The 72089-nt window shown below is 34.2% G+C and overlaps 2 protein-coding genes and 3 long non-coding RNA genes across 5 annotated transcripts in view; 4 read left to right on the plus strand and 1 right to left on the minus strand.

Annotated features, from left to right (window-relative positions):
• Positions 1-1231: 1231 nt before the first annotated feature.
• LOC126668292 (uncharacterized) lies at positions 1232-1651 on the plus strand. The gene has a single exon (XM_050361494.1). It carries the CDS (start codon positions 1232-1234, stop codon positions 1649-1651), a length of 420 nt encoding a protein of 139 aa, XP_050217451.1.
• Positions 1652-20185: 18534 nt separating this feature from the next.
• On the minus strand, positions 20186-22888 carry LOC126670269 (uncharacterized). The gene is made up of 4 exons (XR_007638699.2): positions 22618-22888; positions 22428-22504; positions 20765-20838; positions 20186-20362 (listed from the first exon to the last, which is right to left on the minus strand). It is a non-coding gene; the product is annotated as an uncharacterized LOC126670269 (long non-coding RNA).
• Positions 22889-23095: 207 nt separating this feature from the next.
• LOC126667060 (uncharacterized) lies at positions 23096-24910 on the plus strand. Its single transcript, XR_007638066.2, has 3 exons — positions 23096-23350; positions 23438-23502; positions 24817-24910. It is a non-coding gene; the product is annotated as an uncharacterized LOC126667060 (long non-coding RNA).
• A 6441-nt stretch (positions 24911-31351) lies between these two features.
• Positions 31352-33906, plus strand: LOC126667059 (uncharacterized). Its single transcript, XR_007638065.2, has 4 exons — positions 31352-31606; positions 31694-31758; positions 33073-33146; positions 33630-33906. It is a non-coding gene; the product is annotated as an uncharacterized LOC126667059 (long non-coding RNA).
• A 34313-nt stretch (positions 33907-68219) lies between these two features.
• Positions 68220-72089, plus strand: part of LOC126669922 (branched-chain amino acid aminotransferase 2, chloroplastic-like) — a 6475-nt gene continuing 2605 nt past the window's right edge. Inside the window, exons 1-3 of the mRNA XM_056104641.1 lie at positions 68220-68382; positions 68481-68600; positions 68726-68832. Coding sequence (XP_055960616.1) covers positions 68220-68382; positions 68481-68600; positions 68726-68832 — 390 coding nt within the window. The remainder of the gene's footprint in view (positions 68383-68480; positions 68601-68725; positions 68833-72089) is intronic.

A 72089-nucleotide genomic window follows, 5' to 3' on the forward strand; every position in this document is an offset into this window, starting at 1 on the left:
TTTTTTATAAACGTTAGGTTGAACATGATGGCATTACTAATATTGTCTTGGATTGTTGGCAACATAGGGTAGAAGAATCTGCTATGTTCAAAATCCATTCAAAACTCAAGCTTATAAGAGAAGGCATTCTTGATTGGAAAAAAACCAATAAAACCAGTTCTAAAAGACATCTTGAACAAATTGAAAGACAATTAGAAGCTGCCAAAGGTAAACCCTCAGAATTCATCAATTGGGAGGGGATAAGGGAATTGGAAAGGGACTTGTGCAAAGCTAACTTGGAGGAGGAACTGTAATGGGCTCAGAAATCTCGACAGGATTGGCTCAAAAGTGGAGACAAAAACACAAAGTTTTTCCATACTAAAAAAAAACAGAGACAAAACAAGAATTCAATCTCAGGTATCAGGGATTCTGATTACAATTGGTGCTCCAAATCTGAGGAGGTTAATACTATCATCTATTTCAGAGATATCTTCTCTTCTAGCTGTCCAACAGGTGTTGAGCAGGCTTTGGAAGGTTTCAATAAAAAGATAACTGACCAGACAAACACTGAGTTGCTCAAGCTAATTTTGGCTCAAGAAGTTCAGGATGTTGTTTCTCTATCCACCCCTCGAAGGCACCTGGATCCGATGGCTATACAGGTTTCTTTTTTCCACCACTACTGCTACATAATAGGTAAGGATATTACTGATTCCATTATCTCTTTTTACAATGGTGGTCATTTGTTGAGAAGTCTAAATCACACCATTATTGCTCTTATTACAAAAGAAAAAGTTCCCTCTATGGTTAAAGACTACAAGCCTATAAGTCAATGCTCTGTGTTTTATCAGATTATCTCCAAAATACTCACAACAAGACTACAAAAAATTCTCCCTACAGTTATAGACCAGACTCAAAATGCCTTTGTCCAAGGTCGATCCATATCGGATAATATCCTTATTTCCCATGAAATGCTCCATTTTCTGAAAACCAAAAGATTTGGGAAAAGAGATTACCTAGCACTTACGTTGGGTATTAGTAAAGCATATGACCGAGTAGAGTGGAAATTCCTGAAACTAATTCTCAAGGCCTAGGGTTCTGCTAATCAATTTATCTACTAGATAACATAATGTTTTACCGATGTCTCATACTCGATTCTTAATAATGGTGATCTCAAATATTATCTCACTCTTGCTAGAGGCCTGAGCAAGGGGACCTTTGTCCCCCCGTCTTATTTGTTTTGTGTGATGAATGAATGCCTCATTTGATTAAAAAGGAGATTTCATTAAACAATCTGGTTGGAATTAGACTGAATCGACACTACCCTTCTATCAGCCACCTCTTCTTTGTAGATGACTCTTTAGGTTTTACCAAACTAAATTCAAGTACATCGGGAGTTATCACAAGAACTCTTCAAACCTATAGGAAAATCAGTGGGCAAATCATTAATTTGAACAAATCTTCAGTCTGCTTCAGCAACAACACGAATGATTGCATAATTGGTAGTCTTCTGAGGAACCTTAATATCTCCCTGATGCAACATGGTGATAGATATCTAGGTCTACTAGCTCAGTTTCTTGAGTCCAAAAATGTGACCTTTGCTGGCCTACTGAACTCCCTCCAATCCAAGCTAAGTGAATGGAAAGAGAAGTTTCTTTTGCAAGGAGGGAAATAAATTTTAATTAAAGCAGTGTTGATGGCTATCCCAGTCTACGCGATGATGTGCTTTTTATTACCTAAGTCCCTTTGTAACAGAATTAATCAATTGATCAAGCAATTCTGGTGGGGGAAGAATTCAACTGGCAGGAGCATTGCTTGGGTGGCATGGACCAAAATGTGTATCAACAAATGGGAGGGAGGGCTCGACATTAGAGACTTATCAGCTTTCAACCTAGCGCTGTTAGGAAAACAAAGCTGGCGAATCCTGCAGCATCCATACAGACTTCTTTTGCAGATTCTTAAAGGTTGCTACTTCGGAATAACTTCATTTCTAAATGCTACTAAAGGTTCCAACCCCTCTTGGGGATGGAAAAGCATTATCAAAGGCCTTTCTCTTCTCAATCAAGGTCTCAGGTGGAAATGTAATAATGGAGACTCTATCAGGCCGCTGTTGGAATCATGGGTCCCAAAGGATAAACCTTTCCTTCCTTCCTTCGACTAGATGCTGATCAACAGAGAATACCTAATTTTGATTGTGGCTTGATTGATTCAGCTACTAATATTTGGAAAGCCAATTTGCTTAGTAATCTCTTCATTCTAGTAGATGTAGACATAATCATGGCAATTCCTCTCCTTTACTGTTATGCCCCTAACAAGCTAATATGGCATTTTAACAAGATGGGAATTATTCAGTAAAATCAGGCTAATATATTGCTTTTGATAGGCTACAAGATGCAAACAGAGCCAGGAATGATAGGAGTACCTTGAGGCTAGCCTTTGAGAAGAATAATTGGAAATTTTTCTAGCTACTACCAATCCCAGACAAAATTAGAATTTTCATTTGGAAAATCTTTCATAAGGGTATTCATGTGGCATAAAAACTTAACTTTTGTCTAAACAACAATCTTTTTTGCCCCCACTGCATTTGTAAGAAATCTCTTTACCATATTTTCTTTCAATGTTATTTATCTCAGAGGGTCAGGTTTTTATCTGAACTTCATTTGAATTCGAGTGCCATACCACAAGAACCAATGAATATCATTTGGAAATCTTTTGAAACATCTTTTCGTTCTTTAGAGGATTCAAAGAAATTCATCTCCTTATTTGTTTTCACTATCTAGACCATTTGGAAGGCAAGAAATTCGATTTTTTTTAAAGAAATTCCTTGGAGCATTGAAGAGAACGCCCTCTATGCATCCCATGCCAGGAAAGAGTTTGACGATTCCCTGACCATGGAACTCTCTTAAGGTAAATCAAACTGAAAAAACATCGGGCCCTAATAGAAAAAAGTTCGCTAGACCCCCAATTCAAACAGGCGATTCCATCATCATCTCTTATGATGGAGGAACAAATGCCACTCTCAAAGCAGGTTTTGTTGCATGTCTTGCCCGTGACAATTTGGGCAACTATTTGGGGAAGTTCGCAAGATCTTTCAGAGGTGTGGGATCCGGGGATTGTAGAATTATTGGCCCTCGGAGAAGTCATTATTTGGGCAAAACATCAAGGTTGGCGCAAAGTGCTTTTTGAAAAAGATGCCATCCAGGTCTCCAACTCTGTCAATTCAGGAAAATGTTTATTGGCAGCTGCTTGGGCTATACGTCAAGACATATGGCTAAATTCAACTTCTTTCGGGCTCTGCCAATTTAGATGGAAAAAACAGGAAAAAAAACAAGCAGCTCGTCGCTTGACTCAACTAGAAAAGGCAAAGTTTCTCCTTTATAGTATCTTAAATTTTTAGATTGCTTAGTTGTGCTTTATAATCTATCCGTGGAAAAATAATAATTAATTTAGTAATAACAAGTAATAAATTTGATAAAACAATTAGAATAACATAAATATTTTATTGGTATTTTTTATATTCGTTTGTAGGTTAAATTTAATCAATGTTGATTGATGAATGAAATGGTATAAGCGTTATGCAGCAAACTGTTAGGTCATGCGTTAAATTTTTCCCACAAGTATTCTTCCATTTCTAATTATAAAAAAAATACTTTTTACTAAGCAGTTCTAAATCTAGAACAATTCATATAGTGCATCTTGTGTTTTTTTACATAAGGAAATTAATTATTTAAATAAATTTATGCTTGATGAATTGATGCAAAAGTCTTTTTTTTTTTAAAAAGAGCAAATTACGCTAAGGTCTTTGAGGTATATTATAATTAATAGTTTGGTACCCCTTGTTTTAAAAGTCTATTTAATGGTACTTCAGTTTTAATTCTGTTAACTATTAGGTCCCTCCGTTAATTTCGATGCTTATTTTCAAACCATTTGGTACCCCACCTTTAATTTTGTGAACGATTTGATCCCTCATTTTTAATTTTTTTAAACGATTTGATCTCTCTCTTTTAAACAATTTAGTACCCGAGTTTCAATCCGCTAAATGATTTAGTCCCTTAAATTAACAGAATGATTTCTCAGTTAAAGGAATTAAAATTGAGAGACCATTAAGTAAACTTTTAAAACAAGTGGTATCAAACTGTTAATTATGATATACCTCATGAGCCTTTAAGTAATTTGCTTTAAAAAACATAAAGGAACCAAATCTCAGTTTTTTCTAAAAAAACTCCAAATGATATTATCAATAGATCTAAAATATAAAAATGGGTCGGTCTAGTGTTTAGCGCTGGACCGATCTAGCTTCATAATATCCAAGTATTTTGATGGCTTAATAAAATAAAAATAACTTCTTATCTCAATAATTGGTTCAAGCAAAAGTACTCTACACCTTTCAATATTTAGAAACTTAACTCTCATGAAAAAAAGAGAGTGAATGCACTCTTCTCATACCAAATTAACTAATATGAGTATATTTAATTAGTTAAACACAATTATTATTTAATATACATATTTTTTAATAAAATTAATATACTATAAATATTATATATTCAAAAAGATAAACATTAAATATTTTAGATTTTTTAATATCAATATTTAATAAAATAATTATTTTTAAATTATTAGATTTTTTAATTTAAACTTTTTAATTTAAATATTTATTACTTTTATTAATTTATAATTAAAGTGGCCCATCTTATTAAACTTTTAACCGTCTAAACATACAAATATTTGATTGATCCATAATTTTTCTTTATTAAATTGAAATGCATTGTTTATAAATTTAGTTATCGAAAATTTCATCATTTTATCCGAATAATTCAACACGCATAAAATATAATATAATTTTTTTATGGCTTAATTGCATAAAAAATCATAAACTTTCGCGTGTTTTTGGTATTTAACATAATCTTTTTTTTTGGCATAAAAAATCATCAACTTTCATTTTTTGGCATATTTGTCCACGAGATGTGAAACGGCGCCGTTTTACGCTAAAACGGCGTCGTTTGCGCTTAAATTTTCAGAGGAGACGCTTATGTGGACGAATATGCCAAAAAATGGAAGTTGATGATTTTTTATGCCAAGAAAAAAAGATTATGTTAAATACCAAAAACATGCGAAAGTTGGTAATTTTTGGTGCAATTAAGCCTTTTTTATTTAAATTTATATTAATTATCAATAATTTATAAAACCAAAAATTGTAAAAAAAATAATTTCATAAAAAATTAAATAAACAACAACAAAAGAAATTCGGCCTGCGGCCGCCGAAGGAGCAGCGAACTGCTGCTTCTCATATGAGGAGGGACGGTGCTCCTTCTCATGAGAAGGAGCACTCCGCTGCTCCTCCTAGATGAGAAGGAGCACCGCTTCTCACTGCGAAGGAATAGTCGCTGCTCCTTCGGTAGGTTTCAGAGGTTTGACGGAAAAGATTTTAATTAATTTTTTTAATAAAATTTAAAAATTAATTAATAATTATGCTTTATTTGAATATTTTTAAAATTGAAAGATTTTTTTATATTTTTTCAAATAGGAAAAGATACATATAATTATTATGATTTTCTAGACAACTAATTCGAATGCTAACAAATTTCATAAAAACATTGAATTCAGATTCGTTCTTGCTGACTGTATAGAAGTATGGGAAAATCTACACCAAATCATTGATATATCTCTTAGATACAGTATTTCTGACAGCTCTATCTGGACTATCTATAGAATAGTTTGTAAATACAATTTTACATCACCCTGTATATATATATATATATATATATATATATATATATATATATATATATATATATATATAACTCAAGAGAATAATAAAATCCGATTTAATTAATTTGACAATCAAAAAAATATTCTCAATTAGTACTATTAGATATCAGTATATGAAGAAAATAAATCAATTAAAGCAGTATATACTACATAGTAAAAATGGAATAGAATAGGCATGCAAACGTGAAAAATTGACGTTTGGGAGTATTGCACCATATGATATAAAAAAAGAAATTTCAAATAGTCTCATTCCAATAAAATCTTCCTTTTATTCGTCGATGATCCATTACATGCTTCAGTTTTGCTATATCCAACAATTATCAATAAATAAACTTAAAATTAATAAATTTTAAATTAAATCAAAATCATAAAAAAATTGAACGCGTATTGAATTATTTGGATAAAATAGTTTATTATAAATTATTAAAAATAATGTAAATTGAAATTGAAATATAAAATATTTAAACATATATTTTACTTGAATTGAATATAAATATGCTAGTGGTTTATAAATATTCATATTTAGTATAAGAGAAATGTAAGCTTAATTATTCTAAATTTTTCAATTTAAATATACCTCCTTTTTATTAATTTATAATAATATATTTTATCCGAATAATTCAACACGCGTCCTTTTCTCCAGGATATTTTCTTTAACTGAAATTTGTTATTATCAAGTTTACTTATTAATAATTGTTAGCTATTCAAGCAAAATAAAGGGAATAGAAGTATATTTTCAAAAAAGCCTAAGTATTTTTATCATAACTCGCTTTTCCAACGTCAGATTTAACTTATTCATATGTTCATAAAAAGATAGCTCGAACACCTACAACATTCTTGGAGACAGCCAATTCTGATTCAACCCGGAAAGGGATGAAAGTTCCCTTGAAACAGCTGCATGTGTACAGTTTTGATAAATCTGCATGTACCCAGTCCGAGTATGTAATTCATAAATCGTTTTTCCGACGTTGGATTTCATCGATTCAAACTTCCATGGAAAGGTAACTCGAATACCTACAACTTTTATGAAGACGTACGCTCCATATTCGTCCTCTAAAAGAGACAACATCTCCCTTAGAGTTGTTATATGTGTGGAGACATTGTCAAATCCACGCACTATCGCTAGAACTATCCCGTAAATTAAAATTTTACACATGCATATATTTGTATATATCCAGCTCTTTTTACAAAAGGTAGAAGAACTTTCCAAGACCATCCCGACTATTTATGCCAGAACGTTTTTCCCGACCTCTAATTTAACTTATTAATAATCGGTAGCTATTCAAGGAATAGAAATGGGATTAAAGTATATTTTCAAAAATCAGCCTGAGTAATTTTATCATAACTCGCTTTTCCGACGTCGGATTTAACTGATTCAAACGTCCATGGAAAGGTAACTCAAATACCTACAACTTTCATGAAGACATCTGATCCGGTTTTAACTTGAAAAAGGGACAAAAGTGCCCTTGAAGCTGCTTCATGTGTACAGTTTTGTGAAATGAGTATGTACCCGGTCCCAGTATTTAATTCATGAATCATTTTTCTGACGTTAAATTTCATCGATTCAAACGTTCATGGATAGGTATCTCGAGTATCTACAACTTTTATGAAGACATCCAATCCCGATTCGACCTGAAACATGGACGAAAGGTCCCTTGAAGCTGTTGCATGTGTATATCATGGTGAAATCTATATATATTCAGATTGTTTATCTATTTCATAACTTGTTCTCGCGACGTCAGATTTTATTTCTCAAACGTCCCTGGAAAGGTAACTCGAATACCTACAACTTTAATGAAGACGTCCGCTCTAGATTCGTCATCTAAAAGGGACGAAATCTCCCTTCAAGTTGCTCCATGTGTGGAGACATGGTCAAATCTACGCACTATCGCGAGGACTATCCCGTAGATTAAAATAAACACTTGCCTTATCCGTATATATCCAGCTCTTTTTAAAAAATGTAGAAGTATCTTACAAAACCATCCCGGCTGTTTATGCCATAACTGTTTTTCCCGACCTACGATTTAACTGATTCAAACGACCCTAGAAAGCTAACTCGAATACCTACATTTTTTGTGAAGACATCAAATTCTGATTCATCCTCAAATAAGGATGAAATTGCCTTTGAAGCTGCTACATGTGTAGAGGCATGGTGACTCTTCACCAAATAACATATTTTTGTGATAAAAATGTTTATAACTCCACATCAATTGCATTCCAAACTCCATAGAGAGGGGGATTTATATGCTTACTTTGTTCACTTGTCCCCATTAACTAAATATTATAGACATGGGCATGGTTTATTATTATTTATAATTTATATATGTTCAATTATTTTAAAGGGTTAATGTCATAAAAATTCACCAACTTTCCACGTTTTTTCATTTTAATCACGCACTTTAAATTTTCCCATCTTTATGCACGAATTACCACTTTTTCTCAAATTCATGCACGGTGCTGAGGTGTCACGACCCCATTGATGTAAGAGTTAATTAGAGAAAAAACGGGAATCACCCAAATTGATTAGACAAATACGGTGCTAAGTTTAATTTTAGAGATTTTTTATTTTTTTTATTTTTATGCTTTCTGTTTTTGACAAATACTCTCTTGTGTTTCATTCTTCAATTAAAAACAGAAACATTCAGTGCAAACCCTAACATAACCAGCCAAGCGGCTTCCTTCGACGCAATCCTTCCGCCATCACAGAAGCAAAGGTCGCCTTCTCCTTTCATTACTAGGTTTTCCAACATAATTTAAATTTCTTCGCCGGAAATCGCACTCCGCCATCACTGAAGCAGCCAAGCGGCAGCGGCAAGGCGCCGGTGGCGGCGGAGGCGAAGATGAAGAAGCGCGGCGGTGAGAATGGTTTTCATAGACATATTTCTTTCTTTTAGCACCTCAAGACGAAAATGGGAGAATTCTCCATGATTGATTAGATGAGGAAGCTTCCATAAAATCACAGCCACTTCTATCTCATCATTACTCTATACATGACTAATACTGCTGCTCTGCTCCATTTTTTTGTATTATTTTTTAAAGTGATGGTTAATTTCAACTCTGTTTCTTGAGTTTTGTTGGGTTCATTGTGGAAGTTGGTGGTAGATTGTCGTGGATGTATAGATAGAATCAATGTTCAGCCTGCACCCTAGGTGTTTGAAAAATGCTTATGAGAATTGTAATATTTTTGGGTGTTGGATAACTAATGGTTACCATTGGGTAAACCGTTGGATAACTTTGTAATAAATTTTATTTTGAATATATTATTAATAAAATCGTTAGTTAAATGGTTGTCGTCGCCAGAAGTGGCGGATATGTTGTGATGAAATTTATTTTATTGCTATTTAACCAATCGTTAGTTAATTGGTTTTTCTTTTGTGAACGACGGTGGTGATGTGGTGGTGGTTCAATTTTTGATGTTGCACTGCCTGCACTCTAAGGGTTAAAGTGCAAATTAGCCACTTTAAGGACTAAAGTGGACTTTTAGCCACAAACTTTCGAAGGTAGTTGTTATTACTATATTTTCTTTAGATAAGAAAATAATATCGATTATTGGTATCGATATTTGTTAAAATGAAAATTGGACGGAAAAGTAATAGAAATAAGTGTTATAGCTCAAATTGGAAATTGAGCGTTTTTAACCGAAGATTATTAAAATAAATTATCGGAAATAAAATAATAAGTTATCAAGAAAGTATTATTCTTTTGGATATAAATAATACGGAATTTAACAAGATCGAATGATTAAAGGATTAGTGGACTAAATTAGACGAAAGAAAATTTAAAAAGTTAAGTTTGAGGAGGTGGCAACTTCAAGGACTAAAAGAGACATTTTGTCCACTTAATATCATCATCTACTGATGAATTTTCATTCATTAAACACATTATTTGCATCAAAGAAAAGAGTGAAGCCTGTAACCCTTATTCTCCAAAATTCTTCAAAATTCAATCCTCCATAACTTTTTTGTTTCTCGACGAAATTGAATGAATCTTGCGGCTACGGAATGAGAAATGATTACCTACAGATCTATGGCTTCAGTTCGAGGTAAAAAATTGAATTATTTGGTTGAGAATTGAGCTGAAAGTTTCGGTTTTGGTAGTGTTTTGGTTTTGGTTTGCGGATTTTTGCGTGTTGATGTTCATAGGGCTTTGGGAGCTATGATTATGGAATTTTGATGGTTGTTCATGGAGGAACTCATTCGGCCAAAGGGTTATCCCATCAGACTTTCGGTCGTGAATTGATTGCATTGAGTGGAGTTTTGGTTAAGTTTGAAGTTGAATTTTCTGGTTTGGTGTTGAATTGATGCTGTCTATAACTGGAATTTTTCGAACTACTTAGAGATTTATTTTTGAGCTGGACATTTTATATGTTCTAGGTATATGAGTGTAGTTTGTGTATAAAAATATTCAGAATTCAGTACTCTGATATTGAGATAAAAATTAAATTGCACCTAGTGCTCTGTTTGCAATTTGTGTAATGCTGCTGCTATAGGTTAATTATTTGAGAACCTTAAACACATTAGTTTGGCATAATTTTTCGCATACACTTAGAAATATATGTTATATAAGTTCCATAAAATTTGCAGAGAAAAATATGACTATTTGATAGGTTAACTGAATAAATATTTGGCTGTACTCGATGTAGGCAGCAGTGATGGTTAGGCTGATATGTATATTTGCATAGACAAGTGGAAAATGGTTTGAAATGAATAGAATAAGTTATTTAGAGATGCTTTGATTGAGGTGTCAGAATTATGTTAAGCTTATAGTTCGGTATCAATAGGTTAGTCTTGTTGCGTAATAAGTTTCGAATTGAATTGACAGTTTGCAGAAATGTCCTGCAAAATAGAAATATTGCAAGGGCAATATCTCGAGCTGTATAAGTCCAAATTAAGTTCCGTTTGTTGATAAATAAACTTAATTATGTTAACTATAAATGTTTAAGTTTAAGGTTTTTCTAATTCGAACTCTAAACTACTCATATAAGGCAGAATATTTTGGTGTGTAATCTGCCCTGCTGTTTCGGGTTAGCTCAAGGTCTTAACTTCCGAGCTAGTTTTCGGCACCTTTGGGTGTGCTTCTGTAATACCCCGTAAACTTAAAGGATTAAATTATTCCACGTAAGGAATAATTTATAGGACCGGGAGAACGTAAATTAAATTTAAGGATAAATTTAATTTATAATATCTCCGGAAATATAAAATAGTTATAGAAGTTAAAATATAAAATTTGGATATTTATATTTTAACTAACGGGAATTAAGAAATGCTTATAAATTAAAATAAGATAATTTATAAGTCCCGTGTGAATATTTTTGGAGTCAATATTCACGAAATATTTTTAGAAAGTTACCCCTAAAATTTTATAGAATTTGGAGATAGAAATTTTATTAAGTGGGTCTAATTTAGCCCTAATAAGTCTTTAATGATTTATTAAAGATAAAATATAAGTCCCGTGTATATTTTTATTCTAATTACGAATTATGAAATTCGTGGTTAAAATTTCATAAAATTTGGAGTTCGTTGTCCGTTTTAGTTACGGACGAGTATTTAAGAATTTGGGTTAAAGTAACGCGTGAACACATAGGGACTAGTTTGGCTTTTAGCCAAACTATATATAAAAACATTTCAAATGAAATTTTTCATTGGCAACAGAAAACCTAAACTTAGGTTTTATAATACAGAGAACGGCGACGACGCACATGACGGTAGGTTCGACGATTTCGATCCGATTTCTCGTTTCTAACTCAAATTTTTTCGGTAATCCATTAATAATCGAAGTTATAACCGTTATTTTGAATTTGGATATATAGAAAATGGATTATATTCGAATATATAACAGTTGGCTTAAATTGCTAAAAAGGTGAAACGCTTGGTTTTGTTTTGTAACGTTTGAAAATGTTTGGCTTAAATTGCTAAAAAGATGAAACGCTTGGATTTGTTTCGTAACGTTTGTAAATGTTTGGCTTAAATTGCTAAAAAGGTAAAACGCTTGGATTTGTTTCGTAACGTTTGTAAACATTTGGCATAAATCGCTAAAAACGTGAAACATTTGGATTTGTTTCGTAACCTTTGTAAACGTTTGGCTTAAATCGCTAAAAAGGATAATCGTTTGGATTTGTTTCTTAACGTTGATAGCGGAAATGGATAGATTAGTGTTTGTATTGGTGTTTAGGATCGAAAAGTGGCGAAAGCCCGGGAAATCGAGTTTCCCGGGACTGTGCACGACTGGTGCACGAACGTGCACTTATAGTGCACGAATGTGCACCAGCCATGGTGCACGACCGTGCACCAAGTGCACGATCATGCACTAGCCTGGGTGCACGAACGTGCACCCAAAGTGCACGAACGTGCACCAGGCAGCACGACCGTGCACAGGGTTGCACGATCGTGCTGCCATGACTCGAAGGGGGGAGTGTATTGGGGCTTTTCGCCCTAACTTTCGACGCAAGTAATTGTCGAACTATGGATGATTTAAATGGACTTTAAACCTTAAACCTGGACGTTCAAAGGATTAAAAGAACTTGGACAATTAAGGGAGTTCGATTAATTAAAACATAGAGATGTTTTAATTAGGTCCTCTATTAATCAAAAGTGATTAATAGTTAGAGGACTATGAGTTGATATCGAAAATGAGTATAGACTAGATATGTTATATGTTTAGTAATGTCAATAGAGAGTCTACTCTTTAGAGTTGGAATTCTTGTTTCAATTGTGTTTAACAATTGTTTTCTAACTAGATCCGACGAGCAAGCAAGCTACCGGACCAGGAGAGTAGAGGGTGAACGAGAACTGTTTTGTGGATAACGGTTTTGTGAGTTCGCATATTTACTTTTGAATATTGATGCCAAAACATTTATAACTAAAAATGTGTTTGAAATTGCATTGCATAGAGTCGATTTGAAACCAATATATAGATCCACTGGAACGTGCTCTCTATTGGGCAACAATAGAACTGTGTGATCACCGGTATTAATAAAACATTGCATTGCATACTAGTTGGGTTCTTTGGCCAGATGCTTGCAAAGCGGCCTAGACCTAACAGGTTATCCTGGGGAGCCAGTAATTCAATTTACGGCCCAGCAAACCTTACACAGAGATAAAATGATTGTGATAACGTGAGTTCACATTTCATCCTGTGTTAAACAAGAGAGCACGAACTGTGACATTAATCACAGTTAACCAAATGGGGTCTCTCTTAGGGTTTCATTTGGATCGGTTATTTGGCTGCACAAAGTGCGTTTACATGCGATTTCTGCTTTAATTAATATGCTTGAGTAACTATGTGAATTCACTCATATTTGACACCCGTTGATTTCCCTTTTCACAGGTAAATGATATTTTGACGTGACAAGACTTCCAATTCTTTCTCCGGAAGTTGTAACTAAATAAAGGTCACTCTAGAGCTGCAGAGTAGTTCTAGCTCCGAACAGTAGTTCAATTGTAAATGCTTAAACTCTGATATGAAACTACTGTCAGTATCATTTTGGGACCAAAGCATGTTTTTGTAAAAAGGGCTTTTGCCAGTTGTTTATAAGAAACCTGGTTTTGATAAAAGCTTTGTGATTAATTAATTGGCATGCTTAAACCAGTTACTTGATGTGATAACTGGTTTGCACCGCTGGCATTGTTTTCGGACAGGGTTGTGTCAAGGTGTGTGCAGTGTACACGTATTACCCTGAGTCCAGAAATGCAATTGCATGGTTTTGATTACACGTTTATCTAAAGGTTTTCAGTTACTTTCGAAAAGAGATTGAGACCTTTTATGTCTTCAAAACGCGAAAAGTTTTTACTGTTTTTCCTAGGCTTGCTACCGGTTTCGGAAAAACCATTCCCATTCCCTAGCGCCGGTCTCGGCACGAGTTTCTAGGCGGAAATCGGGTCGTGACAGCTTCTTAGTCCGAGACCTAAACGAAAGTTGTAGACGATGTTCTGAAATTTAAGAATGTCGATTTCGTTTAGGGGTCGGACTAATTTAGTTGAGCATTTTGAATGCTGAAATAAAGTAGGAAATAGTTGCTTGATGAGTAAACTATACTTAGGAATTTTATTAATTAGTAATGCTATCGAATTTGCGTAGATCGGACGAGCGACCATCGATAAGGCTCCAGGAAAACGGATCGACATATTGCCATGCTTATTTGAAGAATTTGGATAGAAAGTGGTGAGTACACTTTAAATTACTCGCTAATATTCGTAAAGCTATATGAATATTTTTATGTTTAAATGTATGTTTTTTTTTAAATGTCTATGTATGTATGTTTTGAAAATGATATCTTATCATAATGAGTTATTATTTTGACAAAAAAACATAAATGTTAAAGTACCGGGGACGGGTAAAGTAAAATAACGTGAAGCGAACCAAATACAAATAAGAAAAGTATAGTACATTCCTATATGTACTAATAAATCGAATATCGAATAATATACAAGTATCTGATCAAATATGAATAAAGAAATATAGTACATTCATATGTACTATCAAACATAACAAATACTCATACGTGCGTGTGTTCTAGATGTATGCTTGTAGATTGTCATGTGCATGCCATGGTTCATAAAAGACCAATACAACATAACGAAAAATACAAAATCAACTAGAAAACGTAAAATGAGAATTTTACTATGGTACACCCAATAATAAGAAATGAGATATAAGATTGAACTCGGTAGAATTATCCCGGGACCTGTATCTCATTCATTCTCGATAGTACTCGGGACTCATATGAAAATAAAATCAAGCCTAATACATCGAGAATTTATACGAAATAAAATTGCGAAGCAATACGAAACAAATTTTGCTATTAAATGTCAATAGGAATTATATGAATCAATAGTTAAGTTCAAAAGACCTGTAGGGTGCAGAGTCCGAATACAGACACGAGGTTAAACTCGGTTGAACTATCTTGGGACCCGTGTCTTTGGAGTTAACTCGGTTGAATCATCTCGGGACTCCTATCGATCGATCGTTTGGGATTGAGAAATGGTACTAGTTAACTCGTTGAATTATCTCAGGACTGTACCATATGGTTGTGGTTAGCTCGGTCGAACTATCTCGGGACCCAACCATGAGGATCAAGTCACAAGAGGCTCGTCAATGATTTAATTCGACTTAGAATCATGATGATAAAAACTAAGATTTAGGATTCGGTCGAAACTAAGAAAACGAAATGAGAAAAGAAAAACATCAAAATATAATAAGAAACAAAGATGTATATAATATGAAATGTTTATGAAAGATGAAGTTAAATAAAGAATATATGTAGTATGATTTGAAAAGAATGTTTCCTATATAAAGATGGTTTTTCAACGGTTTTAACCTTCTGTGATATTGCGTGTAATTTTGGTGAACCCACTCAGTGTTATACTTACCCGTTGCTCCTCCCATTTTTCAGGGATAGCATAATATGATTTGGAGATTCAAGTTTCCTAAGTTCTAATTTTCGGAAGTAATTTGTACAAGAAGAAAAAAGAAGATTTTCATTCTAGCAGTTCGCAGTAGTCTAGAATCTGTTAACTATACTTTTGTTTAAAGCGTTTAACTCTGATATTATTTATAAATGGGGTCACATGTATTTTAAAATATGAAATATGATTTGATTTGCGAAAAATTTACACAGTTGTTTAGGCTTGCTACAGGATTTGGAGCTGCCACTCCCATTCCCTAGCGCCGGTAGCGGCTCATAAATTTGGATCGTGACAGATTTAGATTTTATTTGACGGTTGATGTTGTGGTGATGAAAACGGAGGGGTTTGTATGATTTGGAGTAATCTTCCTTATTCGGACATGAGTCCTATTTAGGAAAGTCTTCCTAAATAGTCTCATCTTCCTAAACTAGAGTTTATCTTCCTAAGTTGGAGTTTGTATCCAAATAGGTAAGATACTCGATAATATTCAGTAGATCTGGTAATTCATCCGAATCCCGGGTCGACGCGCTTTGTCTGAGTCCTCAGGGATTCGGTATTATTCCCGTCGGATAAGTCGAGGCAGATCCTATGGATTCGGCCAGCTGTTTCGTATGTTCTGGTCCTTCAGGTGGGAGTCCGGCATCGTCTGAGAGTGGATCTCCTGCGACTTGACTCCATTGTAGTTAAGATAGGATACGGTATCCATCAGTTAGGATTGATAAAAGGTTAATCACCTCAAAAACTACCGACCTTTAAATTTTTTTCAATAGCACCACGACCTTATAATTTCGTCAATTGCACCTTATTTCGTAATTTTACGATTCAATAGCACCTTAAAGCGTCAAATTGAACTCTTTTTCTTTGGATAAAGTTCAAAACAAATCTTTTATATTTTTCAAAAGTTCTAAATATCATATAATGTTTTAAATTATAAATACAAACCATCTTTTACACAAAATTAAAAATAATTAATTAAATCAATCAAATCCGACGCCGCCTCCTCAAATCCGTCGCCCACCTGCTTCCGAAGAGGAGCTGTCCGTCTTCCATGGAAGACGAACAACTCGTCTTCCATGGAAGACCAGCAAATCTGTCGGATTTTGATTTAATTTTCTTTTTTAATTTTGTGTAAAAAATTTAATGGAAAAAAGGATATGTTTGAATGTATTTTAAGTTAATTTTTTTTTTGAATTTAGTCAAGTAGACAAAGACATAAAATGATCCTTGTATATTTTTGTTTTATAAAATTTAATCATTATAATGATTAAATTACATTTTTTTTTAAATTTAGGGTGCTATTGAAACGTAAAAATACGAATTAGGGTGCTATTGACAAAATTAAAAGGTCGTGGTGTTACTGGAAAAAAAAAAGTAAAAGTCGGTAGTTTTTAAGGTAATTAGTCTTGATAAAATTTTCAAAAGTTTATAATTGGCTAGTGCAATTTTAGGCATACGAGTGATTTTTTTATTTTTCAGTCAAAGGGCTTTTTGAAGTGTTATCCCAATTCAATTATTTTGGTCATCATATACCTCTGCAGACCTTCTGACTTATCCCTTCCTACCTGGCCTTTTGGCACTGCCATTTCCCGTTTTTAGATCAGTCAATCATCACTTTTCTTTTTGAATGTTTCAAAAATTTCTATAGCAAATGTTTAATTCTTTTTGAGATCCAATCACCATGTTAAAATTATTTAAATTAAAATATATTATTTATATTATTCCAAAAATTTATAAATATAAAGGGTATAAGTCCAATTTAAACAAAGATTATAATTGAAACAGAAATTACAAAATGAGTTAATATTATTGATTTTCAATGTTTAGACAACGATCGAAGTTTATATTTTCAATGATTAAATCTATAAATTATAGTGTTGAAGTTAGGACAAAAATAAAGAGGTAGATGTTGAAAAAAAAAGGAAGATGGGATGAAAATGAACAAAGGATTAGTTAACCCCCTTAACTTGGTCCGAAATATTAAAAAGAATTAAATTTATAAACCGAATCATTTAAACCCACACTAATGCCAAACCGGATCGGTTTCCCCATCTGATAAAAATAGAGAGTGAGATATTTAATTTCACCTAATAAATTCTAATTAATCTTACTTATTCCTAATTAAACCTCTAATCATATCTCTAATTGAAATTTTAAATTAAAATCCTAATTAACCTAATTAAGTCTAATTAATCTATTTATATTTGGTTAAACGTAATTAGCCCAAAAAATTGATTTAAATAAAACAACACTCATATTGTTACCGTTGTCAACTTTATATAGACGATGGTTCGTCGAAAATAAACCATCTGGATAAATTTTTGTCTCAACCAAAACAAATCAAGGTGGAAAATGAACCAGCAATGAATGTTGTACATCAATTGTAGGTTGTTTTTGTTTAGGGTCGATTATAAAAATGAGAACTAAACAACGAAGAAGAAGAATATTATGAAAATAAAATTAAAAAAACAAGTCCCCAACTTTTTATTAAAATTGGATATAATATTTAAATTTATAAAATTACAAAAGAATAATTAATATTTTAAACAAATCAACTGTCAATTTCTAAATGGAATAAATATTAAAAATTATTAAAAATTAGTTATTATTATTTTTTAAAAGTGTGTTTCACTTTCGGATATGAAAAGCTTATAAGAGGAATTTTATAAGATTTGTCATTAATTGCAAGTTGAATTGATTTATATTCGCGATTCGAGAGTTTTTTGATATTTTATGCCAATTTGATGAAGTGAATTGTGCCAATTTGATGAAGTGAATTGTGCCAAGTTGTTAATGTGGGCCTAGTTTGGATGGTTAAACCGTCTTTAAGTGCATCAAGAGGTTGTGGGTTCGAACCATGTTTCCATAACTACCAAACTAACAATCGAGATTTAAAAGAGTTGATTGCCATCTTTAATAAAAAAAAAATTGTGCCAAGTTGAAGAAAATTCACAGTTTCTTATTCTCTCTCTCACGTGATTTGATGATCATTGTAGGGTAATGAGTCCCATGGTTATAGGATTTGCGAACAAATATATAAAAAAATGACCGTACTCTTACACAAAGTGAGGATCCAAACTCCAAAGTTGGATAAATTCTAAGTTTGCAGGAACACCACACGATAGTTATAGAGATACATCAATGCCTATTTCTTTTCCCCTTTCTGCCTCTCACATGGCAATCAGTCAGACCTTCGTAGTTTGAAAAGAACTCTATTTTAGTACAGGAATCCAAATTCATCTATTATTATTTGTCTACATAATCAGCTATTGGTCGGTTTGAATAAATATAAAACACTAAATTGATATGTAGCGGCAAATTTAAAAGATTGAATCGTAGTTATAGCAAATAATAATTCATTCAATCTAAATAAATGGCGGATATAAATCTAAAAAATTGAACTGACCCTATAACCATAGAACTTTATGGGTCAATTTGATGAATTATATGAGCTGCAGAAGATTATGTGTAAAAATTAGAATCTACGGTTCTAAAAGTCTTTTTTGACATTTTTAAATAGCAAATCGGCAATTATGCTACTCTTTCAGCATAGAATTAATTAAGAAAATCTTAGCTGAGAAAAATTGACAAATACTCTAAATGTGTGAAAATATTGTAAATTTTACTAGAGGAAAAATGAAAGTTGACAAATAAAATTTCTAACTTTATTTTTGTACAAATAACATTTCAATTATAACAAATACGGTGAAAAGAAACTAAGGAAACCGGTTGCTACTTGATTTAAAATCTCCTACAATATCTCAACCTACCATAAACCGAAATATTATGTAGAATCTTTAAGAATCAATGATTATGATATCAATATATTTAATATTTGATTTTCATGTATAATGGAAATTACCTGATTTCTTATAACATAACTTCAGTTTTTCATTAAAAAAAATGAACCAAGTTTTTCAAAAAACAAAATTGAACAAATTGAATAATAAACTACAATACTGCAAAAAGAAGACAATCATCAACACATTATTTGAAAAAGATTAGTCTTTTTTGCAAAATTTAAAAAAAAGTGGTCTACGATTAGCTTATATGATGTATTGTAATTGGTGAATTTCATGTGAACAAACAATTTGAAACATGGGTGATTTGAAAAAATTGTGATTTGAAACAATAAAAAAAACACTGATACATTGGAAAGTTGTTTTGTAAAATGGTGAATTGCAAGCTTGTAGAATAAACATAAAAAGACATTATTAAAGCAATTTCGTGCATAAATTATTTAAAAAATAATGCAATTTGAACCAAAAAAATAAACTGCCTCTGTAAGTTTGTCATACTCATTAACAGAAAATATGAAATTTGTATGTATAATAGCATCAGTTAACTAATAGTTAACTAAAGGTTAACCTACATTAAGATTAACAAATTTTATATATTATTAACGCAGGAATGACCACATTGAAGATTGTTGTTTACTATGACGGATTTTGGGATGAAAATCTTAACTACTCAAATTTTAAGATCAAAGGTATTTTAGTTAAATATGATGCGGATTTTGAGACTCTGAAATCATTGATTTATGGTGTATTGAAGGTTAACTATGGAGAAACTGAAATAAACATCAAATATCAGTTGGAACCAAATCAGCAAGCTGTGGATATAGATGATACTGAAAGCCTTCGATTCTATATTGAACTTAAAAGAGATGATATAAGAATTACACGTTTTCCATTGTGCATCACAACTAGAAGGTATGAGATGCACAACTTCAATGAAATTAACAATGAAACTGTTGACAAAATGAATGAAGACACAAATGAGAATTCATATTCCAGTCATACTGTCACGATCCAATTTCATGAATCGTGACTGGCGCTAGGGTATGGGTATGGTCGTACCAAAACCCGTAGCAAGCCTCGCGGAAATCAATTAAACATTTAAACCTATAGAAAACTGCTCGGGGGCAACCGAGACTCCAACCTAAGTCTAGCAATTATATTACAGTTCTCATATAAATAACTTAAATATCTGAAATGTTCAATAGCCAGCCTTAAATATAATTATAAAATAATCCAGAGTGAACATGCCAACAATAAATAATCGAGCAAACTGATGATCCAAAGTGTAATAACAACTGTGATACATAAACTAGTTCTACTGCGGTCTAAGAGTTCGAAAACAGTAACTAGTTTAAATAACATAAAAACCTCCGAAGAATAAAATAATCGGAGTGGACCAGCTTTCAAATCATAAACCTGGAAAATTTTGGGAAAACAACGGGGTCAGATATACTGAGATGAGTTCGCAATACTATTTACATTTATTAAGTTTAAGACCCTTAAATCAAAACGTTTTATACTAATACAATATGATTATGGAAAAATAGTATTGAAATGATTTTAGCGTAAGTATGACATAGCATACTGAAAAATAAACCCAGAGTGGACGGGAAGAAATCCTCGTCAAATTACCAGCGTAAGCAAGACCATAGTTTGCCGATCCCAGAGTATATACTAGTGCACACAGTCTCGATACAAGCCTATCGAGTAGCTCGTTTCAATCCAGATCCATAATCGCTTAAAACAATTCAAAAATATTTATAATATTAAAATATGATGCGGTACTTAATAAAGCGGTAAATAGCACTACAAACTCACTGCTTGCTAATCCACGTGAATCTTGGCAACCAGCTAACCCTGCGTAGACTCCGAAGCACGAGCAGTCGACGGGTCTAAAATAATATATAAGTTAAAATCCATTCAACCCCTAACTCTAAGAATACTAGACACCACATAGGACTAGCACAATACCGAGTCAAGCATAAACGTAGCCAGAATAGAATGAACAATTAATCACGTAATGACCCGAGTCAAAAAATGAACCACAACGAGTAACACAATACTCAAATAAATAAATAAGCCAAGTCTATTGGGTTTCCGCTTTAAAATCCGTTCCGAAAAGTATTACTTAAATAATAAATAAATAATAACTTAATCAATTTTCTCAAATATTGGGTTAGCCGAATTACCAATAACTACCAAGCTACCTCACATGTCGGGTGACCCAAGTCTAACCCGACCCAAAATATTTTATCAAAATATAAACCAGAGTTTATAATTCCCAAAATCACTTTGATAAAATAAGTATAATCATACCCAATTATAAACCATAGTTTATAATTATAAAATCAACTTGATTAAATAATAAATCAATATTTAAAACGGAACCCAATAGCTTTAACCTCAAGTAACTCGAGTTACAATCGAAAACTCTAATCATTTTAAGTTTATAAAAATTTAGGGACTAAACTGTACTTTATCCAATTAGGGACTAAACAGTACTTTAGCCAATTAGGGACTAAACTATACTTTAGCCAATTTGATACCCGAAATCAAATCAATTACTCGCTCTCAATTTATTAATTTATAATTCAATCAAAAGTCCAAAAGTTATCCAATAGATAAAACTTAACTTGAATAAGTCTTTTAGAAACTTTAGGGGTTAAACCGCAATTTAGCCAAATTGACATTACAATTAAAATCACATATAATCACCCGAGTAATTATATTTATTTAAGTTATAAAAATTCTAACGTATTCAAATCGTCTATTTAGAATCAAACGAGTTCAAAAGTTATTATCAAATAATAACATAGCTAAAACAACTTGAGGGATTCTATTGATTTAACCAAAACAATATAATGATCAAGTGGCCAATTGATAAATTGAAATTAAATCCGTGATTTAAAATCAAAAACCAGTTAACAAAGTAAGGGTGATTAACTAGATTAATTCTTAAAGGACCAATTGGTATAAACAAACAATTTTAGTGACTTTTGCTCACACTTAGCCATCACTTTGCAAATTACAGAGACAAACAAATTCAATTGCTCTGGACACACAGAGACCCGCCAAAAACAAAGCCAATTCAAATCTAAAAACAAAATCATGAAAATAACCCAAAGCTTATACCATATCAATTATCACATTTCAACAAAGACCAAATCAGAGACATGAATAAATAAGTTTAAGCAACAAGGAAGTCACAATAGCTCAAACTTAACCATAAGCTAACTTATCAAATTTGGAACAATGGCCGTCGATGAATCATGAAGAACATCAACGAATCGGATCCAAAACCAAGCATCAAGCAAGGAGTTGATCACAACGTATCAATGAGGGCAGTCATGTTGTAAGTACAACGCATAATACAATTGAGGAATCAAGAATGTTAGTCGACAGAAACAAAAAGAATAGCAGCCCAAGAAAATCATATAGAAACGATAAATCGACGGCGCCTTAAACAAATTGATTTACGTACCGTTATACGAAAACAAAGATGAGAAACGTAGAGGCGTGAGTCTACTCTCACGGGGACGAGACGGATCTGATTTCGATCTAAAATCGGCTACAAACGGATCAAAATACGAAGAGATCGATTTGGAATCAAAACAGTAAATAAACATTAAAACGGTAAAACGGCGGCGACCAATACGGGATTGTTTACGTACCGTTCAATGAAACTAAAGAGCAAAGTCATAGAGAACCGAGTCTATTATCTCAAGGACAAAACGGTTTTGATTTCGATCTAGAAACGAAGGAGAACGATCAAAATTACGGAAGTGCCGTCAAATGTTAAAACTGAAATCAAATGAACTAAAGGAGCTTATCGGACATCGACCTTTGGATGATGATTGCAGCTTCATTTTTCAAAGAATGAGCAAGGGAATGGGGGCTAGGGTTTGTTTGTAGTATGGAGAAGAGATTAGGTTAAAAGTTAGGTTTTTAAAGTGATTCTAAAATAGAGAAAAATGATGCCCAAAAAGTCCCTCCGTAATACCCTGTATTTATTTTTACGTTCCGCCGTATTTATTGTGTAATAATAATAATAATAATAATAATAATAATAATAATAATAATAATAATAATAATAATAGGAAAGTACAATATTAAACCTTTAGGCCCATGCTAGTGTTTTAAATTTTGGCCCAAGTTTGCCATACATTTGTTGTTCTTTTTCCTTAGCAGCAGTGCTGCATTTTTTCCTTTTCCCTTCTTTTTGGTGCCTCAGCCTTTCTGTTCCTACATTAACGCTTAAACGTTAATCACGTTTCTATCAACCCCATTTATATCTTTTCTATTTCTTTTTCATCAACGTATTATAAAACCTAGCCGTCTCTCGAACTCAGAAACGCTTTAAGATCAACACATCCTTCTCTTTGTTCATCAAGCACGCTAGCATTGGTAAGAGTTCACGTTTCTTATCATTTTAGTCGATATCATATGCATCGTTCTTAACCCACGTCTAATTCGTTTTAGCACCAATCTTAGGTTTGTCACTTCGGTTCAACAATACACATCATCTTCTATTATCATACGCGTTGGAAACGAATTTGGTACGTAAAAATCTATCCGTCCTTCGCCGTTTTGTTTCGACGTTGCTGAACATGCTTACTGCCGTATTCTTGTTCCTATTGCTGTTGTTCTTGCTTATTTTGATAGCTTGATTTGCTTGTGTAAACTGTCACGGGCTAACCGTGTGGTGAGAGTTGTGTTTAGTCGCCGTACGGTTCATCGTCACTTTGAAATTGCTCACTGCCGTTACTTGGTTATTGTTGCTTCGGTTTTCTGAGTTCTACTAGGTGATTAGGGTTGTTCTTATTCTTGAATAATGTTGAGTTTTGGTTAGTATAGGTTATTATTAAATCATTATTTTTTTTGAATGTTAAGGTCGGGTTGTTTCTGTGTTAATGGCAGTGTATATAGTTTATGAATATGTTGAAGATGATGTGGTGGCAATTAGTTATTAGCTGTTTTGATTTGTATTTGGATAAAAGTTCTTTTTAATCATTGAATTGTTCTTGATTCCAATTTGTTGGAGGGAACATGTTTGATTGGATAAAGAGGATGGAAAAATAACTCCTATGATCACCCACTTGTTTTGCCTAAATCAATTAAATTCCTTAAGTTAAATTTTACCTATTATCATTATTTTAAAAATAGTTTTTGTATTTCATTTTGATTTATAATTAATATATTATAATTGATATTTATTTTACAAATTAGGTTAATATAATTACTCGGGTAATTATATTTAATTTCAAATATCAATTTGACATGTAAATTGGCTAAATTATAATTTAGCCCCTAAACGTTTTTTTAAACTTATTTGATTAAGTTGTTGGTTATAACTTTATATTTTATTTTTAAATTATAATAACTATATTAATTCCGAATATCAATTTGGCATGAATATGGCTAAATTACAAATTAGCCCTTGAACGTTTTTTTAAACTTATTTAAGTAAGTTTTTGGTTGTAACTTGGGTTACTTGAAATTGAAGCTATTGAGTTCTGTTTTAATGATTTATTATTTTATCAATTATTTTTAAAATATAAACTCGGGTTTATATTTGATAAACGTTTTGAGTCGGGTTAGACTTGGGTCACCCGACAAGTGTGGTTAGCTTGGTAGTTATTGGTAACTCGGCTAACCCACTATTCGAAAATTAATTATTATTTAAAGAATATTAAATAATATTTTAAAGCGAGAACTCAATAGACTTATATTAATTGGGCTTTATTACCTAATGGGTATTTTTGTGTGTTCTGGCTTGTGTTATTCCGACGTGTTATTTGTGCTAGTTCTATGTGGTGTCTAGTGCTCTCTAGAGTTAGGTTCTGTTTTTAATAATTATTTTATTTGTCTAGACCCGTCTATTGTTCGTGCTCCAGAGGCAAATCAGGATTAGTTGCTTGCCGGTATTCACGTGGATTAGCAAGCAGTGAGTTTGTACTTACTATTTACCGCTTTATTAAGTAAATTGTTATTTTAATATTAAATATATACTGTACGTATATTTCGAACTGTTTTTATATTATGGCTTCTAGTTGGAACATGCTACCTAATGGGCATCATTAGGACTGCGTGCGCACCGGTAATGATCTGGGAAAGGTAATTATGGTAATGTGGTAACTCGGTGTGAGCATAGCTCTCGGGACCAAGTAGAGTAACTCGGTGTAGCTCAGCTCTCGGGACTCTGTTATAAGTGTGGTCAGTGGTAACTCGGTGTAGCTCAGCTCTCGGGACCAGACCTATTGGATTATGATTATTATTTAGAATTGTGGATTAGGGTTCCAACTATTATTCGTAATATCGTTATTAAATGTTTTAAACGATTTTAAAGGTTTTTCACTTAATAAATGTAGATAGTGGTATAAACTCATCTCAGTATATCTGACCCCGTTGTTTTTCCCAATTTTCCCAGGGTTATGATCTGAGAGAGTCTGATGATCTCCGCATTTACTTTTCCTCGGAGGTTCCATTTATTTTAGTAGAACTGTGAAAATGTTTTATTCTTAGACCGCAGTAGTAACTAGACGTCTTCATTATTATTATATTTTTGTCGGATTGGTTCGACTGGTTTTATTGCTTTGGCATGTTATATCATTTAATTTAGTTTATGATAAATCTATTTCAGACTCGGAATTGGATAAGCATGTTATATTAACTGTTGATTATTATAACTGCTAGATTTAGGCTGAAGTCTCGGTTGCCCCCGAGCATTGGTTTTCTGCAGGTTATTGTGTTTATTTGTTATTTGAAAGGCTAGCTACGGGTTTTGGTACTACATTACCCATACCCTAGCGCCGGTCGCGATTCATGAAAATGGGTCGTGACAAACTTGGTATCAGAGCTTTGGTTTCAAACCAAGGCCATTGCTTTCTATGTGTTTACTCTGTTAAGTATTGTTGTGTCTTAGGAACTACTGCGGATATAGGTTTCTGTCATGTCTTTTTAAACGTCATCTTTTGATTTTAAAACATTCTGCCTATACCAATAGGATTGCGTCGAGTCAGTCATTATTTGTTGATTTGATGCTGTTAAATGTTAATTTTATTTCACTTGGGTGAACATTTTATTGCTGTTGATTTCTTGGGAAATCCTATATGTTGCTTTTTTTGTTCATACTTGGGTACGAAATATCTGTTATTTAAATTGTTGTTGTTCAATCTTAGGATATGGACAACGTTGTTCGTACTCGTGCTCGTGCTGCGGCAGAGCAAGAAGCTGTGGCCGATGATGCGATTTCCATGGAAGTCGATCAGAACGTGCCACCAGTTCAGGCTAATGCTGGACGTGGTCGAGGTGGAGGTGCTGGCAGAGGAAGAGGTGCTGGTAGAGGCAGAGGAGCTGGTGCTGGTAGAGGTGGAACTAGAGGACGTGGTGCAGCAGGTGTTCAGGCACCGAATGTGCAGCAGGCACCAGAGGTGAAACATGCACCAAACATGCAAGTGTTCGACTTCACTACCTTCTTGGCTGGGATTGTCGAGATGCAGAACAACCAGGCTCTTCTGCAGAATCAGTATACTGTACTGGGTCAGCTAGCGCAGCAACAGCAACCTCAGGCTGGTGTTGTAGCTGGTGTTGGTGGACTTGCTGGTGTCGCTCACATTCCAACGGACAGAGAGTTGGTGATGATCTACTTGAAGTTGAATCCGACTTCTTTTGATAGTACTGGGGATGCTCTTGACTTTTTGGAGGAATTTGAGTACAACAGTCAGAGGATTCAAGCTTCTGGTCGTCAATCAGTGATGCTTGTGGAGATGTCGCTGAAGGGTCCAGCTAAGGACTGGTATCGCGATAACATCAGGCCAGTTATGGATACTTTGTCTTGGGCTGATTTTGTGATCAGGTTCAGAGGTTACTATCTACCCTTCTCTGTTACTGAGAGTTTCAGAGAAAAGCTGCTAAATTTGAAGAAGGGGGATAGATCAGTGACAGACTACACTACTGAGTTTGTACGTTTGGGGCGGTTTGCTACAGATCTACAGGGTGATCAAGAGCGAGTGAACGACCGTTATATTAGGGGTTTAGGCTCGGAGTTTCTCCCTTTGCTGATAGGGACAAACATGGAGTTTGCACGGTTAGTGGATAGTGCGCGACGGATGGAGAATTCGATGGTTCAGTTTGGAACGATCTCTGACCCTTTCCAGAATCAAAAGGGAAAGAGTGATCTTCCTAGTGGGGGGCAGCAGGCCCCAGTGCAGCATAGTAGTGGGAATTTCTACAGTGGCTCTTCTCAGGCCAACAGGGGGAGTCGACGGACTCACAACAAAGGGAGGCATAGTGCCAGGAGTGCTCCGTACAGTTCCAGTAGCAGTGGGAGCAACCGTGGTTCAGGACGCGTGTACAATGGTGGATCGAACATTCCGTTCTGCCAGAATTGCAGACGTAGGCATTATGGTCAGTGCCAGTTAGCTCCTGGAGGTTGTTTCACTTGTGGCCAGCCGGGTCATTTCTCCAGGGAGAGTCCGACATCTGGACAGCAGACGTCTAACTCCAGTGTGGCGCAGTCATCTTATCAGCAGCAGAGACCTGCGTTTACACAGTCTGTAGGGTACTCTCAACCTGCAGCATCTTTTGGTGGCCAGCGGGGCCGTGGTTCTGGTGGCAGAGGTTTTGGTGGCCGTGGTAACGGCGGTAGAGGTTCCAACGGTTATGGTGCTGGACAGAGTTCGCAGCAGCAGCCGCAGGGTCAGGCTAGAGTGTTCGCACTTACTCCTCAGGATGCGCGTGCATCAAATGCTGTGGTGCAAGGTACCATTCCGATTTCTTTTATAGATGCTTTAGTGTTATTTGATGCGGGTGCAACCCATTCGTTTGTGTCTACATGTTTTGCTGGGAAATTGGGTATTGCACCATCTGTTTTGAGTGAACCTCTAGCTGTGTCTACACCCATGTCTGAAGGTGTAATAGTGGATGTCGTTTATCCTTCTTGTCCAGTGGTTATTCAGGGTAGAGAATTATGTGCTGATTTGATTGTGCTTGACGTTCTTTCTTTTGATGTTATCTTGGGGATGGACTGGTTGTCACGCCACTTTGCTTCTATTGACTGTCAAGGGAAGTCAGTCGAGTTCAGGATTCCAGGTGATCTACCTTTTTCCTTTCAGGGAGAAAAGGCAGAGACACCTAAGAATCTGATTTCCGCCATCAAGGCGAAGCGGATGTTAGGCAAGGGTTGCCAGGGTTTTCTTGCTGTGGTTCGTGATTTGGAGACTAGTAGTGGTGATATGCATAGTGTTCCGATAGTGAATGAGTTCACTGATGTGTTTCCAGAGGAATTGCCTGGATTACCACCTGATCGTGATATTGAGTTTTGCATTGATGTGGTTTCTGGTACAGCTCCGATTTCGATACCGCCGTATCGGATGGCTCCTGCAGAGCTGAAGGAGTTGAAGGACCAGTTACAAGAGTTGTTGGATAGCGGGTTCATCAGACCGAGTACTTCTCCGTGGGGTGCTCCAGTTCTGTTTGTAAAGAAGAAAGACGGTTCTTTTCGACTGTGTATCGACTACAGACAGTTGAACAAGGCTACTGTCAAGAACAGATATCCTCTTCCTCGCATCGATGATCTGTTTGACCAGTTGCAGGGTGCGAAGTGTTTTTCCAAGATTGATTTGAGGTCTGGGTATCATCAGCTTCGGATCCGTGATGCGGATGTGCCTAAGACTGCTTTTCGGACTCGTTATGGACATTTTGAGTTTCTGGTTATGTCCTTTGGTCTGACGAACGCACCAGCAGCGTTTATGGATATGATGAACAGAGTGTTCAAGCCGTTTTTGGATCAATTTGTTATCGTCTTCATTGATGACATTTTGATCTATTCTCGGAGTGAGGAGGAGCATGCTTATCATTTGAGAACTATACTACAGACGTTGCGTGAGCATCAGTTGTATGCTAAGTTCTCAAAATGTGAGTTCTGGTTGGATCAGGTTACCTTTCTAGGACACGTGGTGTCGAAAGATGGGATCAAGGTTGATCCGAAGAAGATTGAGGCGGTCATGGATTGGCAAAGGCCAAGGTCAGTTACCGAGATCAGAAGTTTTCTGGGTTTAGCTGGCTACTATCGTCGGTTCGTGCAAGATTTCTCCAGAATATCTGCACCTTTGACTAAACTGACACAGAAGGGTGTCAAGTTTGAGTGGACTGACAAGTGCGAGGCGAGCTTTGAGAAGCTCAAGGAGATTTTGACTACAGCTCCGGTTTTGGCATTGCCTTCTGGCATTGATGGTTTCACAGTGTATTGTGATGCGTCTCGGATTGGTTTGGGTTGCGTTCTGATGCAACATGGATAGGTGATTGCCTATGCTTCCAGACAGTTGAAGAAGCATGAGGTGAATTACCCTACTCATGATTTAGAGTTGGCAGCTGTGGTTTTTGCACTGAAAATCTGGAGACATTATTTGTATGGTGCTACTTGTGAGATTTTCACTGATCATAAGAGTCTGAAATATATCTTTGATCAGAGAGAGTTGAACTTGAGACAGAGGAGGTGGTTAGAGTTGCTGAAAGACTACGACTGTACTATTCAGTACCATCCTGGTAAGGCTAATGTGGTAGCCGATGCGTTGAGTCGCAAGTCTTCGGGCAGCTTGGCTCATATTTCTGAGATTGGGCGTAGACCCATGGTTAGAGAGTGGCACAGTTTGATAGCTTCGGGCTATGGTTTGCAGATTTCTCAGGCTGGTTGTTTGTTAGCACAGTTACAAGTGCAACCTGTTTTGATTGATCGGATCAAAGCTGTACAAGCTGAGGATCCACAGTTGAAGCGGATTATTGAGGAGGTTCAACAGGACAGTAATTCTGAGTTTACTTTTATGGATGGAGTTCTGAGACATGGTTCGAGATTGTGTGTTCCGGATTCAGATGGTTTGAGAGACCAGATTCTGGAAGAAGCGCACAAGTCTGCTTATAGTGTTCATCCGGGTTCTACTAAGATGTACCATGATCTAAAGGGTACCTATTGGTGGAGCGGGATGAAGAAGGATGTCGCTGAGTATGTTTCTAAGTGTCTGACGTGCCAGCAGGTGAAGCTGGAGCATCAGAGACCTTTTGGCTATTTGCAACCACTACCTATTCCAGAGTGGAAGTGGGAGCGGATTGCCATGGATTTTGTGGTTGGTTTACCACGTACTCGACAGGGGTACGATTCCATCTGGGTTATAGTTGACCGTATGACCAAGTCAGCTCATTTCCTACCGATTAAGGTTTCTTATACTGCTTCGAGGTTGGCTCAGTTGTACATCGACAGGATTGTCAGTTTGCATGGTGTACCGGTTTCTATTGTTTCAGACAGAGGTTCTGTGTTTTCTTCGAGGTTTTGGAAAGCGTTACAGGAATCCTTGGGTTCTCGGTTGGATTTCAGTACAGCTTTTCATCCTCAGACTGACGGTCAGTCTGAGAGGACTATTCAGACGTTGGAGGATATGCTCAGGATGTGTGTTCTCGATTTTCAGGGTAGTTGGGATACTCATTTGCCGTTGATTGAGTTTTCCTATAACAACAGTTATCATGCGAGTATCGAGATGGCGCCGTATGAGGCTTTGTACGGGCGCAAGTGTAGATCTCCTATCTGTTGGGAGGAGGTCGGAGAGCGTAAACTCTCGGGAGCTGAGATTATTCAGATTACCTCGGAGAAGGTACCGTTGATTAAGCGGAGGTTAGAGATTGCTTTTAGTCGGCATAAGAGTTATGCTGATCCGAAGAGAAAAGACATTGAGTTTCGTGTTGGTGATTTCGTGTTTCTTCGGGTTTCGCCTATGAAAGGCGTGGTTCGTTTTGGTGTCAAGGGAAAGTTGGCACCGAGGTATATTGGTCCTTATGAGATTTCAGAGAGGATTGGAGCTGTGGCTTATCGTCTGGTTCTGCCTCTAGACATGTCATTAGTACATCCTGTGTTTCACGTTTCTATGTTGAGAAAGTGCATTTCTGATCCTTCGCACATGATTGTGCCTCAGAGTGTTGAGATTGACCAGGAGCTGTCCTACGAGGAACAGCCAGTTGAGATTGTTGATACGCAAGTGCGTAAATTGCGGAACAAGGAGATTCCGATGGTCAAAGTTCTCTGGCGCAATCATTCTGTCGAAGAATGTACTTGGGACACCGTATCGGATATGCGGAATCGCTATCCTTTTCTTTTTCCGTGAGGTACGACAATTCGATTTTATGTAATTTTTATTAGTTTTATTGTGTTACGTGTTTTACTGTTGTTATTTGCCAATCGTGTTAAATTCGAGGACGAATTTTTAATTAGTAGGTGAGAATGTAATACCCTGTATTTATTTTTACGTTCCGCCGTATTTATTGTGTAATAATAATAATAATAATAATAATAATAATAATAATAATAGGAAAGTACAATATTAAACCTTTAGGCCCATGCTAGTGTTTTAAATTTTGGCCCAAGTTTGCCATACATTTGTTGTTCTTTTTCCTTAGCAGCAGTGCTGCATTTTTTCCTTTTCCCTTCTTTTTGGTGCCTCAGCCTTTCTGTTCCTACATTAACGCTTAAACGTTAATCACGTTTCTATCAACCCCATTTATATCTTTTCTATTTCTTTTTCATCAACGTATTATAAAACCTAGCCGTCTCTCGAACTCAGAAACGCTTTAAGATCAACACATCCTTCTCTTTGTTCATCAAGCACGCTAGCATTGGTAAGAGTTCACGTTTCTTATCATTTTAGTCGATATCATATGCATCGTTCTTAACCCACGTCTAATTCGTTTTAGCACCAATCTTAGGTTTGTCACTTCGGTTCAACAATACACATCATCTTCTATTATCATACGCGTTGGAAACGAATTTGGTACGTAAAAATCTATCCGTCCTTCGCCGTTTTGTTTCGACGTTGCTGAACATGCTTACTGCCGTATTCTTGTTCCTATTGCTGTTGTTCTTGCTTATTTTGATAGCTTGATTTGCTTGTGTAAACTGTCACGGGCTAACCGTGTGGTGAGAGTTGTGTTTAGTCGCCGTACGGTTCATCGTCACTTTGAAATTGCTCACTGCCGTTACTTGGTTATTGTTGCTTCGGTTTTCTGAGTTCTACTAGGTGATTAGGGTTGTTCTTATTCTTGAATAATGTTGAGTTTTGGTTAGTATAGGTTATTATTAAATCATTATTTTTTTTGAATGTTAAGGTCGGGTTGTTTCTGTGTTAATGGCAGTGTATATAGTTTATGAATATGTTGAAGATGATGTGGTGGCAATTAGTTATTAGCTGTTTTGATTTGTATTTGGATAAAAGTTCTTTTTAATCATTGAATTGTTCTTGATTCCAATTTGTTGGAGGGAACATGTTTGATTGGATAAAGAGGATGGAAAAATAACTCCTATGATCACCCACTTGTTTTGCCTAAATCAATTAAATTCCTTAAGTTAAATTTTACCTATTATCATTATTTTAAAAATAGTTTTTGTATTTCATTTTGATTTATAATTAATATATTATAATTGATATTTATTTTACAAATTAGGTTAATATAATTACTCGGGTAATTATATTTAATTTCAAATATCAATTTGACATGTAAATTGGCTAAATTATAATTTAGCCCCTAAACGTTTTTTTAAACTTATTTGATTAAGTTGTTGGTTATAACTTTATATTTTATTTTTAAATTATAATAACTATATTAATTCCGAATATCAATTTGGCATGAATATGGCTAAATTACAAATTAGCCCTTGAACGTTTTTTTAAACTTATTTAAGTAAGTTTTTGGTTGTAACTTGGGTTACTTGAAATTGAAGCTATTGAGTTCTGTTTTAATGATTTATTATTTTATCAATTATTTTTAAAATATAAACTCGGGTTTATATTTGATAAACGTTTTGAGTCGGGTTAGACTTGGGTCACCCGACAAGTGTGGTTAGCTTGGTAGTTATTGGTAACTCGGCTAACCCACTATTCGAAAATTAATTATTATTTAAAGAATATTAAATAATATTTTAAAGCGAGAACTCAATAGACTTATATTAATTGGGCTTTATTACCTAATGGGTATTTTTGTGTGTTCTGGCTTGTGTTATTCCGACGTGTTATTTGTGCTAGTTCTATGTGGTGTCTAGTGCTCTCTAGAGTTAGGTTCTGTTTTTAATAATTATTTTATTTGTCTAGACCCGTCTATTGTTCGTGCTCCAGAGGCAAATCAGGATTAGTTGCTTGCCGGTATTCACGTGGATTAGCAAGCAGTGAGTTTGTACTTACTATTTACCGCTTTATTAAGTAAATTGTTATTTTAATATTAAATATATACTGTACGTATATTTCGAACTGTTTTTATATTATGGCTTCTAGTTGGAACATGCTACCTAATGGGCATCATTAGGACTGCGTGCGCACCGGTAATGATCTGGGAAAGGTAATTATGGTAATGTGGTAACTCGGTGTGAGCATAGCTCTCGGGACCAAGTAGAGTAACTCGGTGTAGCTCAGCTCTCGGGACTCTGTTATAAGTGTGGTCAGTGGTAACTCGGTGTAGCTCAGCTCTCGGGACCAGACCTATTGGATTATGATTATTATTTAGAATTGTGGATTAGGGTTCCAACTATTATTCGTAATATCGTTATTAAATGTTTTAAACGATTTTAAAGGTTTTTCACTTAATAAATGTAGATAGTGGTATAAACTCATCTCAGTATATCTGACCCCGTTGTTTTTCCCAATTTTCCCAGGGTTATGATCTGAGAGAGTCTGGTGATCTCCGCATTTACTTTTCCTCGGAGGTTCCATTTATTTTAGTAGAACTGTGAAAATGTTTTATTCTTAGACCGCAGTAGTAACTAGACGTCTTCATTATTATTATATTTTTGTCGGATTGGTTTGACTGGTTTTATTGCTTTGGCATGTTATATCATTTAATTTAGTTTATGATAAATCTATTTCAGACTCGGAATTGGATAAGCATGTTATATTAACTGTTGATTATTATAACTGCTAGATTTAGGCTGAAGTTTCGGTTGCCCCCGAGCATTGGTTTTCTGCAGGTTATTGTGTTTATTTGTTATTTGAAAGGCTAGCTACGGGTTTTGGTACTACATTACCCATACCCTAGCGCCGGTCGCGATTCATGAAAATGGGTCGTGACACCCTCCCTGCTGCATATAGCTGGTCTCGTACGAGACCAGCAAAATCCTTCTTGTTCTCGAACGAGAACAAGGCAAAAATTCCTTGTTCTCGAACGAGAACAAAGATTTTCAACACAGGTCTCGTTCGAGACCTGTGTTGAATCAAACGGGAATTGGCTTAAGGCCAATTCCCTTGGGCCGAAGGATTAGGTTCGGTTTCTTGGGTCCAAAAATAATTAACCCAACCTCAACCCAACACGAAATGAACTACCAATCCTTAAACTAACATCGAAACATCACCGAAAGCTCTTCGGAAATTATCGAAAATAAACGGGTTATTACACATACATCAATGGATATTGTTTCATATGCTGAAATGATATTCAAGCAGACAGAACTTGATGAAGAAGAAAGAGTGATAATCGAAGCTGGCGATAATGAAATCGTATCGTCACCAACTATCAAAGAAATATTTAAAGGACAAGTTTTCAAGGATAAACAAATTATGAAATCATTTTTGTGTTTTTTTGCAATTGAGAACAACTTTCAGTATGCAGTTAGTAAGTCGTGTAAGCTCGAATATGTGATTCATTGCCTGGATGATAATTGCAATTGGAGGTTGAGGGCTTGAAGGGAATGAAAAACAAGCATGCTTGTTATAAGAAGAATGGACAATATTCACTCATGTTCGCAGAATATCAGAACGCAAGAACAGAGGCAAGCGGCATTTTCGGTAATTGGCGACTTGATAAAATCAAAGTTCATGAATATTAAAACAGTTTACACACCTGCAAATATTATTTCCGACATCCAACGAGATTATGGAGTTATTTTGAATTACAACAAGGCATGGAGATCAAGAGGGAAAGCACTTGAACTTCTTAGAGGTAAACCAAGAGATTCATATTCAGTTTTGCCAAGTTTTTTGAATATGCTTATGAAAACAAACCCAGGATCAGTTGTACATTTAAAAATATCATATGGGAATACATTTCAATCTGTTTTCATGGCTCTGAATGCATCCATAAATGGGTGGAATTTTTCTAGACCGGTAATTGTAGTTGATGGGACTTTTTAAAAATCAACCTACGGAGGAACACTCCTAACTGCATCTACCCAAGCTTGTGGAGGTAAGATATTTCCACTTTCTTTTTGTGTCGTTGATTCGGAAAATGATGAGTCTTGGCAGTATTATTTTGAGAAAATAAAAGGAGCTTTTGGTGAAAAGGAAAAGTTGTGTATTGTATCCGATAGACATGATAGCACACGTAAGGCTGTAAATTCAATATTTCCTCTTGCTACTCATGGTATTTGCGCGTATCATCTTTGGTGTAACGTCAAGCGACACTTTAAAGCTAATCCTAAAAATCCCAAGAGTTTGAAGGACTGTTTTTTGGGGCTGCAAAGGCATACACTGTTAAAAGTTTTGATTATTTCATGGGAGAACTAGATAGCATAAGCGTTGGAATACGACCATACCTTGTTGATGTTGGGTTCGAAAAGCGGACAAGAGCACATTCCATTGATAACAGGTACTAATTATGTTTAACATTTGGTTTAAAACTGATTAATAAGTATATATTACAAAGCTGACTAGTAGTTAACGGAAAGTTACCTATTAGTTAACTAATAGGTAAGTATCAGTTAAAATTAGTAAACCAATAACTATTACTTTTTTGAACTAATCAAATGTGTTGTATCAGTTATTCCACGATGACATCGAATATTGCTGAGTGTATTAATGCAGCAATAAAATCAGCAAGAGAATTACCTATTGCAACACTTCTAATATGATATTTGGGTTGTAACAGGTTATTCCATCGGTAACATCTATATACAGTGTGGAAGACGGCGACAAAACTTTAATAATAAATCTCATTGAAAAGACATGTAGTTGTTGTAGATTCCAAATAGATGAGCTACCGTGTGCACATGCATTTGCAATATTTTGCAAATACCACATGGATCCCTATCAATATTATTATGATTTTTTCATAAATGAGAATCTAGTTAAAATATATGAGGCTGTTGTTCATCCGATGTTTAGCCAAAGCGATTGGGATGACACAGAAGAAAGTCAAGATATTGGAGTTCTTCCTCCGATTTGAAAGATTCCAGCTGGAAGGCCTAAGAAACAAAGAATGAAGGGACCTTTGGAAGGACATTATAAATATAAATGTAGCAAACGAGGGCAATGGGGACATAACAAGAAGACATGCCGTAATCTTGCAAAATGAAGTTAATTTGGCAAATTTACTAATGTATGGAAAATTAATTTTATCTTAATGCTCTAAATTGATATATGTAATGATATAATTTATTTTATTATTTTCATTTAAATTCATAATCCCTTTTTATGTTATATATTTATTTATTAAATTCAAAGGTTTCTTATTTGTAAGATAACAGTACACTATCAGTTAACCATTAGTGTACTGATAGTTAATTTGTTTAAATTTGAAAATGCAGTTAACATGAAGGTAACTAATAGAACACTATTAATTAACTAACAATATAGTGTCTAAATATCTATAATAAGATGTTTATTTTAAATAACCTGAAAATGTAACATTAATTGTAGATCAATTGCAAACCACAATAAACTGTATATTTGACAAAAAACATGTGTTTTCATTAAAAAAACAATATAAAGAATTCTAAAATTGGTTACACACTTGCAAATGTTTTAATTTTAAACAAAAACAAAATTCTAAAATTCACAATCTGTCAAACACATCTAATCCTTCTGCATTGCCTTCTTTTTTGTTCTTCCTTTCAAGTTTGATTTCTTGCTGACCTCTTCATCGCTGACAATATTTCTAGCATACTTGTCTTTTTTATATTAAAAAAACAAAAATGAAAGTCGTTCACGGTGGCTCTTGATAGGAGTATTTTACTCCTATATTTAGGTTCGATTTTACTCGGTTTTTATCATGTGTAGTATTGTTTTTATACATTATTTGGCGTTTTTACGTTTAATAGTGTTTGTTAGTGTTTCAGTGGAAATTAGGTGAAAATCGACTATTTGGGGCAAAATTATGGTGGATTGCGTGTACGAGTAAAAGCGGACGAAGGAATTGAAGTTCACGAACGAGATTGAGGAAAAAAGGATTGTTCCGTTCGAAAAAGATGAGTCCCGAACGGAAAACATGCAGAGTGAGCATGAGTCCCGAACGGAAAAGCCTTGTCCCGTTCGGGACTCAAGAAGGAATCTGATATCAAAAGCTTTCGGCCAACAAGTTTTTCGAACGTGAATGGTTTGTTCCGTTCGGGAAAGAAGAAAATTAGGCATGTCACGAACGGAACCAAGGGTTTCCCGAACGGGACAAGAGTAAAACACGCGTGCAGCAGACTTTGAATTGGACTAAAATTCCTCCTCCAAATACAATTACAATTCCTATTACAAATTGATTTGTAATACGAATTAGAAGACTCCGGAACTTCTCCTACTATATAAAGACCTTGTACTAGACTCAATTTAATACGTAGAATAGATTAGACATTAGATTAGAGTAGTTATAATTTAGGTTTCATTAAATAGTTTTTAGTTTAGTTTTTTCCAGCAGTTTATAAGTAGTTTATAATTAGTTTCTGCAAGACGATTGTTGAAGATTTCAAGTTTAATCAAGACGATTCTTTCCGAAATTGACAACTCCGGTATTTATTGTTTAATTATGCTTTCTTCTTCATCATCCTTCTTGTTTTGTTTCAGTTTTATTATGAGTAACTAAAACCCTTGTTCGAGGGTTGATATGAACTTATAAATTGGTAATTACTTGGATTGGATGGATTAGTGTTAATTCGTGTCTTAATTATTAATCTTATTGCTTGGATTAAATTAGCTACTTAGTTCATGAGTTTGTGTTTAGTTAACTAATTGAGAGATTGTTAATTAAATAGACATAGATAATTAAGAACTTGGAGAAAAACGCCGTGAGAGCGGGTTGGAATTTAGGTAGTCGTTGAGTTTGCTTCATAATTATAATTTGATTATTTAATTCAGTTTTAATATCGTGAGAGCGAGTTAATAATTGGTTAGTTAATTAGGTTGTAATTTTATTCGGATCTTTGAGGCTTGAGAGGGCGGGATTCGGTGCTTTAGAATAGCTCGATTCACGATAAAATCACTAAAAACTCCTATTCCATAATTTTACTTATTTATTTGGGATTATCAATCCTTGAGCTTTTTAATCTTATTGTTTTAAATCATATTTTATTATTTGTTTTCAGTTTATATTAGTTTAATTAAATTACAAATCCTATTGATTTTTCTAGTTAGCCGATTAAAGAATATTTGAAATTAGTGATTAAGTCCATTGTCTCTGTGGGATCGATACTTGGTCTTCCAAGTTATATTACTTGAGCGATATCGTACACTTGCGATTATTTGCCAATAAGTTTTTGGCGCCGTTGCCGGGGACAATTGCGTACTTAATAAATTAAGAGTATTATATTCTTGATTGTGTTAGCCTTTATTTTTTGTTTTTTTTATTATTTGAGTTTTTGTGTTTGTTGGATTTTACGTGGGGTGTTCTTGTTTTTGGGTGTGCAGGAAATTTGATATTTGTTGGTTTATCCTCATTTTTTTTTTGGTGTACCTATTCTGAAAAGAGTAATGGCATGGAATCAAAATTATATGCAGTACCAAAATTTTCAGTATAACTGTGAAATTTGTGGGGATTTTGGTCATATTCGAGCCGAGTGTCATGCGCTCTATCCAGATTGGAATGGACATGCCAACTACATGGGTGATCAATGGCAAGCTAGTGAAACTTATGGTTGGAACGATACTTGGGAGAACTCCAATGAAAACTTTAACTTTAATTCAAGTTATCACCCATATCAAAACGAATGGGATTTCGATTCCAACTTTGACAATGAACCACAACAATCATCGGGTTTTCAGCAAAATTGGAATGTGGATGAAGGGAGCAAGATTGAGATATTAATTGAGGAGGTGAGAACCGGTTTCAAAAATCAAGCCGCCGTCAACCACCGTCTTGAGACGCAAATTTCTCAATTGGCTATTTTGATTCAAAATAGAGCTCAAGATGGTCTACCATCTATAACAGAATCAAATCTAAAAGAGCAAGTAAAAGTAATTGAGCTTCGAAGCGGAAAATCACTTGACAATCCATATGTTACGAAGGTGGTTCAAGTTGACGATGTGCCGATCAATAGTGAGGATGAGATGGCTGAAATTCCATATGTCAATGCTTTAGTTGGACATCATCCAACAAAGGTACATGTAGATGTCGAAAAAGAACAGTGTGAGGATGGTGAACTTGAAACTCCGATTTTCCACCCAATTACAACATTCATGAGCTTAAATAATGAAAGTGGAGAGCAATTTGGTATTACAGTACTCTACGAGGAATTCAATAAAACCTTTGATTTCAAAGATCCATTCTTAGAAGGGTTTGATTCCGAGTATGATGGAAATAATACTAAATATATGAATATGCTTCATACTCCTCATGTTCCCTACTATAGAGTACAAGCATACTCTATATCATCCGAGTTTTATTTAAAGGAGCCAACAAGGAAAAAGAGGAAGAAAATGCTACCAAGACGGCTTCCTCATGTTAGGTTGTATTTTTAGCAACCTTACGCGAAGAGTCAAGCTTTAGACTCTAACTAAAGCGCACTTGGGAGGCAATCCCAAGAGGTATTATTTTTCTTTCATCTTACACTCATGTTTTTCAATTTTTTTTTATTTCATTACACTGAGGACATTGCATGAAATAGTGTGAGGATGGAGGAAAAACATATCGTTTAGTTAGGATTTTTATTTATTTATTATTGTTTGTTTATTTATGTTTTCTTAGGTTTAGTTTGTGTTTTTTTTATTATTGTTGTTTTTCTTGTGTTTTTGTGTTTTAGTAGATAGTATTAGGGTGTTTTAGGATATTTGTAGTTTATTTCAATGCCTTGTATCGCTTTAAATCTTTGTCTTTCAATTATGAAAAAAGTGTTAGTTGATTTGGTGTTATCATTAAAATTTGTCAATTTTAGATTTTCCCGAATCGATGAATGTATGAACGCGACTTCTTAATTCGACAATTGATAAGTGATGCTTGCTTAATGACTTAATAATTCGTTGACATAATCCGATGAAATAAGGGTGAATTCAAAATTTAGACTTGTTCAAATCGTTGAAACATAATTGAATAACTTGATGCGGATTCATGACATGTCGATTGTTTATTTGTAGTCGTTTTTAAACTTTTGGCATAAGTAGCTTAATTTATGTAGGAATTGAGTTTATGGCATAACACTACACACTTTTGAGAGTTTTGAGCTTAATTTCCTTGTTGTGAGTGTTGATTTCGTGTTTTATTCCTAGAACTTGCTCGGTGTCCGTTTAAAGTTACACGATTGAGTTTTCAACAATTAGATGATTATGGCAATTAGGTATACCCCTTTCTTTTAGACCACTTAAATAGACTACCCTTTATCCCTTAGATTACACCAATTTGAGCCTTAAACTTTTTTTTATTGTTTTTACCATATTTTACACTTTACCGTTCTATGCTTTACCTCTTTTGTTTACCTTATCGACTTTATATATTATTTGTTATGACTATGATGAATATAGGTGATTAATAACTCGAGATTAGTGAAAAGAGAAAAGTGAACTACATTGTGCTTAAAAGATTAAGTTTGCGCCTTGAAAAAAGATTGAAAAAAAAGAGATAAAAATTTGCAAGCAAAAGCTTCAAAAGAAGAAAAAATTCTGAGATTGCAAAAAGCAATGAGTAAAGCATAATTCAAAAAGAAAAGAAAGTTATAGGTTCACATAAACGAAAAACCGGAGTTAGATCAACCTAGAAGTTAATAGTAGTAATAAATAGTGTATTAAGTTGATAATTAGCCTTTGTTTAACCTTTTTACCTACCTTTTACCTTAGCCACATTACAACCCAATAAAAGACCATATGATTTTTGTTGATTACCGAATCAAGTAGCGGAGTCCGGGACTATGAGCAAGCTTATGGTGAGTATTCATGTTTTCAATTGTGAGCTTTCTTTGTTATACACCCTACTTGTTGAAATATTGATGCCATTAGCTTAGTTTTTACTAAATTGTGCTATGATTTGCCTAAGTGAAAAATTGATTATTTTCCATGTCCCGCAAGTGATAGTGAAGCTTGAAGTGTGATTCAATTTGACCTTGTACTAATGAGTTAGTAACCGTTGTTATATTGAATTATGTCATAAAATTATTATTGTTATTCGATTGCATCATTATTTAGTTGTCGGTTTTAGAAGGTTGTTATTCATATTATTCATAGGGTCGGGGATTTCTTTGATTGATTTATTTTTAAGTTATATGCTAAGGATTTCTAACATATTTTGTAGAGTAAGATTTATTTCTTGCTTGAGGACAAGCAAAGGTTAAGTGTGAGGAGGTTTGATAGGAGTATTTTACTCCTATATTTAGGTTCGATTTTACTCGGTTTTTATCATGTGTAGTATTGTTTTTATACATTATTTGGCGTTTTTACGTTTAATAGTGTTTGTTAGTGTTTCAGTGGAAATTAGGTGAAAATCGACTATTTGGGGCAAAATTATGGTGGATTGCGTGTACGAGTAAAAGCGGACGAAGGAATTGAAGTTCACGAACGAGATTGAGGAAAAAAGGATTGTTCCGTTCGAAAAAGATGAGTCCCGAACGGAAAACATGCAGAGTGAGCATGAGTCCCGAACGGAAAAGCCTTGTCCCGTTCGGGACTCAAGAAGGAATCTGATATCAAAAGCTTTCGGCCAACAAGTTTTTCGAACGTGAATGGTTTGTTCCGTTCGGGAAAGAAGAAAATTAGGCATGTCACGAACGGAACCAAGGGTTTCCCGAACGGGACAAGAGTAAAACACGCGTGCAGCAGACTTTGAATTGGACTAAAATTCCTCCTCCAAATACAATTACAATTCCTATTACAAATTGATTTGTAATACGAATTAGAAGACTCCGGAACTTCTCCTACTATATAAAGACCTTGTACTAGACTCAATTTAATACGTAGAATAGATTAGACATTAGATTAGAGTAGTTATAATTTAGGTTTCATTAAATAGTTTTTAGTTTAGTTTTTTCCAGCAGTTTATAAGTAGTTTATAATTAGTTTCTGCAAGACGATTGTTGAAGATTTCAAGTTTAATCAAGACGATTCTTTCCGAAATTGACAACTCCGGTATTTATTGTTTAATTATGCTTTCTTCTTCATCATCCTTCTTGTTTTGTTTCAGTTTTATTATGAGTAACTAAAACCCTTGTTCGAGGGTTGATATGAACTTATAAATTGGTAATTACTTGGATTGGATGGATTAGTGTTAATTCGTGTCTTAATTATTAATCTTATTGCTTGGATTAAATTAGCTACTTAGTTCATGAGTTTGTGTTTAGTTAACTAATTGAGAGATTGTTAATTAAATAGACATAGATAATTAAGAACTTGGAGAAAAACGCCGTGAGAGCGGGTTGGAATTTAGGTAGTCGTTGAGTTTGCTTCATAATTATAATTTGATTATTTAATTCAGTTTTAATATCGTGAGAGCGAGTTAATAATTGGTTAGTTAATTAGGTTGTAATTTTATTCGGATCTTTGAGGCTTGAGAGGGCGGGATTCGGTGCTTTAGAATAGCTCGATTCACGATAAAATCACTAAAAACTCCTATTCCATAATTTTACTTATTTATTTGGGATTATCAATCCTTGAGCTTTTTAATCTTATTGTTTTAAATCATATTTTATTATTTGTTTTCAGTTTCTAATCCTTCTGCATTGCCTTCTTTTTTGTTCTTCCTTTCAAGTTTGATTTCTTGCTGACCTCTTCATCGCTGACAATATTTCTAGCATACTTGTCTTTTTTATATTAAAAAAACAAAAATGAAAATCGTTCACGGTGGCTCTCAATGGAGAATGCTGCTGGAATTGGAAGATTCTTGATCAAATGCTCGGCGAAAGCCAAAACAAACGCTCCACAATCACTAAAAATAAACAAAAAATGGTTAATAATTATACATAAAACACTGAAAAAGATAATTTTGCATAGTAAAAATCACCTATTTTGCTGGTTGGTAGATCGGGAACATGGACAACGGAAAATGGAGCATGCATCGCTTTATTTTGATAGGCAGGGATGAAAAATCAATGTCCGTCCGAGCATTGTACAAATTCAAAAGAGCAAAAATTTTGGGAAGCAGCAGGACATATTTTGCTCCATCTTTCTCTGCTTCAGCCTTGGAAGTAGGACTGTTCAACAAATTGTATATGTAAATGCTCCTGTATTTATAGCATAATTGTTATATTACATTTTAATTATGTATAATACTAATATCTAATTTGTAAGTGGGCACAATTTCAAGTCAAACGACAAATCAACTTTTTATAATAAAAAATAACTTTAATTAACAACACTCCCACAAAAAAGTCACTGTTTACTTTTCACTATTGTAATACTTAAAAAAAAAATCAAACAAAGTCATGTTTGGAGTTTTGAATAAAAACATTTATACAATTGAAAACTTTTATTCATTTTATCACATTGAGTGAATTATCGGCAGAAAATTATTGAAATATAATGTACAAATTGAAGTTGAGGTGTAAGAAAATTGTTTGAAGCGTGATATACAAATTGGAGTTGAAGAGGAAAAATTAGTCAGAACGGTAATTTTAAGAAGGCCAAATGAAAAAAAAAGTCAAATCTTTTATAAAAATTTCACAAAAGTCCAATTTTTCAATTTTATCCTATTTGTCCTGAAATGTATGATTTCGTTTCAATTTTGTCCAACTACACAATTTTACTTATGTGGCACTAATATGTGACATTGCCACATCAGCGCCACATAGGCGCCATAAGAGTAAAATTACATAATTGGAAAAAATTGAAACGAAATCTTATGTCTCAGGACATATTGGATAAATTGAAAGGTTTGGACTTTGTTAAATTTTGTTGAAAGGTTTGGCTTTTTTTGGTTATTTGGCCTTTTAAGAATGTTTCTGTTAAAACTGCGAGTTTGACCTTCTTTAATCCTTTGTGCCTAATTTAGATGACATAATAATGAATTTATTTGATATAGATTTATACTCCTAAACTTTATCAGTTCCGCTTATACGTCTCAACTAAGAAATAACAAACAGATGATAATTTCACCCCCTTAACTTGTCACTAAATATTAAAAAAGTTAATTGTAAAAAAATCGAATATTAAAACTCACAATTTTACTAAACCAGATCAAAAATACCCTCCTCGATCTCACTTTAGGTAGTGAAACACACTCCACTAATTAAATGGAAAAAAATTTAAAACAGTCCTTAATATTTTTTTATTATTCAATTGATATTTGATGTCCTTATAATGTCTTGTCTCTGATTGATTAAGAACCAGGAGTATTTGAAGAATTTAGAATTTTTGAATGGTTGTGGCCAATTGTAACAACTGAATGTTTGTTCCTATCAAGAGTTGTAGGAGCAGGAGAAACAATAAATTTACCTTAACCATTTTGGGTTGCGTTTGTGGGCCTAATTTTGGGGGCAAAATCTTGGGCCACATTTGTGTCCTTAACTTCATGGGACATTTTTGGATTAAAGGCATCTCAGATGCATCTCAGAGCGTTGTTATCTTGGTCGGACCGGCGGCAACAATAATCTTCCCAACGTGCATCTGGTTCATTATTTTTCATGTTCTCTTCCAATTTATTTTCCGGTTGGTCTATTTCTAGAGCTTCCGCTGCGGCAAATCTGAGCTATCAGAACAGGGAAACAACAATTTTGATGTTCTCTTTCCATTTTATTTTCCGGTCCTTTCTCTTAGATCTAGATCATTTCTTACCACTTTTTAATCTTAAAGCTAATGTCAATTCATCAATTAATTTTTAATTTTTAAATTGGGCTTGTTTGGACAAGGAGATTATGAAAGAAAAGAAGATGGACGCCTACCAAGATGAAGACGTTGAAGAATACAGCAATTTTGATTTCTCCTTTTTGTTTTAAATTGTTCTTCTTACTTTAATTTATTCTGTTGTTGCCAATTTTAGTTTTGGATAAATCATGCTCATCGTTTTGTAGATCATTTTATCAGAATTATTTTGTGGATTAATTTCAATGGTATACGATGCATTTTATCGAATTCCTATCTCAATTCTGCATTTTATCAAAGTGGCCTCTAAGATTTGCTGCATTTTTTGACTAGTTAAGAAAAATGACGTCATAAGCATTATTTACTTATTTTATGTATTACATCAGTTTCTACAAAAACTAATAATTACATATGCAAAATAAAGAAGGTATTATTTTCTTATTTGAAATGCAGGAGTGTACAATATTTTGAAGTAGAGGACAATTTAAATCATATATGTTGCAGAATGTGAATTGAATATAAAATGCAATTTTTTTGATTGTCTGATATTTTTAGTAGTGTTAAAAGGTTTATAAGGAATAAAATATAAAGTTGATAAATAGTTGATTTATAGTTATACAAACACGTGATAAACTAATAAGTGTATATTTAATATTTAAAATTGACAGTAAATTAATTCATAATTACATAAGAACCAAATACATCTTTTTCTATTTTTTTAATTCAAACAATGCCACTTAAGGTTTATGAGACGATAAAATGTAGAGTTGACAATAAGTTAATTTATGGTTATAGAAAAAATATGATAAACTAATAAAATATATATTTAAAATATAAAGTTGATTCATGGCTATATAAACACTATCAGTGTCTATTTTGAAGTTGATAATAAATTGTTTTGTGATTATAAAACACATGAGAATCTAATAAATATATATTTAAAATCTCAAGTTGATAAAGAGTCAATTTACAATTATACAAACACAATAAACTAATAAAAATAGATATCAAAACTAAAATTGACAATAAGTTCGATCATAGTCATATAAACACATGATAAATTAATAATTATATATTTAAAATTTAGAGTTGACAACGAGTTGATTTATGGTTATAAAAACATAGATAAACTAATAAATATATATTTATAAAATTTAAGTTGACAACGAGTTGATTTAAGGTTACAAAAATAAAAATAAACTAATAAATATATATTTATAAAATTTAAGTTGACAACGAGTTGATTCAGAATCCTAACGCTGTCAACATTAATATGTGGAAAATGGTAATAATAGTTTTGAAATGTGTAGCAGAAGAAGTTTAATGTTCGAATTCAACTCAGATTTTTTTTAAATATTTTACCACAATTTTTGACTGTTCATCGCAGTTGATATTTTACATGTAGAGATTAAATTTAATTTTATTTCAAATTTATATGAAGTTGATAACAAATTTCAATAACTAATATTTATATAAATAAATTTCGTCAAAAATAATAAAAATATTTGGTTGATCTACAGTTGACATTCGGTTGACATTCAATTGATTTACAGTTGATATTTAGTTGATATTAAGTTGATATTTAAAATTTGGTAAAATTATAAAATAATAGCTTCAACAAATTTAAGCGAACTTGTCAAAACAGTAAAAATCGTCACTTATCAACATTAACAAATGAAAACAATGGTAATAGTAGTTTTGAAATGTGTCGCAAAAGAAGTTTAGGGTTCGAATTTCACTTAGAAAAAAAAAGATATTTTATTTATTTATTTTTTAACATTTTACCACAACTGTTGAGCGACCATCGCAGTTGACATTTTACATGTATAGATAAATTTAATTCGATTTCAAATTAATATGTAATTCATAACAAATTACAATACCTAAAAAAAAACGTCAAAGATAATGAAAAATCTGGTTGACATTTGGTTGATTTACGGTTGACAGTTAGTTGATTTTCAGTTGACATTTAGTTGCTCTTTTGTTGACATTTGTTTGATCTTTAATATTTAAAAAAAATAATAAAAAAAAAGAATTTCAACAGATTCAAGCAAACCCGTCAAACAGTAGAAATCGACGTTTGTCAACATTTAAAAAAATGGTAATAATTGTTTTGAAATGTATCGTGAAAGAAAAATAAAAAATATTATTTTTGATATTTGGTTGACATTTGGTTAATTTTTAGTTGATTTGTAGTTGATTTTTGGTTGACATTTAGTTTATTCTAATTTACGTAAATTACTAACAGCTCAAACTAGCGAAAAAAATAATAAAGGGATAAATCTCTAAACAACAAAACAGCCTAATAAGAGAAACTAACAGTAACCTATTTTAATAAAAAAAACAGTAACCTATGAAAAGAAAATTATCTTTGCATCTCTCTGAGGTAAACAAATAGAGGATGAGCATCACAAAAGGGAAGGATATGCTGCCAGACTATTTTTTAGCAAAATTGTAGCCAAAGAAGCAATGTTCTATAGACTCAATTTCAGTATTACAAAGGACACATATATCTTCTTGAATTACACCCTAGCTTTTCAGCTTGTCTCTGGTTCTAATCTTGCACTTCATAATAAGCCAAAGCATGAAATCGTATCTAAGAATAGTGTTTCATTCTAATTAATACCAAAAGACAAAAAATTGTAACAATTAAAAGAAAACAACATTTTAATCCAATCCAAAGCAATTAATCTTCCATCATTTAGCTTTAAATAAGTGTATGAACTGGAACAAAACAGAAAATTTAAAGATTTCATTCATAGAATTATAGTTGCTTGATAAACCAGATATACAAACAACAAACTATCGCAGTTCGTATAAACAAAAGCAGCTGATTAATAAAACACACCTACAAATAATTTTAAGAAATCTAGTTGATTTTCTACATTATCAAGATAATTCTCAAATACATTGAAAGCACACCAATTTCGTGAATGCCCACAAATCAAAGTAATCCAAGGACAAAAAACATTTCTATGAGGCATAAAATCAAATACTCTTAAGTACATATATTATCTGCTCCAACTAATAAGACACAGTTAGGGTTGTACAACAATCTGAATGATTAACAGTATAAATAAATCTAAGATAACACTTACTCACATTCATATCACTACATAACATCCATCAAAGAAAAAAGAGGAAATTACTTTAACATCAGTTCCCATTGTGGTCACCTCCATTAAATCAACAAAATCATAGAATCTTCTTCTTCTTCTTCTTCTTATTATTATTCCGACGGCAGCGCCCCTGCTCTTCTTTTCCAGAATCACGATTATTCATGAAATCGGTGGTCGTCGGAGCATGGGTCGTGGATGATGACGGTAATAGAGCTGGAAGAAAGTGAGATTGAATGAGATTTAGATGAGGTTGAGTCATTGGGAAAGATGATAGAGTATTTAGGGGTAAAATGGAACTAAAATTAAAATGAGGTATAAATGAAAAATCTTTAAAACAAATGAGAGAATTCTGCATATTTTTATTTTATGAGTCACTAATGTACACATTTAGGAAAAATGATGTATAGGGTGTAATTTCCTCGACATTTTTTGGATTGCTGGAGTTTTACTTTGAGAAAATTACACCAGATACCTCAAAAATTGAAAAAATTATGTTTATGACTCAGATTTTTTTTTCTCTCAACAATCCCTCAATTTTAAAATTCTGTTTTCACGTGTACCTCTTTATTTTTCCCTTTCCTATTGTAATATCCCGTAAAAAAAATTAAAATTTATCGATGAGTTTCTGGTAATTTTCGAGTCGTTTTCAATATCGTGATTCGATTTGTGGTTAGGGATATGTTTCGGTTTGGTTTTAAATTTAATTAAATTCATTTTTTTTGGCCCAATTTCTCTTCTTTCTCTCGTGGCCCAATTTCATTTTTTTTTCTTTCATGCCTTGGCCCATACAAACAGGCATTATTATTAACATTCTAATTAATGAAATTGTGTAGCAGAACACATGCTTCCTTATATATTTACTTTCTATTTTGCTACTGCAATCCTAATCGTTATTCATTCAATAAACAAAACCCTAGCCGACCTTATACGTAAAACGCTCTAATATTAGACGTCCTTTCTCGTCCGCAAATCACATAATCTTGTATCGTTTTGAGATCCGTTTCGTCACTACATCAGTTTTCATTATCCTCGACAATCCTAACGTGTTGGAATCAATTTTAGTACGTTGAAATCCTTTCGTTTTACGCCGTTACGGTTCACCGTTTTTCATGTTGTGGCTGTGATTCCTTGTTTTAAAGCTGTCGAATGCTAAGTTTGTGTGTGGGTATGATTCTTGTTGTGTTGTTCTATGGTCATGATCTAATGATTTGTTGTTTGAAAAATCGTTTGTGTGATGTTGTCTTGGTCGACCCTTTTCCGACGTTGTCCCAATGAAAAACAATGATTGTATTATTCATGATTATTTTCCTGCCGTTTGTCCTTGAAATTTGACGTTCATGAGTTGCGTTTTTAGTTGGATGGGTTTCGCTATGAGCTTTATCCCTTTCACGAGTCATGGTTCCCTGCTACAATTTGGTTGTTATTATTATTGTCCATGAACTACGGCTACTGTTGCCTATTTGTTGTTTCTATTATATTGGGTTGTAGCGACTGTTCGTGTTCTTGAATTCATGGAATTGTCCATGTTAATATATTAAAACTATTGTTTTGAACCAATTTATATGGCCCAGATTATCTATGTTATAATTCCTAAGTTTCATTTTAGGCGGCAAAAGCAATTGTTCATATTGCATGGTCCTTGTTTTATTAATGATGGTTAATAATTGTTTGATTTAATATGGAAGAAGATGGTTAAAGGTCTATATAAGTTACTGAACTAATTAGGCTCTTATTACATATGATTTGAGCTTTATTTATTCTATTGAATTTTGGCTATTTAATTATTGGGTGTTTGCCTTAGTTAGTAATGGATTTAATAAATTGATCTTATTGGTTAATTATTAATGATTGGAATATTGAATTAAATTGTTTTATAATCGGGAAACGATAATAATATTTTCAACCAATAATTTATAATTATTCGGGTAATTATATTTGTTTTCGAATATCAAAAAAAAATTGGCTAAATTACAATTTAGCCCTTGAACGTTTTTAAAACCTATTTAATTAAGTTTTTGGTTTGTAACTTGGGTTACTTGAATTCGAAGTTATTGAATTCTGTTTTAATGGTTTATTATTTTATCAAATTATTTTATAAATATAAACTCGGGTTTACATTTGATAAACGTTTTGAGTCGGGTTAGACTTGGGTCACCCGACAAGTGAGGTTAGCTTGGTAGTTATTGGTAACTCGGCTAACCCAATATTTGAAAATTAATTATTATTTAAAATTTATTAACTAATATCTTTAAATTGGATTTTAAAACAAGAACTCAATAAACTTGTATTATTTGGGCGTTTCTACCTATTGGGTATTTTTGTGTGTTGTTTTGGATTGTTTATTCCCGACGTATTAATTGTGCTAGTCCTATGTGGTGTCTAGTACTCTTTAGAGTTAGGGTCTGTTTTAATAATTATTCTATTTGTCTAGACCCGTCTACTGTTCGTGCTTCAGAGGCGAACCAGGATTAGTTGCTTGCCGGTTTTCACGTGGATTAGCAAGCAGTGAGTTTGTACTTACTATTTACCGCTTTATTAAGTAAATTGTTATTTTAATATTAAATATATATTGTACGTATATTTTCGAACTGTTTTTTTTATATTATGGCTACTAGTTGGAACATGCTACCTAATGGGCATCATTAGGACTGCGTGCGCACCGGTAATGATCTGGGAAAGGTAATTATGGTAATGTGGTAACTCAGTGTGAGCATAGCTCTCGGGACCAAGTAGAGTAACTCGGTGTAGCTCAGCTCTCGGGACTCTGGTATAAGTGTGGTCAGTGGTAACTCGGTGTAGCTCAGCTCTCGGGACCAGACCTGTTGGATTATGTTTATTATTTATAATTGTGGATTAGGGTCCCAACTATTATTCGTAATATTGTTATTAAATGTTTTAAACGGTTTTAAAGATTTTCCACTTAATAAATGTAGATAGTGGTATAAACTCATCTCAGTATATCTGACCCCGTTGTTTTCCCAATTTTTCCCAGGGTTATGATCTGAGAGAGTCTGGTGATCTCCGCATTTACTTTTCTTCGGAGGTTCCATTTATTTTTGATAAACTGTAAAACTGTTTTATTTTTAGACCGCAGTAGTAACTAGACGTCTTTATTATTATTATATATTTTGTCGGATTGGTTCGACTGGTTATATTGCTTTGGCATGTTATATTATTTACATTGGTTTATGATAAATCTATTTTAGACTCGGAATTGGATAGGCATGTTATATTAACTGTTGAATATTATAACTGCTAGATTTAGGCTGAAGTCTCGGTTGCCCCCGCGCATTGGTTTTCTGCAGGTTTATGTGTTTATATGGTTAGTTGAAAGGCTAGCTACGGGTTTTGGTACTACATTACCCATACCCTAGCGTCGGTCGCGATTCATGAAAATGGGTCGTGACAAACTTGGTATCAGAGCTTTGGTTTCAAACCAAGGCCATTTGCTTGCTATGTGTTTACTCTGGTAAGTATGGTTGTGTCTTAGGAACTACTGCGGATATAGGATTCTGTCATGTCTTTAAAAACGTCATCTTTAATTTTAAAACATTCTGCCTACACCAATAGGATTGCGTTGAGTCAGTCATTATATGTTGATTTGATGCTGTTAAATGTTAATTTTATTTCACTTGGGTGAATAGTTTTTGCTGTTGATTTCTTAGGGAATCTTATATGTTGCTTGTTTTGTTCATACTTGGGTATGAAATATCTGTTATTTAAATTGTTGTTGTTCAATCTTAGGATATGGACAACGTTGTTCGTACTCGTGCTCGTGCTGCGGCAGAGCAAGAAGCTGTGGCTGATGATGCGATTTCCATGGAAGTCGATCAGAACGTGCCACCAGTTCAGGCTAATGCTGGACGTGGTCGAGGTGGAGGTGCTGGCAGAGGTAGAGGTGCTGGTAGAGGCAGAGGAGCTGGTGCTGGTAGAGGTGGAGCTAGAGGACGTGGTGCAGCAGGTGTTCAGGCACCGAATGTGCAGCAGGCACCAGAGGTGCAACAAGCACCTAACATGCAAGCGTTCGACTTCACTACTTTCTTGGCTGGCGTTGTCGAGAAACAGAACAATCAGGCTCTACTGCATAATCAGTGTAATATACTGGGTCAGTTAGCGCAGCAACAGCAACCTCAGGCTGGTGCTGTAGCTGGTATTGGTGGACTTGCTGGTGTCGGTCACATTCCAACAGACAGAGAGTTGGTGATGACCTACTTGAAGTTGAATCCGACTTCTTTTGATAGTACTGGGGATGCTCTTGACTTTTTGGAGGAATTTGAGTACAACAGTCAGAGGATTCAAGCTTCTGATCGTCAATCAGTGATGCTTGTGGAGATGTCGCTGAAGGGTCCAGCTAAGGACTGGTATCGCGATAACATCAGGCCAGTTATGGATACTTTGTCTTGGGCTGATTTTGTGATCAGGTTCAGAGGTTACTATCTACCCTTCTCTGTTACTGAGAGTTTCAGAGAAAAGCTTCTAAATTTGAAGAAGGGGGATAGATCAGTGACAGACTACACTACTGAGTTTGTACGTTTGGGGCGGTTTGCTACAGATCTACAGGGTGATCAAGAGCGAGTGAACGACCGTTATATTAGGGGTTTAGGCTCGGAGTTTCTCCCTTTGCTGATAGGGACAAACATGGAGTTTGCCCGGTTAATGGATAGTGCGCGGCGGATGGAGAATTCGATGGTTCAGTTTGGGACGATCTCTGACCCTTTCCAGAATCAAAAGGGAAAGAGTGATCTTCCTAGTGGGGGGCAGCAGGCCCCAGTGCAGCATGGTAGTGGGAACTAGTACAGTGGCTCTTCTCAGGCCAATAAAGGGAGTCTCCGAACTCACAACAAAGGGATGCATAGTGCTAGGAGTGCTCCGTACAGTTCCAGTAGCAGTGGGAGTAACCGTGGTTTAGGACGCGGGTACAGTGGTGGATCGTACATTCCGTTCTGCCAGAATTGCAGACGCAGGCACTATGGTCTGTGTCAGTTAGCTCCTGGAGGTTGTTTCTCTTGTGGCCAGCCGGGTCATTTTTCCAGGGAGTGTCCGACATCTGGGCAGCAGATGTCTAACTCCAGTATGGCGCAGTCTTCTTATCAGCAGCAGAGACCTGCGTTTTCACAGTCTGTAGGGTACTCTCAACCTGCAGCATCTTTTGGTGGCCATCGGGGCCGTGGTTCTGGTGGCAGAGGTTTTGGTGGCTGTGGAAAAGGTGGAAGAGGTTCCAACGGTTATGGTACTGGACAGAGTTCGCAGCAGTAGCCGCAGGGTCAGGCCAGAGTGTTTGCTCTTACTCCTCAGGATGCGCGTGCATCAAATGCTGTGGTGCAAGGTACCATTCTGATTTCATTTACTGATGCTTTGGTATTATTTGATGCGGGTGCAACCCATTCGTTTGTGTCTACATGTTTTGCTGGGAAATTGGGTATTGCACCATCTGTTTTGAGTGAACCTCTAGCTGTGTCTACACCCATGTCTGAAGGTGTAATAGTGGATGTCGTTTATCCTTCTTGTCCAGTGGTTATTCAGGGTAGAGAATTATGTGTTGATTTGATTGTGCTTGACGTTCTTTCTTTTGATGTTATCTTGGGGATGGACTGGTTGTCACGCCACTTTGCTTCTATTGACTGTCGAGGGAAGTCAGTCGAGTTCAGGATTCCAGGTGATCTACCTTTTTCCTTTCAGGGAGAAAAGGCAGAGACACCTAAGAATCTGATTTCCGCCATCAAGGCGAAGCGGATGTTAGGCAAGGGTTGCCAGGGTTTCCTTGCTGTGGTTCGTGATTTGAAGGTTGATAGTGGTGATATGCATAGTGTTCCGATAGTGAACGAGTTCACTGATGTGTTTCCAGAGGAATTTCCTGGATTACCACCTGACCGTGAGATTGAGTTTTGCATTGATGTGGTTTCTGGCACAGCTCCGATTTTGATACCGCCGTATCGAATGGCTCCTGCAGAGCTGAAGGAGCTGAAGGATCAGTTACAAGAGTTGTTGGATAGTGGGTTCATCAGACCGAGTACATCTCCGTGGGGTGCTGCTATTCTGTTTGTGAAGAAGAAGGATGGTTCCTTTCGACTGTGTATCGACTACAGACAGTTGAACAAGGTTACTGTCAAGAACAGATATCCTCTTCCTCGCATCGATGATTTGTTTGACCAGTTGCAGGGTGCGAAGTGTTTTTCCAAGATTGATTTGAGGTCTGGGTATCATCAGCTTCGGATCCGTGATGCAGATGTGCCTAAGACTGCTTTTCGGACTCGTTATGGACATTTTGAGTTCCTGGTTATGTCCTTTGGTCTGACTAACGCGCCAGCAGCGTTCATGGATATGATGAACAGAGTGTTCAAGCCGTTTTTGGATCAATTCGTTATCGTTTTCATTGATGACATTTTGATCTATTCTCGGAGTGAGGAGGAGCATGCTTATCACTTGAGGACTATTGCGAGAGCATCAGTTGTATGCTAAGTTCTCAAAGTGTGAGTTTTGGCTGGAGCAGGTTACCTTCTTAGGACACGTGGTGTCGAAGGATGGGATCAAGGTTGATCCGAAGAAGATAGAGGCGGTTATGGATTGGCAGAGGCCGAGGTCAGTTACCGAGATCAGAAGTTTTTTGGGTTTAGCTGGCTACTATCGTCGGTTCGTGCAAGATTTCTCCAGAATATCTGCACCTTTGACTAAACTGACATAGAAGGGTGTTAAGTTTGAGTGGACTGACAAGTGCGAGGCGAGCTTTGAGAAGCTCAAGGAGATTTTGACTACAGCTCCGGTTTTGGCATTGCCTTCTGGCATTGACGGTTTCATAGTGTATTGTGATGCGTCTCAGATTGGTTTGGGTTGCGTTCTGATGCAACATGGACAGGTGATTGCCTATGCTTCCAGATAGTTGAAGAAGCATGAGGTGAATTACCCTACTCATGATTTAGAGTTGGCAGCTGTGGTTTTTGCGCTGAAAATCTGGAGGCATTATTTTTATGGTGCCACTTGTGAGATTTTCACTGATCATAAGAGTCTGAAGTATATCTTTGATCAGAGAGAATTGAACTTGAGACAGAGGAGGTGGCTAGAGTTGCTGAAAGACTACGACTGTACTATTCAGTACCATCCTGGTAAGGCTAATGTGGTAGCCGATGCGTTGAGTCGCAAGTCTTTGGGTAGTTTGGCTCATATTTCAAAGATTGGGCGTAGACCCATGGTTAGAGAGTGGCACAGTTTGATAGCTTCAGGCTATTGCTTTCAGGTTACTCAGGCCGGTAGTTTGTTAACACATTTACAAGTGCAACCCGTTTTGATTGATCGGATCAAAGCTTTACAAGCTGAGGATCCACAGTTGAAACGGATTATTGAGGAGGTTCAGCAGGATGGAAATTCTGAGTTTACTTTTGTGGATGGTGTTCTGAGACATGGTTCGAGATTGTGTGTTCCGGATTCAGATGGTTTGAGGGACCAGATTCTGGAAGAAGCGCACAAGTCTGCTTATAGTGTTCATCCGGGTTCTACTAAGATGTACCATGATCTTAAGGGTACCTACTGGTGGAGCGGGATGAAGAAGGATGTCGCTGAGTATGTTTCTAAGTGTCTGACTTGCCAGCAGGTGAAGCTGGAGCATCAGAGACCTTTTGGTTATATGCAGCCACTACCTATTCCAGAGTGGAAGTGGGAGCGGATTGCTATGGATTTTGTGGTTGGTTTGCCACGTACTCGACAGGGGTACGATTCCATCTAGGTGATAGTTGACCGTATGACCAAGTCAGCTCATTTCCTACCGATCAAGGTTTCGTATACTGCTTCGAGGTTGGCTCAGTTGTACATCGACAGGATTGTCAGTTTGCATGGTGTACCGGTTTCTATTGTTTCAGACAGAGGTTCTGTGTTTACTTCGAGGTTTTGGAAAGCGTTACAGGAATCCTTGGGTTCTCGGTTGGATTTCAGTACAGCTTTTCATCCTCAGACTGACGGTCAGTCTGAGAGGACTATTCAGACGTTGGAGGATATGCTCAGGATGTGTGTTCTCGATTTTCAAGGTAGCTGGGATACTCATTTGCCGTTGATTGAGTTTTCTTATAACAACAGTTATCATGCGAGTATCGAGATGGCGCCGTATGAGGCTTTGTACGGGCGCAAGTGTAGATCTCCTATCTGTTGGGAGGAGGTTGGAGAGCGTAAACTCTCAGGTGCCGAGATTATTCAGATTACCTCAGAGAAGGTACCGTTGATCAAACGGAGGTTAGAGACTGCTTTTAGTCGACATAAGAGTTATGTTGATCCGAAGAGGAAGGACATTGAGTTTCATGTTGGTGATTTCGTGTTTCTTCGGGTTTCGCCTATGAAAGGCGTGGTTTGTTTTGGTGTTAAGGGAAAGTTGGCACCGAGGTATATTGGTCCTTATGAGATTTCTGAGAGGATTGGAGCTGTGGCTTATCGTCTGGTTCTGCCGCCAGACATGTCGTTAGTACATCCTGTGTTTCACGTTTCTATGTTGAGAAAGTGCGTTTCTGATCCTTCGCACGTGATTGTGCCTCAGAGTATTGAGATTGACCAGGAGCTGTCCTATGAGGAACAGCCAGTTGAGATTGTTGATACGCAGGTGCGTAAATTGCGGAACAAGGAGATTCCGATGGTCAAAGTTCTTTGGCGTAATCATTCTGTAGAGGAGTGTACTTGGGAGACCGAGTTGGATATGCGGAATCGCTATCCTTTTCTTTTTCCGTGAGGTACGATATCTCGTTTTCTATGTTTTTTTAAATTTTTACTTGTGTTACGTGTTCTCTGATGTTAATTGCTTATCGTGTTAAATTCGAGGACGAATTTGTAATTAGTTGGGGAGAATGTAATATCCCGTAAAAAAAATTAAAATTTATCGATGAGTTTCCGGTAATTTTCGAGTCGTTTTCAATATCGTGATTCGATTTGTGGTTAGGGATATGTTTCGGTTTGGTTTTTAATTTAATTAAATTCATTTTTTTTGGCCCAATTTCTCTTCTTTCTCTCGTGGCCCAATTTCATTCTTTTTCTTTCATGCCTTGGCCCATACAAACAGGCATTATTATTAACATTCTAGTTAATGAAATTGTGTAGCAGAACACATGCTTCCTTATATATTTACTTTCTATTTTGCTACTGCAACCCTAATCGTTATTCATTCAATAAACAAAACCCTAGCCGACCTTATACATAAAACGCTTTAATATTAGACGTCCTTTCTCGTCCGCAAATCACATAATCTTGTATCGTTTTGAGATCCGTTTCGTCACTACATCAGTTTTCATTATCCTCGACAATCCTAACGTGTTGGAATCAATTTTAGTACGTTGAAATCCTTTCGTTTTACGCCGTTACGGTTCACCGTTTTTCATGTTGTGGCTGTGATTCCTTGTTTTAAAGCTGTCGAATGCTAAGTTTGTGTGTGGGTATGATTCTTGTTGTGTTGTTCTATGGTCATGATCTAATGATTTGTTGTTTGAAAAATCGTTTGTGTGATGTTGTCTTGGTCGACCCTTTTCCGACGTTGTCCCAATGAAAAACAATGATTGTATTATTCATGATTATTTTCCTGCCGTTTGTCCTTGAAATTTGACGTTCATGAGTTGCGTTTTTAGTTGGATGGGTTTCGCTATGAGCTTTATCCCTTTCACGAGTCATGGTTCCCTGCTACAATTTGGTTGTTATTATTATTGTCCATGAACTACGGCTACTGTTGCCTATTTGTTGTTTCTATTATATTGGGTTGTAGCGACTGTTCGTGTTCTTGAATTCATGGAATTGTCCATGTTAATATATTAAAACTATTGTTTTGAACCAATTTATATGGCCCAGATTATCTTTGTTATAATTCCTAAGTTTCATTTTAGGCGGCAAAAGCAATTGTTCATATTGCATGGTCCTTGTTTTATTAATGATGGTTAATAATTGTTTGATTTAATATGGAAGAAGATGGTTAAAGGTCTATATAAGTTACTGAACTAATTAGGCTCTTATTACATATGATTTGGGCTTTATTTATTCTATTGAATTTTGGCTATTTATTTATTGGGTGTTTGCCTTAGTTAGTAATGGATTTAATAAATTGATCTTATTGGTTAATTATTAATGATTGGAATATTGAATTAAATTGTTTTATAATCGGGAAACGATAATAATATTTTCAACCAATAATTTATAATTATTCGGGTAATTATATTTGTTTTCGAATATCAAAAAAAATTGGCTAAATTACAATTTAGCCTTTGAACGTTTTTAAAACCTATTTAATTAAGTTTTTGGTTTGTAACTTGGGTTACTTGAATTCGAAGTTATTGAATTCTGTTTTAATGGTTTATTATTTTATCAAATTATTTTATAAATATAAACTCGGGTTTACATTTGATAAACGTTTTGAGTCGGGTTAGACTTGGGTCACCCGACAAGTGAGGTTAGCTTGGTAGTTATTGGTAACTCGGCTAACCCACTATTTGAAAATTAATTATTATTTATAATTTATTAACTAATATCTTTAAATTGGATTTTAAAATAAGAACTCAATAAACTTGTATTATTTGGGCGTTTCTACCTATTGGGTATTTTTGTGTGTTGTTTTGGATTGTTTATTCCCGACGTATTAATTGTGCTAGTCCTATGTGGTGTCTAGTACTCTTTAGAGTTAGGGTCTATTTTAATAATTATTCTATTTGTCTAGACCCGTCTACTGTTCGTGCTTCAGAGGCGAACCAGGATAAGTTGCTTGCCGGTTTTCACGTGGATTAGCAAGCAGTGAGTTTGTACTTACTATTTACCGCTTTATTAAGTAAATTGTTATTTTAATATTAAATATATACTGTACGTATATTTTCGAATTGTTTTTTTATATTATGGCTACTAGTTGGAACATGCTACCTAATGGGCATCATTAGGACTGCGTGCGCACCGGTAATGATCTGGGAAAGGTAATTATGGTAATGTGGTAACTCAGTGTGAGCATAGCTCTCGGGACCAAGTAGAGTAACTCGGTGTAGGTCAGCTCTCGGGACTCTGGTATAAGTGTGGTCAGTGGTAACTCGGTGTATCCCAGCTCTCGGGACCAGACCTGTTGGATTATGTTTATTATTTAGAATTGTGGATTAGGGTTCCAACTATTATTCGTAATATTGTTATTAAATGTTTTAAACGGTTTTAAAGATTTTCCACTTAATAAATGTAGATAGTGGTATAAACTCATCTCAGTATATCTGACCCCGTTGTTTTCCCAATTTTTCCCAGGGTTATGATCTGAGAGAGTCTGGTGATCTCCGCATTTACTTTTCTTCGGAGGTTCCATTTATTTTTGATAAACTGTAAAACTGTTTTATTCTTAGACCGCAGTAGTAACTAGACGTCTTTATTATTATTATATATTTTGTCGTGGTTCGACTGGTTATATTGCTTTGGCATGTTATATTATTTACATTGGTTTATGATAAATCTATTTTAGACTCGGAATTGGATAAGCATGTTATATTAACTGTTGAATATTATAACTGCTAGATTTAGGCTGAAGTCTCGGTTGCCCCCGAGCATTGGTTTTCTGCACGTTTATGTGTTTATATGGTTAGTTGAAAGGCTAGCTACGGGTTTTGGTACTACATTACCCATACCCTAGCGCCGGTCGCGATTCATGAAAATGGGTCGTGACACCTATTTTATCCTTAGACTTTATGTCCATTATTGTGTGTGTATTACACACAATTATTTTCCCTGCCCATGACTTCCTTCTTCTCCGTCTTATCTTCATTTTTCCCTACTTTTTTTGGATGTACATGTTGGTACAGATGGCCGGACCTTTATATGATCGGTAGCCGGAACGCTGAACCTGTGGTGGTTGGTAGCCGGACCACCGGACCTTTATGGTTGGTACCCGGAACGCTGAACTTGTGGTGGTTGGTAGACGGACCGCCGAGCCTTTTTGGTCGGTGCCCGAAACACTGAACCTGTGATGGTTGGTAGCCGAACCGCCGGACCTTTATATGCTAGATTATTAGGAGATTAATTTATGTGTCAGAGAGACAGATGAAAATTATTGCTTTTTAATTATTGATAAGGCGGATATACAGAGGCTGCCCCCTCATTAAATTTTCATGGTTTATGGATCCGGCGGGATGTTTGAGCAGTATGGCTGTGACTGTGTAGGCAAGAAACAGTGTGCAATCCACCAAAGTAAATTTAAATTGATTTCTTTTATTTTTTTAATTCAATTAATTAAGTATTTAAAGTGAATGTAAAAATACGAAATGTCCTAATTTGTTGATTTGTATTTTTATGTATGTTATGTTTCAAAAATCTTTTTAGTTTTCTACATTCTTTTTTTATTTTTAGTTTATATTTAACTTTTAATTTTATATTTAGGCATGGAACATGAATTTGTTTAAAATGTATTAGACAATCAATAAAATAAAAAATCAACCCGATATTAACCGGATATGAACCTATATCAACTGAACTACCTTAATTCAATTTTTAATAAAAGTTGTCTTGCTACTCTTTAAAATCTCAAACGATATTTTATATAGAGAGAATTTTGAGATTTAGTATACTCATAAATTAAATATCTATTTTAAGTAAAATATATTTGATAGTCTATAAAACCGAGAATCAACCTGATATGAACCAAATGTGAACCTATATCAACCGAACTACTTTAATTTAATTTTTAATAAAATTGTCTTGTTATTTTTACAATCTTAAATGACATTTTATATAGAGAGAATTTTGAAATTTGATGTAATCACAAATTGAATATCTATTTTAAGTGAAATATATTTGACTGTTTATAAAACCAAAAATTAATCTGATGTGAACCGGATATGAACTAGATGTGAACTTAAATCAACTGAACTATCTTAATTCAATTTTCAATAAAATTTGTTTCCTTTGTTTTACAATCTTAAATGACATTTTATATAAAGAGAATTTTGAGATTTAGTGTAATCATAAATTGAATATCTATTTTAAGTGAAATATATTTGACTGTTTATAAAATTAAAAATTAACCTGATGTGAACTGGATGTGAACTTAAATCAACTGAACTATCTTAATTTAATTTTTACTAAAATTTGTTTCCTTTGTTTTACAATCTTAAATGACATTTTATATAAAGAGAATTTTGAGATTTAGTGTAATCACAAATTGAATATCTCTTTTAAGTGAAATATATTTGACAGTCTATAAAATCGTAAATCAACCTGATGTGAACCGGATAAACCTATATCAACTGAACTAATTTAATTCAATTTACATTGAATGTTATAAAGTGAATTTACACTAATAATCAAAATTAATTTTATAAATCTAAAATTAACTTACTGTAACGAAAATAAATCTTTTAGTAAATTATTGTAATTTTAAAAATTGACCTAATATCAACTCAACGTAAACTTAATATCAACTCAATGTCGACTTAATGTCAACTCAATGTAAATTTAAGGCTTAACCTCTGAAAAACCCCCCACCTTTCAACCCCCTTTCGTTTGCACCCTCACCTTTTAAAATCTCCAATTTTACCCAAATTATCACCTTTCATTTTCAATTGCACCCTAGAAATATTTAATTGGGCTTTTGTCACTAGAAAAAAGTTGAAATCGATACTTTATATTTTAATTCATATTCTAAATAGTTCTTAATATTTAAATTTCAACAACAAAACCATATTTAATGATATTTTTAATTGATTTTTATTTTATATAAAAAAATTAACTTTTAAAATTTTAAGAAATATGGTTTTATTGTTGAAATTTAAACATTGAGGACTATTTAGAATATGAATTAAAATATAAACTATCAATTTGAACTTTTTTTATAGTGAAAAAGAGCTAATTTAATACTTTTAGGGTGCAATTGAAAATGAAAGGTGAGAATTTGGGTAAAATTAGAGATTTTGAAAGGTGAGGGTGCAAACGAAGGGGGATTGAAAGGTGGGGAGTTTTTCAGGGGATTAGCTTAAATTTAATGTAAAGTAAATGTCAATCCGTAATTCTTAAACTTTTTTAATCATATTAATTAATATAAAATAAATTATTAGTAAAGTAATTATAAATATAACATTAACTTATTTTAATCAAATTGATTAAAATAAGAAGAAAAGTAAATTTCAATTAGGAAAACTGAATATGTGTAATTAGAAAAATAAACAATAAACATTATTTATAATTTTAACTACCTTAAAATAATAATAAGACAAACAATGAAATTGTACCGGTCAGTTTGCCCATCCATTTTCTTCTTCAAATGGGGATTAGTTTCTTCCAAAAAGTCCTCTTGTTTAAAGGCTTACCCTCCAAATTCACCATTTTTTGTGTTTTCGATTTCGTATTATTTGCTCCCTTTCAGTTTATAAGTTTATATTTTTCCAATTTTTGCCAGAGCTTGTTCCACATATATGTCGCCATATCATAAGAAAATGAAACAACTTCCACATCTGAGTACGTTACCAGAATTTGATACTCAGTGCCAGATCGTCGGCTTTGCAACCATCTGTTTACGATTTCCATTGATTACTGCAATAATCAAAATGCTTCTCTTAAGCTGTTGGACCGTCGGTGCTTGGTGGGAGACCTACGCCGGACCGCCGCTGGTGGTTGGTGGTGAGATCAATGTTGGACCGTTGCCGGTGGTTGAAGATTTTGACCTTAATGTTAACAAATATAGTGGAGGGTTATAATTGTCCTATTTTTTTATTTTTTTAGTTTATTTTGTGTTATGAGGGATTTGTGAAAACTTTTCTATTTCATTGAGAGATTATTGCCAAAATAAAAAAGCTGAGGTAAAAATATAAGATAAGACCACTTTTAGGGAATTTCTGTAGATTACCCTTTTATTTTTATGGACACTATTGATATTTTGTGCATGGATCCTTCTCACACCCCTAGAATCATTGATAGAAATGTGATTCTTGCCATAATTACCTTCCTCTAATTCAGGAACTTTAACTCCATCAATATTCAAATTTGAATTTTCATTTTCCAAGATTTGAAAGCGAGATCCAGTGTAATATCCAGTATTTTTCCGTCATTGTTTCATTGTATTAATGGTGAACTTAATAAGTGTGAAACTTTAATTGGGGTTTGAAATGTATCTTGTATGTGTCGTGTGAGTTTTCGATGGCGATTTGATTTGTATCCGGATTATAATCGATGTTGTGTTCGTGTGCCTTCTAAATCTGACATGTTTTGATAAAACATCCATATATCCCAATTTCACCGTTGGATTGGGCTCATTTTTGGATAAGCTGTGCATGACAAAAAATTGACCGTTGGATCAACTTTTGAGACGCTTTGGAGTCGTTTTTGAGTGTGCGAACGCACACCTGGTGTGCGATCGCATACCCATGGACAAGGAATGTGTGCGAACGCACACTCAAAGTGTGCGATCGCACACCAACGGGACAGCAGGTCTATATATAGACCTGTTAACCACGCGTTTTATTCTTTTTTCTGAAACCATAAAAATAATACAAACCCTAGCCGACCCTTACTCCAAAACACTCAGAAATCTCTTACGCTCTCAATTCCTCTTATTCCTTTGGTTTTGGTAAGTTCTCTCTTCTCTTATATTTTACGTGATATTCATTCGATGTCGTTCTTGTCGTTCGATAACTTGTGTTCATTGTTATTCCAGCATTGAATTGAGACGCACCCCTTCCGTACATCAGTTTACGATGACTTTTATTACCCTTACACGTGAGAATCAAATACGTAAGATTACTTCGTTCATCACCGTATCGATTCGTCGTTTCTTGCTTTCATTTTCTGCGGGTTCTTGTTATTGCTGCTGCTATTGTTTGTTTTTATGTAACCGTTTTGAGTAGAGTAAAGATTGAATTGTTGGGTTGTGTTGTTTTTCGGTATTGCTATCGTATTGTATCGCATTGTTGTTTTCTTGCTGCCGCTGTGCCGTGCGTTGTGGCTGCCGTCAACCATGTTTGCTTGCTTCATGTTTCTGCCTTTAATTGTGAATGATTAGGTTATTAAATGGTTGGGTTTTGCCTTGTGATAATTGTTGGATTTTGTTTGATAAATCTGTTTAGTTCAAATTGGTATTGGCGGGATGGGTTTAGGAATTGGAGAAGATGGCTAAAGGTATTATTTAGTCATGGGTTAAATTGCTTTAACTATTGAATCCTTATTGTTTATTGTTTAAACTTAATAAATCCCTTAAGTTACCTTATCTATTGTTTTGATAATAACTTGAACTCGTTTGATTTTAAATGTACAGTTTGGAAACGATAAATATTTTATAACTTAAATTAATATAATTACTCGGGTAGTTATATTTAATTGTTATTAATATGTCAATTTTGGCTAAATTGCAGTTCAACCCCTAAAGTTTTTTAAAAACTTAATTAAGTTAAGTTTGTGATTTGTAACTTGGGTTACTTAAAATTGAATTTATTTAATTCTATTTTTAAAATAGATAATTATTTTAGTTAAGTATTTGATTGTAATTTGGGTTACTTGAATTTTAAGCTATTGAGTTCCGTTTTGAATTTGATTATTATTTATCAAGGTTATCTTTATAATTATAAACTATGTTTTATAATTTGGATAATAGATTATTTTTATCAAGGTTGTTTTATAATTATAAAATATGGTTTATAATTGGATATAAACACATTCATTGTATCAAAGTATTTTTTTTAGAATTATAAACTTGGGTTTATATTTTGATAAAACGTTTGAGTTGGGTTAGACTTTGGTCACCCGACAATTGGGAAGAGGCTTGGTTGTTTTGATAACTCGGCTGACTCACTGATATGGATTTTAACTTGGGTTATTATTTAATAAATATTTAAATAATATTTCTGAAACGGATTTTAAAGTGGGAACTCAATAAGCATGGTTTGTTATGACTTTCTTATTATCTGAGTACTGTGTTTACTATGATTGGTTTTACCTTGACGTGTTGTTTGTGCTAGTCCTATGTGGTGTCTAGTACTCTCTAGAGTTAGGCTCTGTTTTTAATAATGGTTTATATTTGTTTAGATTCGTCGATCATTCGTACTTTTGATGCGAACCGAGTCTAGGTCGCTTGTCAGGAGTTATCACGTGGATTAGAAAACAGTGAGTTTGTACTTACTATTTACCGCTTTATTAAGTAAATTGTTATTTTAATAATTAAATTATATACTGTACGTATATTTCGAACTGTTTTATCATTATGGCTTCTAGTTGGAACATGCTACCTAATGGACATCATTAGGACTGCGTGCGCACCCGTATTGATATAGATAAGGTATGTGATGTGTGGTGGTAACTCGGTGTGAGCATAACTCTCGGGACCAGTAGAGTAACTCGGTATAGCTCAGCTCTTGGGATTCTGGCTATGGATTAAGGGTGGTCGATGGTAACTCGGTGTAGCGCAGCTCTAGGGACCAGGCCTATATGGATTATTGTTATATTTAGTATTGTGGATTAGGGTTTCAACTATTAAACGTAATGTTCGTATTAAATGTTTTAAAATAGTTTTAAAGGTTTTTCACTTGATAAATATAAATAGTGGTATAAACTCATCTCAGTATATCTGACCCCGTTGTTTTCCCAATTTTTCCAGGGTTATGATTTGAGAGAGTCAGCTGATCTCCGTTTCTTTATTTTCCTCGGAGGTTGCCTTTATTTTAATAAAGTTAATAAACTGCTTTATTCTTAGACCGTAGTAGTAACTAGACGTCTTTATTATTATTTTAGATTGTATATCGGATTGGTCCGACTGGTTATATATTTTGCTTGACATGTTATATTATTTATTATGGTTTATGTTATACCATGTTTTAGACTCAGACTTTGGCTGAGCACGTTATATAAATGTTGAATGTTATAAACTGCAAGAATTAGGCTGAAGTCTCGGTTGCCCTCGAGCATTGATTTCTTGCAGGTTTTTTCTCTGTGATTGTATGTTTTCTTAAAGCTTGCTACAGGTTTTGGTACTACATTACCCATACCCTAGTGCCGGTCGCGATTCATGAAAATGGGTCGTGACATCCAACAACATTTTTGCCTCTAATTGATTGAGAAGGATTGTTAAATTTTTTCTTACCATTATCAACATTTGACCTTCCTTTTTTGCCGACTATCATCCACGAGCCATAATTAGGGTTTGTAACAACTTCTTTGTGCACCTTCCCTGACGGATTCCCTTGAACTTTGTTGACTCCATTATCGGACATAGCTTGTTCACCAATACCATTTTCTTGATTCTGGACTATTATCACATCAGGACATTTATCTTTAACATGTATGCAGAAACGCTCTCGTTTATACATACAGACAAAACATTAATTTTAAGGGTTAATAATGGAAACTGAACCTCATCATAACTATAATAGAATCGAGTCGCATAAGATATATCCTCCGGAAGAATATCAGTTCTCACCCAAAATACGAGAACCCAATTATATCAGTGCCCCAATTCATGAGATTGTCGAGTCTGAAGATTAAGGGAAGAATCGGCCGAATCGCCAGAAGAACTGATATTCTCGAGGGTTCGGAGAAAACGCGTCGCCGAAGGAATTCGCCGAAAAGACCAAATATACGAGGAATCTTGTCATTGAAGACTAAATATATGGAATATATTTTCTATTCGGATACGAACTCTAATTTAGGAAGATAAACTTATTCAGAAAGATATTCCTGAATAAGACCTCCTCTTGTATAAGGAATCTTTTTCCTATTCAAGTTCAATCCATATTAAATCGAAATCACTTTTCTATTTGAAGTCTAATAAGTATTCTCTCAACTACTATATAAAGAACTTGAGGTATGCCTAAGAACACAGTTACATTCATATACTAAAAACGTTGCTCAAAGCCTAAACTGACTTTAGCATCGGAGAGATAATCGGACAACCATTATCCGGTTAGCTTCTACCTGATTTTGCAGGTTTACTCACCGAATGAGAAGGCAGACTCCATCAATTGGCATCATCTGTGGAAAAAAGCTTGAAAATTCCAAACAAGAAGGAGCTTTTTTTCTGAACTCAAACAAATTTTTTATTGAAGGAATGACTTCTGACGGATCAGACCTCGAGAAGAAACACCAAATGGATCCAAAGAATCATCAGCAAACAAGGGATAAAATTGAGAAAAAAAAAGAGGAATTTACACAAAAAACTCTCCTTTTAAATTTATTTGTACTCAATTTTAAAAAAATTAAAAATTTATTTTTCTACCTCATTTTTCTATTGTTTTTAGTTGTACTCTCAACTCAATTTAATTTATTAGCATATTTACTCCTTCCATACAAAACACATGTAGTTCTTCTTCTTCTTCTTCTTCTTCTTCTTCTTCTTCTTCTTCTTCTTCTTCTTCTGAGGTTTTTTACGTTTTTTTTATTTCAATGAAATTTCTTAACAAATTGTATCTAAATTTTCTATAATTAATATAAGCTTAAATGCTCCAAAAATCACAAACTTTCTCGTGTTTTTGGTATTTAACACGAACTTTTAATTTTGGCTTAAAAATACACCAACTATCCAATTTTTGCAATAACGACACCGCTGTGGATTCCGGCTTCAATCAGCTTATGTGGCACCGGACAATACCATGGTGTCCTAACTCATGTCAGAGTTCATCCTTATCATCAAAACTATGACGTTTTTAACCTCAAATTCATTTCTTTATTAAACACACCTTAAAAATATAAGGATTAATTTCATTCTTTTTACATTCATCTTCTAAAACAAAATTTCTAACCCATTCAATCAACAATAAATAAAAATCAATGCACAGAAATAAATCATAAAACGACATAACACATCTTAGAAAACTCAGTCTCCCCTACCATCTGCCGTCTTCCTTTACCAGTCACCATCTCTTCTCCCTGTATTAGAAAAAAAATCATCCCTTCTACAAGATCTCCATACAAACACCTCAAAACCTATAGAACTAAACTAATACTTTGAAATTTTATTGATTTATTAAGAAATGTAATGAAAACAATTAATTATGAAGTTATACATCTCAATTTCTGGAAAAAACGAACCAAAAACATGAAATATTAATATGAATGGAGGTTGGGTTACCTTGGGCTGTAATAAGTTAGTGTAAGCCACAATTACCTTCGCATGTTTCTTGATCTTCTTAATACTCCTCAATTTATAATCTTGGGATTGTAATTATCATACTCCCCTACATATTAATTACATAATCATAAACACTGTGAAAAACTAAATAAATCAAACAATCACATATACACAACATAAGCAAAAATGAAGAAGCGGTAAGATGAATGAGGAGAGCAGATATGGTTAATGAAAGAAAAATTACAATTGTTAACGGCAATCTCGATGTACTGTTGTTACTTGTTCATTTGATTTTGTGGTTCAACTCAACAAACTCGATGATGGGCTTTTGGGGGTTCGTACTGAATCAAAATCTGGGTGGTTATGGGGGTGGTTTTGCTATAGATCTGCGCCGGTGACCGTAGTACAGCGGCGAGATGGATGGGTGTTGCTTGGTGAGCGGCTGGTGGCAAGCTTTTGATGACAAGGTTTCGATAGCGTGAAGAGGCTGGCGGCGAGGTGCAAACGACGTGGTTTCAGGAAGAGAGCGCCTGGAGGGGAGAGTGTGATGATGGTTATGGTGGAGGTAGAGGAGAACCATGGTGGAGGTAATAAATGTAGAAGATGAAAGGGTGCCGGCGGTGATAGATGAAGAAGATGAAAGATGAATGTAAAAAATGTAAAAATAGTTCGTATATTTTTGAAGTTTGTTTAATAAAAAAACAAATTTAAGATTTAAAACGGTACTGTTTTGATGACAAGGATGAGTTCTACAATGAGTTGGGACAACATGGCACTTTTTGGTGCCACATAAGCGTATTGAAGCCGGAATCCACACCGGTATTATTATTACAAATATTAGATAGTCGATGTATTTTTAAGTCAAAATTTAAAGTTCGTGTTAAATAACAAAAACACGTAAAAGATCGTGATTTTTTTAGCATTTAAGCCTTAATCTAATATATTCGATCTACAACACAAACAATCAAAGATCTGAAACAAATGAGGAATCAACGATGAAAAAATTAGTTCATCTCAAAGAATTTGAAGCAATGAAATATTCCGCCATCGCCATTACTAATTGATGGATACCGAATCCTACGATAAATACAGTGGAGCCGAGTTACAGGAGATCCATTATCGGGTGATACCGGACTCCCCATAAAGACCTAAATATATGAAAAAGGCACCGAATCCCTTGAGATTCTGCAATATACTGACGAAGACCAAATCCCATAGGATCCGCCCAAAGCGCGTTAATCCGGGATTCGGGTAGACCGCCATATCTAGAAGTATCTTCCTATTTGGACACAAACTCCTAACATGGAAAGATAAGCTCTATTTTAGGAAGATGAGACTATTTAGGAAGACGTTCCTAAATAGGACTCATGTCTGAATAAGGTAGATCACGACAAATCAGGGTGAATCCCTACAACGTAGCTCGATCCCTATAAAGTAGGATTCACTTACCTATTACGACTCTACAAGGTATATTCGGCTACTATAAAAGGAGCATGAGGTATGTCTAGAATCACAATTACATTCATATACTCTAAACGCTGCTCAAAGCTCTAAACTGACTTTAGCATCGGAGAGTTAATCGGACAACCACCGTCCGGTTAGCTTCTACCCTGTTTTGCAGGTCTCATTCACCGGTTCAGAAGGCAGACTCCATCACTAATCATTTTTTTTCAGAATCTTCTTCTTCCTCTTTCTATATCGTTTTAAATTATTTTAGTTTCATTTTTTAGTAATTTTTCAAACGTTTTTGAAAATATCGTCATTTTCTTTATTAATGATATTTTGACATGGTTTTTGAACGTTTTTTAAATTAATTTTAGAAACCGTTTGAAATCGTTTGAAAATGTTTTTTAGAAACTGTTTGAAACTTTTGTAAACTGTGTGAAACTGTTATTTCGAACTTTTATTTTTGAGACTGTTTGAAAGTGTTTTTAGAAATTGTTTTAGACTGTTTGAAACCTTTGTAAACTGTTTGAAATTGTTATTTTTTAGACTGTTTGAAGGTGTTTTTAGAAAGCGTTTTAAATTGTTTGAACCTTTGTAAACCGTTTAAAACTGTTGTTTTAACCAATTTTGAAACCTTTTGCACATAGTTTGAAAATGTTATTTTTGAGACTGTTTGAAAGTGTTTTTAGAAATCGTTTGAAAATGTTTGAAACCTTTGTAAACCGTTTGAAATTGTTTTTAAACCATTTTAAACTGTTAAAACCTTTTGTATACAGTTTGAAACAGTTATTTTTAAGAATTGTTTGAAATTATGTTTTGAAACTTTTATAAACTGTTTGAAACCTTTATATAATATTAGAAACATTTTGAAATTTTTCTTAAATAAAGGTTGTAAATTGTGATTTTAAAAATTGTTTGAAAGTGTTTATAATATTTATAAACCGTTTTATAACATTTGTAAATCGTATGAATCTGTTTGAAACCTTTATAAACTGTTTGAATTTATTTTATAAACGTTTTTTTTTTAAATAGTTGCAAAACTATGTTTATGAATTCTTTTAAAACCGTTTGAAACTGTTTTTAATAAATTTGTAATTAGAAAAAAAATTAATAGTTTATAGTGTTCTTTCGTTTTGAAAAAATTTATGATCATTAAAAATTAATAATAAACATAATAAAATTGTAAAATAATTCGATTTAACAATTTTTTACCGTTGCTTTATAAATTTTGCAGTTTTTCAAGAAATTTGGATCTAAATTTGAATAACTTGTTTACGATGTGATAAAAAAAAGCAATAATTCGAACCGATTTCAAAATATATACAAGAAATAATATCTGGAATTATTTATGAATGAAGATTTTAAAAATAAATAATGAGCTGAATTTTTTTTGAAGAAGTTATAAGAGAAAACATGTGGAGTAAAGTTTAAATATAAAAACAAAATGGATAGAATAAAAAAGTAACACAGTAACACGCTAGGGTACAAAAATAATGTCAACAAATAAGGGTTATAAAATACTAATATTTTTTCTAATTAGGTATTCTCCTAATTTTCCAAAAAAAAATGTTCTCTTAATATCTAAAGTGACAAATTTTCTGGACAAAAAAAATTCATCAAACGACAAATATCCTAAATCAGATGGAGTGATATCTAAAAGTACAATAGTTCTCCATAGTAAAATAAATAGAAAATTTGAACTTTTTTTTCAACTGAAAGAAAATTTGAATTGAAACGGCTAATAAATTAAAAGCAAAAAAAAAGCACTAAAACACACACTTTCTCTTAAGCCTTAACCTCTCTATAGTCGGCAAAAACACTAAGTGTTTAAACATCTGTTAAGTCAAGTGTTAAGATTGTGAGAAAAGAAAATATTGGTGTTATATTTGCACTTCGAATACATTAAAGGCCAAAATAAACTTGTGGCAAAATATTAGGATTATTTATGCATCTTTTCCCTATGGTCATGTTTAGTTGTAAAAAACATTTTCTATTTTCTGTTTTCATTTTTCTTCTCATTTTCTCTATTTTTCAGTTTTTTGTTTTCCAAATAGAAAACTAGAAAATCAAAATTTTGTTTGCTTATCTAATTTTTTTATTGTTTTCTATTTTCTATTTTTTAAAATTAAACAACATACTACATCTTTTTAACGAGATTTTCGTATTTGTATTTTTCATGAATGTTGTTTATCCTCAGAAAATATTAAAAAGAATTGAAATTCGAGTTTTAATTATTTAATATTTAATTTAAAATAAATACTTAATTTAAATATGAGAAGAAAATATGTGGTAAGGAACTTTTTTATATCATGATGAATGTGTATGATTTAATTCGAAAATAATATGGTTGGATCATTGATTATGTTTAAAAACCGGATCAAAAATGAACTGAGAGATTTTAGGCCGGTTCAAAAAAAATTTTTGAACCAAAAATGTCGGTTGGTATATTTAAAAAATATACATTTTAAGTTATATACTAAATATGTTTATATAATTCATTGTTAATATAATTAATTATATTAATTTATTTTCATGTATTTTTTAATTTTTCGAATCGGGTGCAACCGGAATTTGTCGGTTTAAAACGGTCCGGAATAATTCAAGAGTCGGTTTAGGGCCGGTTCAAGTGT

The sequence above is a fragment of the Mercurialis annua genome, linkage group LG2, assembly GCF_937616625.2.
Source record: "Mercurialis annua linkage group LG2, ddMerAnnu1.2, whole genome shotgun sequence".
Taxonomy (NCBI): Eukaryota; Viridiplantae; Streptophyta; class Magnoliopsida; order Malpighiales; family Euphorbiaceae; genus Mercurialis; species Mercurialis annua.

Excerpts from the sequence above, each read along its gene's own strand:
- LOC126668292 (XM_050361494.1), top strand. The coding sequence starts at position 1,232 with ATGCCTCATTTGATTAAAAAGGAGATTTCATTAAACAATCTGGTTGGA.